We start from the raw sequence: 72,089 nt of genomic DNA, 5'->3' as shown, positions 1-72,089 counted from the left end.
TTTAAATGATGAATTAAAAAATGACCTACTGGGGCAACCTTGAACAAGTCAGGCAATCTCTTTGGAAGAGATGGATCATATAACCTGGCAGAGCTCCGATTCTGTGGGTATGTGTGATCTTTTATGGCCACTAGTCAACTTGTTTACGTGAAGGATGAAGAACTCATGAAGCTTTGTTCTTGGTCACATGATTGTAAACAGTCTCAAGAGATGATAAACCATCTTTCCAAAGACTAGTTATCCCCTGGGAGTTTTCTCTAGGCATATCTATCTTAGAAAGTGTTGACTACTACTTTAGTTGTGTTCTTTGGAATAATAAAGGAGGAGGTGTTCCAAGTCAAGGTTTTATATTTGGGAAGTTTGGGGAATTATATTTTCCACTGAGTAATAGCCAATCTAGGGTCTAAATCAGTACTTTTAGATCTTTTCTACTTAGGTAATCTAATTAGCACGAGAGACAATTTACATTCCTAAGGTCTTGGTGATCAGCCACCAAGAAATCTCTCGGAAATCTTATGTTTTTATCTTCCAAAAGGCATGCAGATCTTTTTTCTATGCGTACTATCTCCACGTTTTTATTTTTTTATATCCAAAAATTTTCACATTAAAATTGACTTTTTAAAAAAGTTGTGCTATGTGGATGCTAGGACTTCACTTTGTTCTAGACACAGCTCTGTATCTTCTAGATTCTAGACTATATACATTCTAGTCTAGGAAGCACAACGTGGATCCCAATAACCCCTACTATCCCTCCAGATTTACATAAAGAATGAAGCAAGCAAAGCACTCAGTTATTTGTTTGCATGATGCCCGACATTTGGTTCAATATTTTGGCATCATTTAAAACAAATATGTTCCAGACCATCTTTTGAAAAATGTGTCTAGTTGGTTTCTTCTTTGCAATAACAAAAGCAATTCATATAATTTAAAGTTGAGATAGCTTCCAGATAAAACATAACTTACAGCTTTATCTTGTCACAATGAAGAGACCACAATGAGTAAGAAACTTTCTTTTTAAATAAATTTATCCATTTATTTATTTTTGGCTGTGTTGGGTCTTCGTTACTGCGCACAGGCTTTCTCTAGTTGTGGCGAGCGGGGGCTACAGTTCGTTGTGGTGCATGGGCTTCTCACTGCGGTGGCTTCTCTTGCTGCAGAGCATGGGGGCTCTAGGTGCACCAGCTACAGTAGTTGTGGCTCTCGGGCTCTTGTGGCACATGGGCTTAGCTGCTCCTCGGCATGTGGGATCTTCCTGGACCAAGGCTTGAACCAGTGTCCCCTGCATTGGCAGGCGGATTCTTAACCACCGCACCACCAGGGAAGCCCCCATCATTTTTAACCAAACACTTTCCCTCTGCTTCTTATGAGAGAAAGAAGGGAGATTTTTTTTTGGTTGCATTGGCAAGGGCAGTATTTACTAGACAAACCACAGTCTAAATTATAATTATGCTTCTCTTGTCTGGAAATACTGTAATCAAACATTTTTGGTCTCTGTTCTTAGGTGCTCTTTTTCCAATAGACCATCCAGAGTTCTACCTATGGCTGAACTATAACCAATCAAATAACAAAACCACTTAGGAGATATAAAGTATAGGGGAGGCAGTGTAGTATAAACAAAGATTAAGGACAAAAGCTCTATAGACAAACTTTCATATCCCAGCTCTCCCATTTCCAACTTATGTGACTTCAAAGCACCTTTTTTTTGTTTTGTTTTGTTTTGTTTTTTTGTGTGTGTGGTACGCGGGCCTCTCACTTGCTGTGGCCTCTCCCGCTGCGGAGCACAGGCTCCGGACGTGCAGGCTCAGTGGCCATGGCTCACAGGCCCAGCTGCTCCGTGGCACGTGGGATCTTCCCAGACCGGGGCACAAACCCCTGTCCCCTGCATCGGCAGGCGGACTCTCAACCACTGCGCCACCAGGGAAGCCCCAAAGCACTTTTTAACTTTTTTTAATCCTGTATGTCTTCATCTGTAGAATGGGTATGATAATAGTACATGCCTACGAAAGTGGTTTAATGGATGAAGTAAGCTAACCCATTTAAGTACTTTCACTTTGCCTAACACTTCACATGGAATAAATGATAACTTGTCATAAGACAGAGCCCTCGTCCTCCAGGAACCTAGAATGTAATTTGGGACAGAACATACAGATACAGTAAAGACAGTATGTTAGCTCTAAAATCATAACATTATGAGTGACATAGAATTTCGGAGAAAGGAGAGAGAGATTTAAACTGGAGTGGCCTAGAAATACTTTGCAAAAGAAGAACATAACCTAGAATTTTAAAAGTGGGCAGGATTTGAATCAGACAACAGAGAGAAGATTTCTAGCTAGAAGGAAAATAGAATTATATGAAGCAGAAAGGAGAATGATGGATAAGAAGCCAATGAGTAGACCACATGGTATATGACAGGGATAATTGAGGGCCATAGTGGGATTAGCCTAAAAAAGTCTGATCCAGGGCTTCCCTGGTGGCACAGTGGTTGAGAGTCCGCCTGCCGACGCAGGGGACACGGGTTTGTGCCCCGGTCCGGAAAGATCCCACATGCCGCGGAGCGGCTGGGCCCATGAGCCACGGCCGCTGGGCCTGCGCGTCCGGAGCCTGTGCTCCGCAACGGGAGAGGCTGCAACAGTTAGAGCCCCACGTACCGCAAAAAAAAAAAAAGTCTGATCCAGGAGAGACTGGAATACTCAGCAGAGGAGTGAGAAAGCTGTCATTTAATACATAGGAAAGCCTTGAAAATTTTCAAGCAGATGAATAATATGATAATGGAGAGCAGGATGTATTATAGAGAGAAAAGAAGGGAAATGGAAGATTAGATGGGAGGTAATCACAAGAATCCAAATGTAAGGTAACAATGGATAGAACTAACAGGGCAGTGGGAAGGGACCAAAGTAATAGATATGAGAACTTCTGAAAATTTTTATTTTATATTGAAGCATAGTTGATTAACAATGTTGTGTTAGTTTCAGGTATATAACAAAGTGATTCAGTTAAACATATACATGTATCTATTCTTTTTCAAATTCTTTTCCCATTTAGATTATTACAGAATGTTGAGCAGCGTTCCCTGTGCTATACAGTAGGTCCTTGTTTGTTATCTATTTTATATATAGCAGTGTGTACATGTCCATCCCAAACTCCTAATTTATCCCTCCTTCCCCACCCTTCCCCCCGCACCGTAACCATAAGTTCATTCTCTAAGTCTGTGAGTCTGTTTCTGTTTTGTAAACAGGTTCATTTGTATTATTATTTTTTTTAGATTCCACATATGAATAATATCATATAATGTTTGTTTTTTGATATGAGAAAAATTTGAAGGACCGACTATCAGTATTTAGGGACAAATGAATTCTGGTATTTATTGGATAAAGGAGACGAAGCAAAATGAATCAATAAAGTCTCTAGGTTTTGAGCTAAATTACAGAGCTTGCGATGCAATATCACGATGTAGCTCTAGCACGATTTTCTTTAAACTACGACACACAGCTATTTATACATTCCTAAAATTTCACATTTCAAGTTTCCCATAATGAATTGATAACCTATTTTATCGTTTTTGTTTGTTTTGTTTGTTTTTGCGGTACGCGGGCCTCTCACTGTTGTGGCCTCTCCCGTTGCGGAGCGCAGGCTCCGGACGCGCAGGCTCAGTGGCCATGGCTCACGGGCCCAGCCGCTCCGCGGCACGTGGGATCTTTCCGGACCGGGGCACGAACCCGCGTCCCCTGCATCGGCAGGCGGACTCTCAACCACTGCGCCACCAGGGAAGCCCTATTTTATCTATTTTGTAACTTTGAACTTTAAATTGACTTTATTCATTAATTCATTCAGCAAATACTTCTTGGAAAACTTTCTCTATCAGGTACTATGCTAGGCACTGGAATTAAAGCAAAGATCATCAAAATCCCCACCACTGAGGATTTCTCAGTCTTCAGTACTTGAGGGCAAAGGTGGCAAATGTACACACTATAGTGTTCCATGATCTGCTTTGAAATGAAAGTGTGCACATAATTGCCAAAGTACTTCCATGAATGGAAACGTTGGGAAAGCATCGTATTAAATGAGAGGTACCTAGAGACTGTGTCATCTTTCCTTTTTGTAGGTCCAATGCCATACCAATGGAAGAAATAAATAAAACTGTTTGATACAATCAAACAACTGTTTGATACAAAAAATAAAACTGCAAAGATACAATTCTTATTTCGTCCATTCTCAGCTGACCCAAACGTACAGGTGGTGATTTCTGTGGCCTTCCTGGTGATGTACCTGACCAGCCTCAGTGGAAATGCCATCATTGCAGTTACTGTCCAGATCAACCACTCTCTCCACACCCCCATGTACTTTTTCCTGGCTAACTTGGCAGTTCTGGAAATCTTCTATACATCTTCCATCGCCCCACTGGCCTTGGAAAACCTTCTTTCAATGGGCAAAACTCCTGTTTGTATCACTGGATGTGGCACCCAAATGTTTTTCTTTGTCTTCTTGGGTGGGGTTGATTGTGTCCTGCTTGCAGTCATGGCTTATGACCGGTTTATAGCAATCTGCTACCCTCTACGATACACCCTCATTGTGAACTGGCCCTTGTGCGTGGAGTTGATGGTAGGATCCCTGGTACTGGGGTTCCTGCTGTCGTTACCACTGACTATTTTAATCTTCCATCTCCCGTTCTGCAACAACAGCAAAATCTACCACTTCTACTGTGACATGCCTGCCGTCATGCGCCTGGCTTGTGCAGACACGCACGTTCACCAAACTGCTCTGTATATCATCAGCTTCATCGTCCTAAGCATCCCCCTCTCAGTCATCTCCATCTCCTACGTCTTCATTGTGGAAGCCATTTTACAGATCCAGTCAGCAGAAGGGCACCACCGAGCCTTCCCCAACCTGCTCCTCTCACACCTTAGTGGTCCTCCCGCAGTATGGCTGCACCAGCTTTATATACTTGTCCCCCAGTTCCAGCTACTCTCCTGAGATGGACCGGGTGGTGTCTGTGGTCTACACTTCTATCACTCCCATTTTAAACCCCTTGATCTATAGTATGAGGAACAAGGAATTGAAAGATGCCCTAAGGAGGGCACTAAGCAAGTTCTAGGTAGGATGGTTCTACGACTTATTTAAATCAGGACACTTCTGAGAATGAAAAGGGATGCAATTAATAATTATGCTGGGATGATATACATGAGCCAGGACTGTCCTCAACAAACCGAGACATAGTATTCTAGAAGAATAATGAATGCACCGGAGGAAATGAATACTACTAATTGATATAAAGCTTTATCACATAGGGTAACATGATGTCCTGGACATGGATGGAGGAGCTTCAGCATTTATTAATTGGACCTCTACTGCGTAATAGGTACTTTATGTGGGTTATCTCACTCAGCCTATAATAAGTATCATTGTCTTCATTTTTAGAAAAAAAAACTAAAGTAGCTAACAAAAGACATATCCAGGATGAGAACACAAGTATTCGGAAATCTAAAGACTAAGCTGTCTTCACACAATGACACTCCCTTTGTTCTAAGCTCGCTCTGCCAGTAAGAATATACGTTACCTCGTGCAAGTTTCTCCATCTCTCTAGGCTTCAGTTTCCTTATTTCTGAAGTGGCAGAGATGTGTTCCTTCCAAGGTCATAACATTATGTTCTAAATATTGGCCCAGCAGACCCTGAATGGGAAAAAAAAAAAAAAAGAGGTTTTGCCGTTAGCCAAAGGAAGGAGGAATTTTTTTTACATTTCCTGTTTTGTTAACCAAAATGAACACTCATGATTCTGTTCATAACGTTTAAAGAGCACCCCAGTAATGAAAAGCATAGTAATAATGGAGGAAATGTTCTTTAATTTAATAAGTGAAAATATAGGAGAGGAAGAAAGTGGGCATCATTGAATTTGGATTCCTTGAGGATCTCTTCTATCTCAGAGAGTGTTCCAGACTCTGCTTGAGCTTCCAAGGAGAGAGATCATTAACTTGTAAGACACTCCATTCCTCGCTGGACAACTCCAGTTATTAAAGTACTGTACCCTATCTTGAGCTAAAGTCTATCTACAAACAACTTCCTCCCACTGATCCTGTTTTTCCTCCCTAAGAGCTCTCTTCTACATGACAGCTCTTCACATGTATTAGGATCGATTGTGCATCTTCTATGAGTCTTCAGTCCTCTTTTCTCTAGAGCAAGTACTCCATCAACTTTTCCTCCAGGATATTACATTTTTTTTAATTTAATTTTATTTATTTTTTTATACAGCAGTTTCTTCTTAGTTATCTATTTTATACATATTAGTGTATACATCTCAGTCCCAATCTCCCAATTCATCCCACCACCCCCACCCCTCCCACCACTTCCCCCCCTTGGTGTCCATACGTTTGTTCTCTGTATCTGTGTCTCTATTTCTGCCCTGCAAACCGGTTCATTTGTACCATTTTCCAGGAGATTATATCTGAACCCTCTCATCATACAAGTCACCTTCTAGATTTTCCCTAGCTCCATATTCTTCTACGAATTTTCAGAAATAAACAAAATACACTGGGAATATTTTGTTCTGGGGAACTGCTACTTTTACCTGTGAACTATATTTCTATTAATTCATCTTGATCCTTTTAGTCTCATAAATATGGTATCAAATATAGTTTTCATATGTCTTTCAATGCTGCCTTATCATAATTTATTTTACTAACATACATGGAGGACTTTTCATTTAACACTGATATATTGTGTTTTTATTAGTTTTGGCCGAGTGACTAAACTGACAAGTCATCTTCAGGATTTAGTTTATTCATCATAATTTTGTGTCATGGTCAAAATTGCAATCATATTTCCTTTCCTTTGTCTAAGTCATTAACAAATATCTAAAATAGGACAGGATGAATGCAGCATCTATAGTAGTCCTCCTCTGTGACAACTGTTGTCCAACTAGATAGAAACCTGCTCAGTTAACACCATCTGTGGTACACGGTCACAATTATGATCCCCACCCCCTGTCGACCCCATCATCCTGTATCCATGTTTTTAAGTGACCCCTGTCACCCATGGATATGTGACTTGCTTTGTTGCAGGCAGAGATTTTACCCTTACCCTTCGGTGCCTGTCCTCTCTTGCTGCCCTGAGACCAACAATGTGAAGAAACAGGCCTAGAATGACACCTTGTAGAACACAAATTAGATGTCAAGTTGAGGCTCCCTAGACCAATTCCAGTCAATCCACCAGATGACTGCAGCCACATTAGTGACCCCAGTAAGACCAGCAGAACTGCCCAGTTGAGCTAGGCCAAAATGCTGACCCACAGAAGCCTGGGCAAATAAAATCATTGATATTTTAAGCCCTTAAGTTTGGAGTGGTTTCTTTTGCAGCAAAAAAATAACCAATTCACCATCCAAACGATAATAAACCATCTCTCCAAGAAGGATATCATAGGAAGCATATCAAATCCTTCCATACAATCAAAATACACTGTAGCACTTATATAAACTTAACCATTTAGAAGCCTTTTTTTGTGTGTGGTATGCAGGCCTCTCACTGCTGTGGCCTGTCCCGTTGTGGAGCACAGGCTCCGGATGCACAGGCTCAGCAGCCATGGCTCACGGCCCCAGCTGCTCCGGGGCATGTGGGATCTTCCCAGACCAGGGCACGAACCCATGTCCCCTGCATCAGCAGACAGACTCTCAACCACTGCGCCACCAGGGAAGCCCATAGAAGCCTTATTTTTTTTTTTTTTTTTTTTTGCGGTATGCGGGCCTCTCCCGTTGGAGAGCACAGCCTCCGGACGCTTAGGCTCAGCGGCCATGGCTCAGGGGCCCAGCTGCTCCGCGGCATGTGGGATCTTCCCCGACCGGGGAACGAACCCATGTCGCCTGCATCGGCAGGCGGACTCTCAACCACTGCGCCACCAGGGAAGCCCAGAAGCCTTACTTTTAAAGTGAGGTGCATTTGTCTTCAGTAACTTCCTATGGGCTCTTAGTCATCATCAGGTTTTTCAAATGCTTATAAGTTATCTGCCCAATCATGCACTTCCAGAATTTTACTAGAGATTGGCATTGAGATAGCTATTTTATTATTTGGAAACCCACTAGTAAAATAAGTCAGAAAGAGAAAGACAAATATTATATGTTATCACTTATACATGGAATATAAAAAATAAAACAAACCAGTGAATATATCAAAAAAGAAACAGACTCACAGATATAGAGAACAAACTAGTGGTTACCAGTGGGGAGAGGGAAGAAGGAGGGGCAAGATAGGAGTAGGGGATTAGGAGGTACAGACTATTATGTATAAATTAAATAAGCTACAAGGATATATTGTACAGCACAGGGAATATAGCCAATATCTTATAATAACTAGAGTATAATCTATAAAAATTGTGACTCACAATGTTGTACACCTGAAACTTAAATAATATTGTAAATCAACTATATCTCAATTTTTTTTAACTAAAGGAAAAAAGAGAAATGAGCGCTCCTTTTGCAGCACATATACTAAAATTGGAATGATACTGAAAAGATTAGCATGGTCCTTGTGCAAGGATCCCACGCAAACTTGTGAAGTGTTCTATATTTTTAAAAACAAAAAAGCAAACTCATAGATACAGAGAACACGTGGGTGGTTGTCAGAGGTGGGTGGGGCGGGGAGAGAGGAGGCAAAATGGGTGAAGAGAGGGGTCAAAAGCTACAAAATTCCAGTTCCAAAAATAAATAAGTCCTAGGGGTGTAATGTACAGCATGGTGAGTATAGTTAATAATACTGAATTGTACATTTACAAGTTACTAAGAGAGTAGAACTTAAAAGTTCTCGTCATGAGAAAAAGAAATTTGTAACTATGTGTGGTGACAGATATTAACTAGACTTGTTGTGATGACCATTTTACAATATATACAAATATTGAATCATTATGTCTTATACCTGAAACTAATATAATATGTCGATTATATCTCTATAATAAATAAAGAAAATTAAAAATAAAAGAAATGTGCATGATAGCAATGTGGACAGCAGATAACCAGCTAGGCTGTGTGTACGCATGTGTGTGTGTGTGTGTTAATTATAAATTACAAACTTGAATATTCTCCATGTGTTTGTCTTGTATGGGACAATTTTCTGATCTGTATTTTGCCAGTCCAATTAGACAGCCTACCTACCCAGGGGTATGGTACTAGATGGTCTTTGACTTTTGCAGCCGATGTACAACTTGTGGAGGCAACTTGGCCTGTACATAATCTGTTCCAACCACCATCTGGTGAGTGTTCACAAACTTCAGAACCTAAAAGGATTTAGACTTCCTAGACTCCCTAACAACTTAGGATGTTATTTAATTTTCCACCACTCAGATGCAATCCTTACCCAGACTCTTTCAGATAAATGTCATGTTTCCTCTGGGTGTCCAGTTCTGCGCTATAAAGTCCTTCCTAGAGTCCCAGCCTAGAGCCACCTTCTCCATCCCTTTCAATGATTTGGTAAGCACACATCTCACTACATCCAATCTTTTCTGTTTAAAATACAGAGGATTGTTAAAACCTAAACAATATACCTCTACGCTTTCCTATTAGATATCTTGTAAAGATATGTATTTTTTATTGAGCTATTTAGCCCAGCAACACGTCATCTAAAAAGGCTTTCCTGACCACGCTTCCCATGCCAGAACAAGTGACCACACTCTCCGCCATGCTCCCTCTGTACCTTGAGTATAACTCCATCACAGCACCTGTAACATTGTAGTGCTCATGTACACTCTGACCTCTTTGGAGAACGTAACTATTTCTGTTAGCTTGGTGTCTAGAGATTTCAAAAACATCAAATTAAGCCATTAATCATTAATTCACAGTCATTCTTTCAGGGCAAGCTCACCTCCACCGTAAAGCCTTACCTGACTCTTATTATCCCTCTGTTCTCAACTATGATAACATCACTTTCAAGGGACAGTCTCACATTGGACTTCATTATTAGGGAAACATTCCTGGCCTGTGTGTTTTATCTCCCAAGTCAGATGCTGACCTCACTGATTCCAGAGACTCTGCCTAATATATCATCAAATATCTCATAAGTTTGCCACAATGAATGGGTGACACTCAAAAAAAAAAATCATCTGGAGAAGTACAGGTTAAATAACCTAACGGAAGAAACTGAACACACCAATCAAAGCACAGAAATACTCCAAAGACTAACACAGACTATATAAAATACTGTCTTTGTTAGTTATCCACCACTGCTCTTCATTAAACATGTAGGAAGATGCACTATGCTCAGGGTCTAACATCCAACTCTTCTTTTGTGACTGTCTTTCAAGATTCCCAGCCTCTTTGTCATCCTTGCTTTCAGTGATCCCAGGATGGGGAAAGCCCCCAGCTGTGCACAGAAAGAGACTTTCTTTATCCTTAGTAGCTAGGTGCTTGTGGTTCAGTGGCAACCTTTCGATAGAGAAAGGCTGAGTCTCCTAGAAGTAACTTCCTAACATTGTACATTACCAACCTATTTACACATCTTCCAAGATGAAACTCCAGGCAATATCATGTTATTCACACTTCATGGGATGCTCGGGGATATTATTGTTTTTATTATTGAAAGAATGGAACTAGGGAAGGAAGGAAGGAAGTAATGGAGGAAGTGGGGGAGGGAGGAAGAAAAGAAAGAGAGAAAGAAAGGTGGGAGAGAGGGAGGGAGGGAAGATGAAATAGAGCCCAGGTCAAAGGCACTTTCTCTACTACCTCTCTTTAGAGAAAGCATGAAGTATATTCTATTTATAATGTAATGTAATGAGTTAGTTCTGCTCCAGTTGCAATGATCCACTGAGTCTTGGTTACAACAATCAATAATTCCTTCCTTCATTCATTCAATGGGTATTTACTGAGTATCTACTATGTGTGGCAACCTGGAACATACTGGGAATGCAGCAGTGAATGAACAGAGAAGATCTTTGCTCTATTGAGTTTACAGTCTAATGGGAGAGACATAGAGTAAACAAAGTAGATAATTACATTTCAAGATGGAATCTCTGTAAAGGGTTGCTCAGTTGAATTAAGGTGAAGGATTGCATAAGATGCTATTAAAAGGAGTTGGGTTTTTGAGCACAAGCCACCTGTTCTCCTTGCTTGGCCCTGCAATACACCTTTCTCTGCTCAAAAAAACAAAGAAAAAGAAAAGATGCTATTAAGAAACAGGCCTGGGTTTCCCTGGTGGCGCAGTGGTTGAGAGTCCACCTGCCGATGCAGGGGACACGGGTTCGCGCCCCGGTCCGGGAAGATCCCACATGCCGCGGAGCGGCTGGGCCCGTGAGCCATGGCTGATGAGCCTGCGCGACCGGAGCCTGTGCTCCGCAACGGGAGAGGCCACAACAGTGAGAGGCCCGCATACCGCAAAAAAAAAAAAAAAGGAAAAGCAAAAGGCCTATATATGATGCTTCATTGTGAGTTCTGGGAGGAAGCAGTGGCTCTAAATTTTAATCAGGATCCCCTGGTATATAGAGAAGTAAGGAAACGAAAGATGCAATGAAAACAGTCTTTGCCTACTGTACATTTTTGTGTCAATTTGCTAATAAATTAAATTCTGGTGTTAAAACAACAGAAAAGATAATTACAGACTGTGATAATTGCCATAAAGGCAATCAACATGGTAACACAATAGGAAATAAATGATAGGAATGTCTATTTTAGATAAGAATGAGTATGTACACACTGTACTCAGTTTCCCCTATTGGTAACATGACTAAAGTACATTTGTCATAACTAATTAACCAATACTGACACATTCTTATGAACTGAAGTTCTGACTTTATTCAGAGTACTTTATTTTTAACCTAATATCCTTTTTCCATTCAAGGATCCCATCCAGGATACCACAGAACATTCAGCTGTCATGTCTCTTTAGGTTCTTCCTGGCTGTGAGTTTCTTAGACTTTCCTTGTTTTTAATAACCTTGACAGTTTTGAGAAGTTCTGGTCAGGTATTTTGTAGAATGTCCTTCAAATTGAATTTGTCTGACAGTTAGACAAGGAGTTATGAGTTTTGGGTAGAAAGACATGGAGGTAAAACACCATTCTCATCACATCATGTCAAGGGTACATACTCAAAACATAACTTCATTATTGCCATTGACTTTGATCACCCGACTGAGGTAGTGTTTGTCAGGTTCTCTAGTGTAAACTTACCCTTTTTTCTCCCTTTCCAAATTGTATTTTTTGGAAGGAAGTCACCACTTAAGTTCACACTTAAGGAATAGGGAGTTATTCTCCCCCAAATTGAGAGGGAAGTATCTACTACTTGGAATTCTACTGTATGGGAGATTTGTCTATTCTCCCCCTTTAATTTTATTCAATTATGTATTTGTATCAGCAACTAATTATGAATATTTATTTTGTCCGTTAGGTCATAATCCATGTACTGCTTTATATTTTTACACTGTGAATATTTTTATTTATTACAGGTAAGAATAGGGGGAAGATAAAAGAAAGGAAGGAATGGAGAAATGGGGAATGGCAGGAAGCAAGAAAAGAGATGAATAATAATGAAGAGACTTCTTGGCTCTGTCTTTTGAGCATACATCCATTTCAGAGAAGAGATGCAGGTCAAAATTAGACTAAGTGTTCAGGCACTGAGTTCTTCCCCCTCTCTTCTGATTTCATCCCATATCCAACATCAGATATAGTATGAGATCTTGAGACCTAACTGTGGAAAAAGGCATGCTCCTCTCTTTAAGGATCTTATAGTCCAGAATGGGTAACAAACATGATAACAAACCACCATGATTTGATGCAACGAAGGCTAAACTGAAACATGCATGAAGTACTGTGAGAGGCATGGTGGGGAGTGAATTACAGTCTGGGGTAACCAAGCAAGCCTTCACAGAAGATGTGGGTAACCAAGCAAGCCTTCACAGAAGATGTGGCATTGGAGCAGCTGAGGAAGGCTGAGCTGGAGTTTTCTAGGAAAATAATTGGAGAAGCACACTCCAGAGAGAGAGATTGACATTTGGACTGCCGTGAGGAACTAACAGAATTGCTTATTTTACCATTAGGGGAAAAAGTATATTTATTTTCCCAAGGCCTCAAGATTACAAGGAATGAAATAATCAGGATACTAGGGCTTTGTAAGACATGAGAAAGAGGGAAAAGAATATAAACTGTACAGTCTTATAAATGAGTTGTGTCAGTGCATGAAACAAGAAAATATCTCTGAACTATTGGCCCCAATATTTGAGAACTGGCATACTTTATTTAGATGTGTGCTAAATCTTTGTTTCCAGTTGTTATCAGAGTTCTCTTTGCTAGAGTTAATTTAATGCAAATTCAACTTCATTCTTGAGTCGGATAATTATGCCTTAAGGTGACACAGTGCCAACAGAGAATTATTATAACATGCCCACATATATATCCCTAAAGGTTCTAACTCCATTTAATAAGCCTCAGGGTAATGAATCCAGGGAGTGGATAATCACTGAACTGAAACCCTGGTCTCCTGACAAATCTCTTGCCCCAATGTCAACCTCCAAAACTCCAGCTTCCATTTCTGGTTCTTGTCCAGCTTTTGAAACTAATTATTTCTTTTATTTACTTTTTTTTTTTTTTAACACCCATGGCCTTTGGTTATTCCCTTTACCAGCTTCATTCATTAAAATGAGTGAAAACAGGCAATGCTATGCTTTCAGATGACTCACCCCTGATCGTCAAAGTAGAGACTTTGCATGTGTACAGTACTTTTCCATAAGCAAGGTTCTTCCAAGAATATTATCATTTTTACCCTCTTAACAGAATCCCTATGAAACGGACATTATAATACACATTTGTCAAATTGAGAAATGGAGCATCAAGACACTTAAGGGATTAGTCCAAGGTCACCCAGCTGGTAAGAGACAGGAGTAGAATACCAACTTAAATGTTCTGATTAAGTCCAGCTCACAATGAAGGCAGCATACAAGTTCCCAAAACGATGTTTCAGTATATTGTGTGGTTCTAAATATGAAACTCGATGATCTACTCTGTCATCTACATTATGAAAACTTGGATTCCACATTTTAATTCATCCATTTCCTCTCAACAGAATTGTGCAAATTTGCATGAATATCAACCCAGCAGACAGTAAAAAAATTAACCTAATTACTATAAGCAAATGCTGGCATTTTGCCATCAGTTGTCTGTCATAGATAGGGGACCCTTTAAGATCATCTAACCCAACCTCCTAATTTTTACAAAAAAAAAAAAAAAAGTGGAAAGGACTCTCAGAATGTTACAAGGCTAGTTGATGACAACACCAGACCTAGAACCCAAGCCAACCCGGTCATCAGCCCAGTACTCTTTCCAACTGATCACATGAAACAGAAGAACAAGACAATTTCCCACAGCCTGCTGTCTAAAACATGCTATCATGGTTATCAACCTTCAGATTCTAGCTCAGAAACTGGTCTCAGAAATAATAATAATACCTTACAATTGTATGGCAAGTTTCCATTTACAAAATGTTTTCACGTGCACTTGATCCTCAAGACCAAAATGTTCCTAGTTTGCTATTATATTATCCTCATTTGGCAAATGGGGAGTACACATAGGTTCTGTTGAGTTTGAGTGATCTGCCCAAGGTCTTCTGATGGCAAGTATATGCTCTTTCTAGTTTTTTATGCTTCCTTTTCAGTAAACTAGTAATAGGAATATTAGGGAAGATTGCATATCCAAATAGGTAAGTTGCCTTGCCCAGGAATTTAAGTTTATGTCTAAATTTGAATTTGGCATCATTATTTTCATTATAAATATAATCCATAATTATTAAAGAAAGTGTTTAAGGGGATAAAAATTAAAAGTTCTTAATCACATTTATTCCCACTACTAAAGAAAAACTGTTATTAACATTTTGTTAAATTTCCATTTGATCTCTTGTTTAGCATGTTTTTAATGTACCTGTAGTCATACATTGTCCTCCTTCACTCAAAGTTATATTCATTTCCTATGTCATTACAGACCTATTGTAGACATAGTTTTTGATAACTAAGATTCTATCATGTTCTTAAGAAATTATTTGTTCAAGGGATTATGACTAATGCTTTTTAAAAAAAAATTACCTCTTAGAGATAGATCCTAAAGTATATGGTACCTAGGAGTTAAAATAGCCCAACTAGGGGAGTGAATGGAAATACAGATGAAAGAAGGGAAGCCAGGAGTTGATGACTGCTGAAGCTGAGTGATGGGCACCCAGGGATTCATTGAACTCTTCTTGCCACTTGGGTATTTTGACATTACCCACAATAAAAAGTTCTTTTTAAAGAAAACACCTCACCATGTTGCAGGGAAAAGTGGGGGCATCAGAGGATGGTAATGTCCCGGGTCTCAGGCGAGTCCTGGGACGGCCACCAAGTGTGGATTCTTGGCTTTGCACAGGAAAGAATTCAAGAGTGAGCCATAGTAAAGTGAAAGCAGGTTTATTTAGAGAGATATAGATTCCATAGACAGAATGTGGTCCATCTCAGAATGTGAGAGCGGCCCTGGGAGAAACACACTTCCCAGACAGAGTGTGGGCCATTTCAGAAGGCGAGAGGCCCCGTAATATGGTGTAGTTAGTTTTTATGGGCTAGGTAATTTTGTAGGCTAATGAGTAGAAGGAGATTATTCCAACTATTTTGGGGAAGGGGTGGAGATTTCCAGGAACTGAGTCACCACCTACTTTTTGGCCTTTTATGGTCGGCCTCGGAACTGTCATGATGCTTGTGGGTGTGTCATTTAGCATATGCTGATGTATTAGAGTGAGCGTATAATGAGGCTCAAGGTCTAGTGGAAGTCGACTTGTCTGCCATCTTGGACCTAGTCGGTTCTAACCAGTTTATGTTTGTCCTCAATGGCCATGTCATCCTTTTAAGGATTGTGCCCTACCCCCTTTCTGTCTCAAGCATGTGACTGTAAAAGTGGGTTGTAGATTTAGATTGTCCTTCTCAATTCATTACTCTCTCCCTCTGCCACATAACCTGGCTGTACCCTAGAGGAGGCAGAGTAAATTGGCAGGCTCCATCGACGGCGGTCTTGGTCATGTGACTCTCTCTGACCAATGGAATGTTAGCACACATGATGGAGCACAGATTTCAGACATGCTTGCTTGATTTGACTCACCCCTTACCTTCCTGTATCACAATGAGGAAACCATGCCCCAGGAAGCACGACCCTTCAGTTTGGTCCCAAAACAAGACATGTGCAGAAGACCTAAACACAACCTGAAGCCTGAAGCCAAGTCTATCCAACCTTCACCCTGAAGCAGAGCTGCCCAAGCTGGCACACAATCACCTGCACAATTTTTTTAAGTAGATAAATAAATTCATGCTTATAAGTCACTAGGTTTGGGATTGGTTTGCTATACAACATCTTTGCAGCAATCGCTGATTAACACAGAGTCAAACCATTCTCCCCAAACCAAACATTTTAGGTATTTCCAGTTTTTTAATAATACAAATAGCGTACATGTTTTCGTACATAAAACTGCTCCCCTTTTTCTGATCATTAAGTTCAGATATGCTGTTATGATGCTGTTTATGTGGGTTGAGAAACTTTTATTTGTGGCTATTTTTCTAAAAAGGAAAAATATGAAAAGAATTAGAACAAACTCATGCTTTGTTTCTTAATGTCAGAAAGATTGTAAATATAATTTTGTTTTCTTTCTTGACATTCAAAAAGATTCTTTCCTCTTTCTCATGGAACTTGATAAAACTAGCTCATCTGTAGTCTTTCTCAAGTTCTGTCTCTTTCTTCCCAAATTCCAAGAACAAAAGAAGTACAGAGGCCTGATTGTGTAGTAGTAGCATCCCATGTTGATGTGGGTGGGCTTCATTGCAAATAAAAGGGCCCTTTCGTTTGATTTTCTAGAGACTGATCGATCTTAATGGATATATGTCATATGTTCCGTTTACAAAAACTGGAACTGAATCAGTGAATCCCACCTAGATCCATTTTCCACCTGGATCTAGGTGGGATTCACTGATTCAGTTCCAGTTTTTGTAAACGGAACATATGACATATATTCAGGAATATGTGGCTAACTGCTAAATGGGCCAAAAGGTATTATAGTATCTATGGGCAACGGAACCCAGTGTCCAATGTTGCAACCACTTGTGAATAATTCTTTGGAGAGAAACTCTGTGACCTCCTCTGAGTCATCACTCTGCTGAGAACTCTAATTGTTCTCATGAAAATTCCAACTATGTTTTGTTACTGTATCTAAAATAAGGAGGGAGTAGAGTAGGGAGAGGGCAAGGAGAAGAGAGAAGGGAAAGAGGAAGAGGAAGGGGAAGGAGATAAAGAGGAGTTGTTCCTGGAGGTCAGGGAAATTATATATATTCTTTCAATACTTAATGCAATAGTTGCTAGAGAAGAAGGAGAAGGAAGAAAATGAGAGTGAAGATGGGGGTGGGGAGGGGGAGGAGATGAAGGAAAAAAAGGCAAAGTTGAAGAAGGAGCTGTTCCTGGAGGTTAGAGTTAGGGTTAGGGACCAAACTGTGCGTGTGCGTGTGTGTAATATCGAACACATAATTGCTAGACAAAAATGTTAAATCACAGAGGAGTCTGTCTGGCTTCTCACTTATTCCAATTAATAATATGCACCCGGAACCAAGTTGGTTCCTCTGCAATGCTACTTTACAACGGGCGATCCTCAAAGCACAGTTCCCAAGGCCAGGAGCATCCACATCACCTGGAAACCTGTTACAAAGGCAAATTCTCAGGCCCTACCTCAGACCTGCTTAATCAGAAACTGGAGAAGGTGGGGTCCAGCAACCTGAGTTTTAACAAGCCTTCCACGTGATTCTGATACATAATAAAGTTTAAGATCCACTGCTCTAGAAAGTAGCCCAGCTGGGACACGATCAACATTCACAGCTATCCCCCAATTTTTACCATCTGTTCCCCATCCTCATTCTCTTCTGGGAGACTAGGGTTGGCATGGTTACTATCACCACAAGTCTCAGTAATTTCTCTGGTTATTAGAGTCAAAGTGTGGGAAATTCTCTTACCACCACTACCCCTTTACATTGTGGTTTCAACGTCAGTTCCATTTCCAGCAATAAGTGATATTTCAAAACGAAAATGTGATATTCAGATACGCTCCACATGTGTTCCACCCAGTGGCCAATCTGGCACCTGAAAAGCAATTTATCTGTTAGTTCAGTTCTCAAAGTCTTTAGTATGCTGTTTGGAATCATTTCCACTAGAATGTGGCTCAGGGGTGAGCCCAGGAGTTCATAAACAACCTGATCAGGTCATTTTCCTAAGTTCCTCCCTCTCCAAAATCTCCTTGGTACTTTTCAGTTCCCTAAGGTTCTCCTATTTGGGTCAGAAAGCTGAGGCTTTATTTACCCTACGATGAAGGGAGTTTCCCTTGACAGCACCCAAGTCTGAGTCCAAGCAGCAGGAAGACGGGAGAGAAGAAATCGACAGGGGTTCACCTACCTTCTAGGACAACAGGTCCTTTGATTGGAGAAGAAAGTACCCTCCCTCGGAGTTCTAGGTGCCTTTGGTTCCCGCTGCTGCCATTGTCACCACCAGCAGGTCCCTTCTCACTCTTCAAGTCTGCACCAGATGGTTTCTCTTGGAGCCCTGTCTATCCTTGTCAAAACGCACTTCTGGGTTTCAGGCTGCCTTGAGTCCAGGCCAAGGAATACCGGAGAGGGAACAAAATGCGATAAACCAGCCACCAGTTGAGTAGTACTTTTTTTTTTTTTTTTTTTTTTTTGCAGTACGCGGGCCTCTCACAGTTGTGGCCTCTCTCGTTGCGGAGCACAGGCTCCGGACGCACAAGCTCAGCGGCTATGGCTCACTGGCCTAGCCGCTCTGAGGCATGTGGGATCTTCCCGGCCCGGGGCACGAACCCGTGTCCCCTGCATCGGCAGGCAGACTCTCAACCACTGCACGACCAGGGAAGCCCAAGTTAGGTAGTACTTAATTCTGGTCTTCTTCCCCAAACTGCCTGCAACTGTTTGCTTTTCAGAGTCCCCAAATGACTGTTCCTTGCTTTTTGTCCAAGTTTTATAGCCGCATTCGGTGGGAGGGACGGGGTAGATGATGCTTACTTTATTTTGCCCAGAACCAGAACCAATCTAGATATTCCTTTTTTATTGAACTAAAAGCTATCTCTCCGTAATTTCTTATTTTTAGTTTTTGTTTCACATCCTGGGGTCTCACAAAATAAAGCTCACTTTCCGCCCCCCTCAAATCCCTATATCTTCAAGTTTCCTCATCTCAAAGCTAAAATTAAAAGTGTAATGGTTTTATAAAACTTAGATTTCTTATTTTAGGGTAAATAAAGTCTAACCACAGATGGACTTGGTAGGTACAACTTGTGGGGTATCCAACTTCATTTGCTTTTTTGATCTCCATTCGAAATTGAAAAGTAGACATTGCACAAAATTTCTTTTCTATCATAAGATATATCAGGATTGGCAGAACTCCTGCATCTGGAGATAACCTTTGTCCCCCACCACCCGGCCACTGCAAATCTGCTCCTTATCTTGGTTTCAAGATGAACCCCAAGAACATCCACTGTGGTCTCAGTCTTACTCCACATAAGTTCTGCAGCCGCTCTGGTCTCTGGTTCCTGGTCTTCTGGAGAAAAAGATAGTTTGCATTCTTTACGGATTTTGGCAACTCTCTGTTGATCCTATATTGACTTTTCTCTCTATTGAAAGCTTCAATGGCTCTGAGCTCGAGAAAATCCAGTTCAGAACCCTGATTTGTTCAATTTGCCTGAAACATATGTACTAACCGGTTTCTTTTTTTTAAGTTGTTCTAATTTTTACAGTAATTTGACATGTTCATCTTTGGCTCTTCTACAGCATCTACACCTATCCTGCTAGGTTTTCTCTTGTTTATTATGCTCTCATTAAGTGATACCATTTTCCCATGAAGTTTACTTCTTTTAAAATCTCTCCTCTCACTAAGAGCAGTCCCCAATTTTTTCTGTTTCAAAGTTCTGCTCCTTTGGGGGACAGTTCCTCTAGGTTCCTGTTTATTATCTCCACTTCTCAGGTCAGTTGCCTGCTTAAACGCTCATATATCATCTAGCACAAAGAAGATACTCAAAACGAATATTTGTTGAACAAAAATCTACTTTGAGTCTCATGAATGATCAAGGCTTTCCAGTCTAAAGTAGTTCTTCCCATATCATTAGACCTTCTTTGATGTCTCATTATTTATATGCCCATGAAGATTGATTTAAATTAAGTCAACAAATATACATTAACTACATGTGTAGAATTTAAAAAAAAAAAGCTCACCATTGTGTTTGATTTTAGTCAGACATGTAGTCAAATAATTTTTAAGTACATAATATTATCTATAATATGAGACAGAATGCCATAAGGAAGGTTTATATAAGTTTAAAGAAAAGCCTGTTCCTGATTATGCTATTAGGAAAGACTTTATGGAGAAAATGGAATAGGATAGAAAGCCCAGAGATAAACCCACACACATATGGTCACCTTATCTTTGATAAAGCAGGCAGGAACGTACAGTGGAGAAAGGACAGCCTCTTCAATAAGTGGTGCTGGGAAAACTGGACAGCTACATGTAAAAGTATGGAATTAGAACACTCCCTAACACCATACACAAAAATAAGCTCAAAATGGATTAAAGACCTAAATGTGAGACCAGACAGTATAAAACTCCTAGAGGAAAACATAGGGAGAACTCTCTCTGACATAAATCGCAGTAATATCTTTTCTGATCCATCTCTCAGAATAATGGAAATAAAAACAAAAATGAATAAACGGGACCTAATTAAACTCAAAAGCTTTTGCACAGCAAAGGAAAGCATAAAAAACAAAACGAAAAGACAGCACACAGATTGGGAGAAAATATTTGCAAATGATGTGACTGACAAGGGATTAGTCTCCAAAATTTACAAACAGCTCATGAGGCTTAATATCATCAAAACAAACAACCGAATCAAAAAATGGGCAGAAGACCTAAACAGACATTTAACCAAAGAAGACATGCAGATGGCCAAGAGGTATATGAAAAGATGTTCAACATCGCTAATTATTAGAGAAATGCAAATCAAAACTACAATGAGATATCACCCCACACCAGTCAAAATGGCTATCATCAAAAAATCCACAAACAATAAATGCTGGAGCGGGTGTGGAGAGAAGGGAACCCTCCTACACTGTTGGTGGGAATGTAAACTGGTACAGCCACTATGGAGAACAGTCTGGAGGTTCCTTAAAAAACTAAAAATAGAGCTACCCTATGACCCTGCAATCCCACTTCTGAGCATATAACCGGAGAAAAACATGGTCTGAAAGGATACATGCAACACAATGTTCATTGCAGCACTGTTTACAATGGCCAAATCGTGGAAGCAACCTTAATGTCCATCAATAGAGGAACGGATAAAGAAGATGTGGTATATATGTACAATGGACTATTACTCAGCCATTAAAAGGAATGAAATAATGTCAGTTGCAGCAACATGGATGGACCTGGAGATTGTCGTACTGTGGAAAGTAAGTCAGACAGAGAAAGAGAAATATTGTATGATATCCCTTATATGCAGAAGCTAAAAAGAAATGATACAAATGAACTTATACACAAAACAGAAACAGGCTTACAGACTTAGAGAACGAACTTACGGTTACCAGGGAGTAAGGGTGGGGGGAAGGGATAGTTAGGGAGTTTAGGGTTGACATGTACACACTGTTGTATTTAAAGTGGATAACCAACAAGGACCTACTCTATAGCACAAGGAACTCTGCTCAATGTTATGTGGCAGCCTGGATGGGAGGGGAGTTTGGGGGAGAATGGTTACATGTATATGTATGGCTGAGTTGCTTTGCTGTGCACCTGAAACTTTCACAACATTATTAATTGGCTATATTCCAATATAAAATAAAAAGTTAAAAAAAAAATAAAGTTCCCCAAATGAGTTCATTGTGCGGCAAAAAAGAGAAAGAAAGAAAGAAAGAAATAGCTTCTGGGGAAGAAGAACTACAATCCTGCAGCCTGTGGAACAAAAACCACATTCACAGAAAGATACACAAGATGAAAAGGCAGACAGCTATGTACCAGATGAAAGAACAAGATAAAACCCCAGAAAAACAACTAAATGAAGTGGAGATAGGCAACCTTCCAGAAAAATAATTCAGAATACTGATAGTGAAGATGATCCAGGACCTCAGAAAAAGAATGGAGGCAAAGATCGAGACGATGCAAGAAATGTTGAACAAAGACCTAGAAGAATTAAAGAACAAACAGAGATGAACAATACAATAACTGAAATGAAAACTACACTAGAAGGAATCAATAGCAGAATAACTGACACAGAAGAATGGATAAGTGACCTGGAAGACAGAATGGTGGAATTCACTGCTGTGGAACAGAATAAAGAAAAATGAATGAAAAGAAATGAAGACAGCCTAAGAGACCTCTGGGACAACATTAAATGCAACAACATTCGCATTATAGGGGTCCCAGAAGAAGAAGAGAGAGAGAAAGGACCAGAGAAAATATTTGAAGAGATTATAGCCGAAAACTTCCCTAACATGGGAAAAGAAATAGCCACCCAAGTCCAGGAAGTGCAGTGAGTCCCATACAGGTTAAACCCAAGGAGAAACATGCCGAGACACATAGTAATCAAATTGGCAAAAATTAAAGACAAAGAAAAATTACTTAAAGCAGCAAGGGAAAAATGACAAATGACATACAAGGGAACTCCCATAAGGTTAACAGCTGATTTCTCAGCAGAAACTCTACAAGTCAGAAGGGTGTGGCATGATATACTTAAAGTGATGAAAGGGAAGAACCTACAACCAAGATTACTCTACTCGACAAGGATCTCATTCAGATTCGAAGGAGAAATCAAAAGCTTTACAGACAAGCAAAAGCTAAGAGAATTCAGCACCACCAAACCAGCTTTACAACAAATGCTAAAGGAACTTCTCTAAGTGGGAAAAACAAGAGAAGAAAAGGACCTACAAAAACAAACCCAAAACAATTAGGAAAATTGTCATAGGAACATACATATCGATAATTACCTTAAACGTGAATGGATTAAATGCTCCAACCAAGAGACACAGGCTTGCTGAATGGATACCAAAAAGATGACCCATATATATGCTGTCTACAGGAGACCCACTTCAGACCTAGGGACGCATACAGACTGAAAGTGAGGGGATGGAAAAAGATATTCCATGCAAATGGAAATCAAAAGAAAGCTGGAGTAGCAAAACCCATATCAGATAAAATAGACTTTAAAATAAAGAATGTTACAAGAGGGAGCTTCCCTGGTGGCGCAGTAGTTGAGAGTCTGCCTGCCGATGCAGGGGACATGGGTTCATGCCCTGGTCTGGGAAGATGCCACATGCTGTGGAGTGACTGGTCCCGTGAGCCATGGACACTGAGCCTGTGTGTTCGGAGCCTGTGCTCCGCAACGGGAGAGGCCGCAACACTGAGAGGCCCACATACCTCAAAAAAAAAAAAGAATGTTACAAGAGACAAGGAAGGACACTACATAATGATCAAGGGATCAATCAAAGAAGAAGATATAACAATTATAAATATATATGCCCCCAACATAGGAGTAACTCAATACATAAGGCAACTGCTAACAGCTCTAAAAGAGGAAATCAACAGTAACACAATAATAGTGGGGGACGTTAACACCTCAATTACACCAATGGACAGATCATCCAAAATGAAAATAAATAAGGAAACAGAAGCTTTAAATGACACAATAGACCAGATAGATTTCATTGATATTTATAGGACATTCCATCCAAAAATAGCAGATTACACTTTCTTCTCAAGTGCGCACAGAAGATTCTCCAGGATAGATCACATCTTGGGTCACAAATCAAGCCTCAGTAAATTTAAGAAAATTGAAATCATATAAAAAATATTTTCTGACCACAGCGCTATGAGATTAGAAATGAATTACAGGGAAAAAAATGTAAAAAACACAAACACATGGAGGCTAAACAATACGTTACTAAATAACCAAGAGAACACTGAAGAAATCAAAAAATACCTAGAGACTAATGACATTGAAAACACGATTATCCAAAACCTATGGGATGCAGCAAAAGCAGTTCTAAGAGGGAAGCTTATAGCTATACAAGCCTACTTCAAGAAACAAGGAAAATCTCAAATAAACAATGTAACCTTACGCCTGAAGGAACTAGAGAAAGAAAAACAAACGAAACCCAAAGTTAGCAGAAGGAAAGAAATCATAAAGATCACAGCAGAAATAAATGAAATAGAAACAAAGAAAACAATAGCAAAGATCAATAAAACCAAAAGCTGGTTCTTTGAGAAGATAACCAAAATTGATAAACCATTAGCCAGACTCATCAAGCAAGAGGGAGAGGACTCAAATCAATAAAATTACAAATGAAAAAGGAGACATTACAACAGACACCACAGAAATACAAAGCATCCTAAGAGACTACTACAAGCAACACTATGCCAACAAAATGGACAACCTGGAAGAAATGGACAAATTCTTAGAAAGGTATAACCTACCAAGACTGAACCAAGAAGAAATAGAAAATATGAACAGACCAATCACAAGTAATGAAATTGAAACTGTGACTTAAAATATTCCAACAAACAAACGTCCAGGACCAGATGGCTTCACAGGTAAATTCTATCAAACATTTAGAGAAGAGCTAACACCCATCCTTCTCAAACTCTTACAAAAAAGTTCAGAGGAAAGAACACTCCCAAACTCATTCTATGAGGCCACCATCACCCTGATACCAAAACCAGACAAAGATACTACAAAAAAAGAAAATTACAGACCAATATCACTCATGAATATAGATGCAAAAATCCTCAACAAAATACTAGCAAATAGAATCCAACAACACATTAAAAGGATCATACACCATGATCAAGTGGGATTTATCCCATGGATACAAGGATTCTTCAATATACTCAAATCAGTCAATGTGACACACCATATTAACAAATTGAAGAAGAAAAACCATATGATCATCTCAATAGATGCAGGAAAAGCTTTTGACAAAATTCAACACCCATTTATGATAAGAACTCTCCAGAAAGTGGGCATAGAGGGAACCTACCACAACATAATAAAGGCCATATACAACAGACTTACAGCAAACATCATTCTCAATGGTGAAAAACTGAAACCATTTCCTCTAAGATCAGGAACAAGACAAGGATGTCCACTCTCACCACTATTATTCAACATAGTTTTGGAACTCCTAGCCACGAGAATCAGAGAAGAAAAAGAAATAAAAGGAATACAAGTTAGAAAAGAAGAAGTAAAACTGTCACTGTTTAGAGATGACATGATACTATACATAGAGAATCCTAAAAATGCCACCAGAAAACTACTAGAGCTAATCAGTGAATTTGGTAAAGTTGCAGGATACAAAATTAATGCACAGAAATCTCTTGCATTCCTATACACTAATGATGAAAATTCTGAAAGAGAAATTAAGGAAACACTCCCATTTACCATTGCAACACAAAGAATAAAATACCGAGGAATAAACCTACCTAGGGAGACAAAAGACCTGTATGCAGAAAACGATAAGACACTGATGAAAGAAATTAAAGATGATACCAACAGTTGGAGAGATATACCATATTCTTGGATTGGAAGAATCAATATCGTGAAAATGACTATACTACCCAAAGCAATATACAGATTCAATGCAATCCCTATCAAATTACCAATGGCATTTTTTACGGAACTGGAACAAAAAAATCTTAAAATTTGTATGGAGACAGACACAAAAGACCCCGAATAGCCAAAGCAGTCTTGACGGAAAAAAAACGGAGCTGGAGGAATCAGATTCCCTGACTTCAGACTATACTACAGAGCTACAGTAATCAAGACAATATGGTACTGGCACAAAAACAGAAACATAGATCAATGGAAAAAGATAGAAAGCCCAGAGATAAACCCATGCACCTACGGTCAACTAAACTATGGCAAAGGAGGCAAGGATACACAATGGAGAAAAGACAGTCTCTTTAATAAGTGGACAATAAGTGCTGGGAAAACTGGACAGCTACATGTAAAAGAATGAAATTAGAACACTCCCTAACACCAAATACAAAAATAAATTCAAAATGGATTAGACACCTAAATGTAAGACCAGACACTATAAAACTCTTAGAGAAAAACATAGGCAGAAAACTCTTTGACATAAATCACACCAAGATCTTTATTGATCCACCTCTTAGAGTAATGGAAATAAAAACAAAAGTAAACAAATGGGACCTAATGAAACTTAAAAGCTTTTGCACAGCAAAGGAAACCATAAACAAGACGAAAAGACAACCCTCAGAATGGGAGAAAATATTTGCAAACGAATCAATGGACAAAGGATTAATCTCCAAAATATATAAACAGCTCATGCAGCTCAATATTAAAGAAACAAACAACGCAATCCAAAAATGGGCAGAAGACCTAAATAGACATTTCTCCAAAGAAATACAGATGGCCAAGAAGCACATGAAAAGGTGCTCAACATCACTAATCATTAGAGAAATGCAAATCAAAACTACAATGAGGTACCACCTCACACCAGTTAGAATGGGCATCATCAGAAAATCTACAAACAACAAATGCTGGAGAGGGTGTGGAGAAAAGGGAACCCTCTTGCACCGTTGGTGGGAATGTAAATTGATAAAGCCACTGTGGAGAACAGTATGGAGGTTCCCTAAAAAACTAAAAATAGAATTACCATATGATCCAGCAATCCCACTCCTGGGCATATACCCAGAGAAAACCATAATTCAAAAAGACACATGCACCCCAATGTTCATTGCAGCACTATTTACAATAGCCAGGTCATGGAAGCAACCTACATGCCCATCGACAGACGAATGGATAAAGAAGATGTGGTACATATATACAATGGAATATTACTCAGACATAAAAAGGAACGAAACTGGGTCATTTGTAGACACGTGGATGGATCTAGAGACTGTCATACCGAGTGAAGTAAGTCAGAAAGAGAAAAACAAATATCGTATATTAATGCATATATGTGGAACCTAGAAAAAAATGGTACAGATGAAACAGTTTGCAGGGCAGAAGTTGAGACAGAGATGTAGAGAACAAATGTATGGTCACGAAGGGGGAAAGCCGCGGTGGGGTAGGGATGGTGGTGTGATGAATTGGGCGATTGGGATTGACATGTATACACTGATGTGTATAAAACTGATGACTAATAAGAAATGTATAAAAAAGTAAATAAAATAAAAATTAAAAAAAAAGTGTGGGACACATAGCCAAGGCTCAGATACACGTGCTGGTGTATAGTCAGATGATTACAGGGAGAAGTAACATGGGTATTGGGGTTTGTAGGCACAAGCAGAATCTGAAATAAGTTTAGAAGGGAATATTCAAGGATTTTTATATCTTGCTCTTAAAAATATATTCATTTCTTGAGAAATTGAAGAAGTTTTCTTGTCTTTTTCCATTAATAATCAAAATAAGATTATATTTATATATATATTTTTATATAGTCCATGAATTTAAACTGCAGTGAGTTAGCTGTCTTTTTTGATAAACTGAATAATCTGTTGTAACTTGTCTGGTGTTCTGTTAATTTGGTGTGAAGACAGTCTTCTGTTCTTTCGTTTACAGGGTCCCTTTAATTTTGTGGCTCCCCTGGAAGTAATTCTTTTTTTTTTTTCTTTTTTTTGCTAAAAGGTAACAGAGTTACAAGTGCAAAACATTTATTTAATTTGTTTAGATTTATTAAACCATGCCCATTCTCTAGGCCTTTGGGGGCATGATCTAGATAAGAACATACGGCATAATTTATTATTTTCTCAACTCTAGTTATGTGGTAAAGCATTGTTTAACTGTCAATGAGAAAATCTCATATTGCTCTCCTTGGAAAAGTGATTTTTTTGGATAATGTTCCATTAAATTTAATAAAGGAATATTTTATTTTCTTTAAAAAAAAATCTAGAAACAATAAATGCTAGAAAGGGTGTGGTGAAAAGCAAACCCTCCTGCACTGTTGGTGGGAATGTAAATTGATAGAACCACTATGGAGAACAGTATGGAGGTTCCTTAAAAAACTAAAAATAGAATTACCATATGACACAGCAATCCCACTACTGGGCATATACCCTGAGAGGACCATAATTCAAAAAGATATATGTAAAACAATGTTCATCACAGCACTATTTACAATAGTCAGGACATGAAAGCAACCTAAATGTCCATCAACAGATGGCACATATATACAATGGAATATTACTCAGCCATAAAAAGAAACAAAACTTAGTTATTTGTAGTGAGGTGGATGGTCCGTCATACAGAGTGAAGTAAGTCAGAAAGAGAAAAACAAATACCGTATGCTAACACATATATATGGAATCTAAGGGAAAAAAAGGTTCTGAAGAACCTAGGGGCAGCGCAGGAATAAAGACAAAGACATAGAGAATGGACTTGAGGACACGAGGTGGTGGGGCAGGGGGAAGGTGGGGGGAAGTGAGAGTAGCATCGACACATATACACTACTGAATGTAAAATAGATAGCTAGTAGGAAGCAGCTGCATAGCAGAGGGAGATCAGCTCGGTGCTCTGGGATGACCTGGAGGGGTGGGATAGGGAGGGTGGGAGGGAGGCTCAAGCGGGAGGGGATATGGGGACATGTGTATGCATATGGATGATTCACTTTGGTGTACAACAGAAACTAACACAGTATTGTGAAGCAATTATACTCCAATAAAGATCTAAAAAAAAAAAAAAAAAGTAAACCCAAAAAAGAAAAGGAAAGTAGTATTTGGAGAATTAATGGAAAGAAACAAAGTATCACTGGTTCAAAACATTTTCATTGATATCCTATCTTCCTTGATGCTACCATTAAATTTTTATTTGTAATTAAAAATAGCAATTTTTAATTACTTAATATTTATTCCTAGCTTTTTTCCATTTCCATGTGAATAAAAGTATTCCATATTACGTGCAAAAAAAAGAAAAAGGAAATAGTTTCTGGGAATTCCCTGGCAGTCCAGTGGTTAGGACCCAGTGCTTTCACTGCTGAGGACCTGAGTTCAATCCCTGGTCAGGGAACTAAGATACCACAAGCTGCATGGCCAAAAATAATCACTATCATCATCATCATCATCCCTTTCCCAGATTGTGTAAATGATGAGGGGAATAGTTCCCAATGCCCCAACCCTCGCTCTGCAATGCTCAGAGAGTCAAAAAGAAATAAGGGGAGCAATGACACTGTAAGCTCCCCCTTCTCTTACCAGTTCAGTAATAGAAAAATGTGCAACAAGACTGGCTTTCTGCTTTTATCTTCCAATGCCATGATCTACCCCAACAAACCATCATATTTCCTCACCTCTAACTGACAGCCAAACACATACTCATACAGTAGAGATGTCCCTGCAACCTGTTCTTACTGTCAAGGCCTGGTCAGCACAGAGCTGCCCCTTCTGGGATCCATGGCAGGAGTGGGGGGCCTGCATGTTCTCTTACTCATTCTTTTTTTTTAAAATTTCATTAGTAGCTTTTTAATATGATTTTTTAAATATATTTATTTATTTAATTTATTTATTTTTGGCTGTGTTGGGTCTCTGTTGCTGCACGGACTTCTTCTAGTTGAGGCGAGAGGGGTCTACTCTTCATTGCAGTGTGTGGGCTTCCCATTGCGGTGGCTTCTCTTGTTGCAGAGCATGGGCTCTAGGGTGCGCAGGCTTTAGTAGTTGTGGCATGCGGGCTCAGTAGTTGTGGCTCACGGGCTCTAGAGTGCAGGCTTAGTAGCTGTGGCACACGGGCTTAGTTGCTCCACGGCATGTGGGATCTTCCCAGACCAGGACTCAAATCCGTGTCCCCTGCATTGGCAGGCGGATTCTTAACCACTGCACCACCAGGGAAGCCCTCTTACTCCTTCTTGATTCTCCTTTTAATAGCCCTTCATAGTTTCACCTAGTAAATCTTTTTTCACCTTTAAATAAATAGTATAGGAATGTCCCTGGCAGTCCAATGGTTAGGACTCCGCACTTCCACTGTAGGGGCATGGGTTCCCTCCCTGGTTTGGGAACTAAGATCCCACATGCCACACAGTGCAGCCAAAAAAAAAAAAAGTATACAAAACAAACACTAAAACTTTAAAATGTTTTCTCATTATACTATCAAAAATCATTTTGGACACCCCCAATGGTTACCACATACCACATGTGGTAGGCTGAAAAATGGTCCCCCAAGTCCTAATCCCCAGAAACTGTATGTTACTTTATATGGTAAAAGGGACTTTGCAGATGAGATTAAGGGTCCTGAGATGAGGAGATTATCTTGGATTATGCAGTTGCCCCCACTGTTATCACAGATTATTTATAAGAAGGAGGAAGGAGGGTGGGAGAGAAAAATGTGACAACAGAAGGAGGGTGAGAGAGGGAGAGTTTGGGAGATGCTATGCCACTGGCTTTGAAGATGGAGGATGAGGCCATAAACCAAGGAATGCAAGCAACCTCTAGAAACTAAAAAAAGGAAGAAAACAGATTCTCGCCTAGTGCTTCCAGAAGGAACACAGTACTACAACCCATTTTATTTATTTATTTATTTATTTGATTTCTTTTATTATTTTTTTTTTTTTGCGGTACGCGGGCCTCTCACCGTTGCGGCCTCTCCCGTTGCGAAGCACAGGCTCCGGACACGCAGGCTCAGCGGCCATTGCTCACGGGCCCAGCCGCTCCGCGGCATGTGGGATCTTCCCGGACCGGGGCACGAACCCGTGTCCCCTGCATTGGCAGGCGGACTCTCAACCACTGCGCCACCAGGGAAGCCCTACAACCCATTTTAGACTCTTACCTCCACAACTATAAGAGAATAAATTTGTGTTGTTTTAACCCACTAAATTTGTGGTAATTTGTTACAGTAGCAATAGTAAACTAATATACTACCATTCAGCACTTAACTCATACCTAATAAACTACCCCCGTCCTGCTCAAGACACTTTACATAACAGATTATTAACTTTTTACATAATAGACTCTAAAATATATTATTAGCTGTTGGAGGCTGTCATTGAAAGGACATGATCGGGACTTCCCTGGTGGTCCAGTGGTAAAGAATCCACCTTCCAATGCAGGGGATGAGGGTTCAATCCCTGGTCGGGGAACTAAGATCCCACATGCCGAGGGGAGACTAACTCCATATGCTACAACTACTGAGCTCGCGCACCTCAACAAGAGAGCCTGCCGCAAACTACAGAGCCCATGCGCCCTGGAGCCCACGCCACAACTAGAGAGAGAAAACCCACACGCCACAATGAAAGATCCCGCATGCCTCAGCGAAGATCCCAAGGGCCACAACTAAGACCCGAGACAGTCAAAAGAAAAAAAAAAGAAAGAAAAGATACATAAATAAATAATTGAAAAGGACATGATCATCCATGGAGCCATGGGCTGGACCCTGGCAATTGAATACTACACACCCCCTCCTCTGTCCTTGTAATGTACACTTTGCCCACCATTCCCACAGTGGGAGCTATTTTCAAGGACAAGAGAGTAGGATGTTGTTGAGACCACCTGGACAGTATACGTGACTGGCCCTGTTCTGGGCTCCATATCAACTTTTAAGATTCTGGCAGGCGGGTAAGGAGATCTACTTGCTTGCAGCTGCCCAAGACAAGCCCGTATGTAAGTTCTCTTGCTCTGTAGGTACTTCCTACCACCTACCAATCTGGAGTGGCTGCCTCTTTCTTCAGTCTCTCCTTGCCCTCTATGTATGGGGGACCAGTGTGTGAACCAGCACGAGCACGGGCCATTTATTTATCTTGTTAATGAGAGAACCGGCAGGATGTTAAGGCTGGTTCAAAAGAGATATAAGAAACTATGAACTATAACTAGTGTGGAAGAGAATGCTGGAGGGGGCTTCCCTGGTGGTGCAGTGGTTAAGAATCTGCCTGCCAATGCAGCGGACACAGATTCGAGCCCTGGTCCAGGAAGATCCCACATGCCGCGGAGCAATGAACCACAACTACTGAGCCCGCGAGCCACAACTACTGAAGCCCACACGCCTAGAGCCCATGCTCCGCATTGAGAAGCCACCACAATGAGCAGACTGAGCACCGCAACAAAGAGTACCCACCGCTCGCCGCAACTAGAGAAAACCCTCGTGCAGCAACAAAGACCCAACTCAGCCAAAAATAAATAAATGAATGAATAAATAAATAAATTTATTTAAAAAAAAAGAATGCTGGAGTAAGACTCAAATGTTAAATATCATACCAGTTAATATCCAGCAAGGCAATAAAACTGTCCCCTTTGGGATTATCTTTTCTATCAAAATGAAATCATCTCAACTGGACAAAATTAATCTGCAATTTAGCAGTCTTCTACAAATTAACATCTAACTTTACTGAGTCTGGTACCTCACTAATAGTAAATACTAAGTCAAACAAAGTTGCCTCCCCTAGAACTTCAAATTATCCTGAAGCAGGCTTGTTAGACAATGTTCTTGTTATAACATAGAAGGGGCGCACAATAACCTTTTTTCCTTATTTCCCAGTTCTGTACAATTTTTCTAAACACACTTGTCCCAGTTACCTATTAGTGAGTAATAAACTACTCCAAAATTTTGTGGTTTAAAACCACAACCATTTGATTATAATACCACAATTTTATGGGTCAGGTATCTGGGAAAGGCTCAGCTGAGTGATTCTTCTGCTTCACATCGTGTTGAATGGGGTCACTCAATGACATTCAGTTGCTAGCTGAGCTGGTCTGGACAGCTTCATTCACGTGTCTGGTGTGGCTGGTAAGCTGGGTATAGCTGGACCCCTCTTCCTCTTCACGTAGTCTCAGGGCCTTTCCACATGACCTCTTCAGCAAGGTAACTGGACATCTTACATGGACTTACACTGTCAATCTTCTTAAAGACTAGACAAAGAACTGGCATAGCATCACACCCCCCCCCCGCCCCCTGCTCCATTGGTCAAAGCCATCATAATCCAGTCCAGATTCAAGGAATAAGGGAAGTAGAACCTACCTCTTGATGAGAGAACAAAGAATTTGTAGCCTTGTTTAATCTACCACAAGTTTCATCTTATACATTTTTATTTTCATTATATTGCTAATTCTTTTGTCTAAAGCCTGCTGCACCAAGAGTTCCCATAGCTTTCTGGGATGTCCGTCACAACTTTGTTGGCTACATGAGAAATGACCCTCTGGGCAGCCCACCACTCTTTTTCTCCCTCTCTATAACCCTTTGCAAGCACTCATGGACAATATCTTAAAGCAGCGGTATGCAAAGTGTAGTCCTAGAACCAATAGCATCAGCATCACCTGGGAACTTGGCATAAATGCAATTCTTAGGTCCCACTTCAGACCTACTGAACCAGAAACACCAGGGATGGGGCCCAGCAGTCTGTTAGAACAAGCCCTCTTGGCGAGGCTGGGAACCACTGTTGTAGAGCTGTACATTACTTAATGAAAATTAATACAACATCTGAAACTAGTCTCACAGGAAAGTACATTTTATGTTCTTTTACCATGATCTAAAAAAAAAGAAGCACGTAGAGAATCTGTAAATACCACAGTGGATTATTTACAGCCTCTGGAGAAAGGACAGACAATACCAAAGCACGGTGGCTTTCATTAACTGATGTTCTCTCTCAGCTGTGAAAAGCCTTTTCCATATACCCAGGCTCGCAGGAAAGACTTTTCTTCCACTCACTCAAGGGACACTCTCCAGGGGCCTCATATCTTATTTCTACAGAATTACTTGTGAAAAGAATTTGTATCCTCTCTATCTTAATAATGGGCCTATTACACAGCTCAAAAAAATACATTATTCACCTAAAGGGACTCTCATTAATCTCCCTCAAAGACAGTTGGTGCATGGGAAAAACAGGTAATTTTATTGATTGTCTGTATGACACCTTGTTTTCTGTTTCCTTCTCTGCTCTGTATTATTTCTTTCCTTATCTTTTCTTTAAAATTATCCTATAGTTCATTTATATTCAAGCTTTCCTATTTTCTTATATAAACTGCTTTAGCTGTATCCTAAAAGTCTTTATATGTTAATAAGTTTATCATTCAGTTCTAAATATTTTCTGCTTCCCATTATGTTTTCTCAAGTAGTCCATTAATTAGAGGCACGGAGTTTTTTTTTGTTTTTTTTTTTTAATTTCTGATCTCTAACATAATGATCAGAAAACAGGATCTGCAACATCAGGAATCAGCAAACTCTTTGTGTAAAGGGCCAGACAGTAAATATTTCAGGCATTGCTAGCCAAATGGCCTCCATTGTAAGTATACAACTCTGCCTTGGTTGCCCTAAAGCAACCAAAGACAATACGCAAAAAAACGAGGGTGGTTGTATTGCAACAAAACTTTACTTACAAAAACAGGCAGCTGGCCAGATTCGGCTGTGGGTCACAACTTGCCAACCCTTGGCCTACATGGCACCAGTTCTTTGGTCATTGTGCTGTTACCGGTACTACATGAGGTTTTGTAATGTTCCATGCATGCTTGAAAGCTAATTATCATCTTATCCTTGGCCTGCTCCACTTTAAGCTTTAGGCCTGGCCCATGCAAGCATTCGCTTTTGTAAAACTGTCACAGTGATTAAGAGATTGGATTTTTGGAATCAGAGAGAACTGGTTGTCACTTTCCACTGGGTGGTTTAGGATAGATGAATTAACATCTCTAATCCTCAGGTTCCACATCTATAGGGAGAATTACAGTACCTACCTCACAGGGTTGGCACAAGGCAGACTTCAGTCATTAGTAGAAGTAGTATTAAAATCATCACTGAACCACTACTCTGTGAGGCAGGTTTCATTAAACCCATTTTACAAAGAAATTAAGCCTCAGACGTGTTTAGATAACCTGCTCCACATCTGACAGCCAGTGACAAAGTACTGATTCCCACCCATAACTTCTAGTTCCAAATCCAAAGTTTCCACTACTCAGACTCTGATTGATCAATCTGGTCATACTAACATGTAAGGAATTTATGCCACTCCTAGGCGAGGCTGCATTTTAAGACACCGGGAGAAAGGAGTTGCGAAATCCACTCTTTAATTCTTCGAATTAATTCTTTGCGGTCCAAGGTTAGTCCTTATGGGGACAGAAAGAGTTCTCCAGGGCCGAAAGGGCATGCAAGGTGCTAGCGGAGGTATACCCCCCAAACAGACTTCTGGAGGCAGGCTGCCGAGGCTTACACCCAGGACAAACGTTTTTCTGGGCTTGATCCTCTAAGCAGGTGGTGTCACCCAGCGGCGCACTCAGCCTCGATGACCTTGCTGCCCACGGCTGTGCTGCCCTTCTTGGCTCTCCCACTTCACCTGCCTGGAGCGCCTGGGACCTAAAAATACCTCCCTGGTGGGACCTCCCGGAACATGCATTCGGCTTTTTTTTTTTTTAAATCGCCCTCATCACTTTGAGACACACAAATCACAGCCCTGACCCGCTGTCGACTCAGCGGGTGACGTGCCGCTGAAAGTGGCGACGAATATTGCCCATTTCAATGACCTGAACTTTTATTTTTTCCCCTCCACTCGGCGCATTATCGTATGTCGTGAGGAGTGCCAAGCAAAACCCGCGAAGACCGTGTTGGACGCTGGCAAAACAGTCTAGGAATCTCCATTTCTCCCAGTCCAGGCTAATCCTGGGACTCTTCAAAGCCTTACCCTGTGACAATCACAAGGCTTTTCTCCGCCCCGTCGGTGACGGAAAACTCGTGACTCGAACCTGAGCGCCGGGCGGACACACAGGAGCCAGGGGCGGAGCTACAAGTCCAGATCGCGAGGAAGCCCCCGACGGGCGGCGCGTGCGCAGTGTCTCGCCATGGGACCTCCTTCCCGCCGCTGAGACTAGGAAGCGGGACGCCAAATCTGTCCCCGCGCAGCCGCCGCCGCCGGGCGCCGAACGGGGCGGCCGCCCTCCCCGAGGCGCGCCTGCGCACGTTCCCACGCACGCTCCGGCGTACGGCGGCGGCCAGGGGTCGCGAGCCGGTGGAGGACCCGCGCGCGGAGGAGCCCGCAGAGTCAGCGCTTCTTCCCTCCCTCCCCTATTCCCCTCCCCGCTCCCTCCCCCCCCCCCAAGAATGTTCCGCTACGAGGTGAGTTGTTTCGACCGGAAGTGACCCCTCCCTCCCTCCCTCCCGCACGCGCCCCTCTTTCTCCCTCGCCCTCCGCGCGTCTGTCCAGCGCTCCTGGGGGGAGGGGGCGGGCGGCGGGACCCGCGGGACCAAACGGAGTGCGTTGGGTCTGGGGTCGCGGGTTTAATCCGAGGGCTGTGAGCTGGCTTCGGGGGGCGGGACTGTCCTATCAGTTGCCACTGAGGAGAGCTGACCTATGTTTTGGGGTGGGGAGGGCCCCTTACGTGCCTTAACCGGACCACCCCGCACACCCGGAGGAGTGAGGAGTAGAGAGCGTTGCACCCACCCTCGGTGTTTCTTGAGGAAGCTTTACCCGAGAAAGCCCAGAGACGCGTTTCCCGCCCTGGACCCGGAACCATCTCCCCTCCAATTACTTATACACACCCCCTTACAAACCGGCGACCGTCAGGTCCCGGGGGCCTGGACTCGCCCTTTGACTGGGGCCAAAGACCGTTTACTAAAGAGGACTCCGAGTTGGGAAGGGGCGTGTCCAGCAGAAGTTCCTTCTGGGCGAGTGGAGGGGGACGTGGGTTTGGTGACGGTCCGGGTATGTAGCAACAGTCGAGAGTCCTGACAGTGTCACTGGTTCGCTGTATGACCTTTAGCGACTCCTAAACATTGGACAGGGTTTCTGGATTTGTAGAACCAAAGGGTTGGTTTAGATGACCCCTAAGAGTCTTTCCAGTGTAAAAAGCAGTGATTTGGTTAAGTAGATCTTTGTGATTTGGGAGTGCTTCTGGAAGTTGCCTGTGATGGGGAAGCAGTTGCATGCTTGCTTTGTGTAAGTTTGGGAGACTTAAGATGGGTAGGATGGCCGTTTGACCTAACCTTTCATTTGGGAACATCCTGGCTAAGAGGTAGCCAGTCAGGGTGTATCCGAAATGTGACTGCAGAGAGCGTGTGGAATTCCGATCCTGAGTCTTTGAAAACTGGGGACACGTATACTTGGTATTTGATAGGAATGGTCCAAGATCAAACTGCCTTTATGTAAACATGGAGAGAGATGATGAGATGCAGTAGGCAAAGTTCCCAAAAGAAAAGAAAACTTGGAAAATAAATCAGTTGAAAACTGAAATGGGGGTGGGAGGGTACGTTTAAGATAGAACACACCTAAGTGGTTAAACTGGTGATATCTAGCGTTGTTTAACAATACCCAATGTTTGCCTAAATCTTTGCCTCATTCGATCCTCACAACAGCTTTCTGAGGTAGGTGGTATTGTCCCTGCATTACCACTTAAGAGATTGTGGCTTAGAGGCTAACACAGCCTGAGACAAAATAGATGCTCAGGGGGTATTGAATGAATTAATCAGAAAGGATGTGACTTGCCCAAGTTGGTATCACTTGTAAGAGTAGAGACACAACTTAAACCTGTCACATCACAGCTTTTCAAGAGTTCACTTAATTGTGATTGAACACTTAGCTTTCTCCTTTATCACCAGAGTTTGGATCTGTAGGAAAACAGAAGGGGAAAAGGAAAATGAAGAGAAAGCTTTAAAAGGGAATAATAAAATAGTTGAAAAGGTGACATGAATATGGGGAAGATGAGAATTTCGTTGAAAAATATAGGTAGAACTCAAGCAAAATAATAAAGTGTTCATTTTCACTTGTCATTATTATTGTAACCAGTGATGTAAAGGAAGTTGGCAGGCCTCATTTCTTGGTTGCATGAGGAAATGCTGTTATTAGATTCTTGATAAATAGAGAAATGGAAGTTTGGGGAAAGAGGTTAAATAAGGAATAGGAACGAGAAGCCGAAGGAAAAGGTACTGAAGTCTTCCCGTGTCAGGGAAATTGGGGGATAGAAAAAATGCCACGTGCACAAAAAGTCATGATGAAGCTATTGTGTTGATCGGGAAGATAAAAACATTTTTTTAGAGCGAGGTTGTGAACTTCATGAATAGCTGATCTCTTTTTTCTCTTTTTTTAGTCTTTGGAGGATTGTCCTCTGGATGAAGATGAAGATGCATTTCAGGGCCTGGGAGAGGAAGATGAAGAGATTGATCAATTCAATGATGATACATTTGGGTCAGGTGCAGTTGGTAAGTGAGGTCTTTCTTTTATAATGTCATCTTGGTCTCTTGCTGTTTTCAGATGCTCTCTTTTATAAGTACTTTTGTCTAAGTAGGCGTAACCTCATTCACAAAGTTGGCAAACTGTTCTGTTCTTCACTCCAAGCATCTACCCTCCTCCTCTGGGCTTCTTTTTGCCTCACTTATAAAATCAAGTGTTTTCTAAGCCCTGTCCCTTCCAGCTTTATGATCTATGGCTCTAAGTTGACACTATAAGGAATTCAAATGATTAGAGAAGTGGACATTTTACAAAGGTTTAAATAATCCTAGAAGAAGGAAATTTTTATTTGTGGAACATGGAACTTAAGGAAAACTAGTGGATTAGGAGAAAACTCAGATTCAGATGTATATGTTTTAAAATTCAGTTGATCAATAATGTATTGCATGACCCTGCTATTGCCCTATAGTATATTCAATAAATAAAGTTTTTTATTCCAAGAATTTTGGTGATAGAAAGTCTTCATAAGTTAGAAAAGTGTTGTGCACAGATGAAATTTTCTCATCCTTGGGTATAGATAAATATTCCTGGTGTTGGAAGTGGTTAAAAAATTAAAGAGCCAAGCTAAACTAGAGGCCACAGTTATAATTACTGAGATGAAAGGTTTAGGGAGCAAGCTTACATAATAAAGTTTGAGAGTTAGAGATCCTGGAACAAGTATACTAATAAGTTAAAATTAAACTGTACTTTGGAAAGATGAATAGGTAAGGGAAGTCCCTGGTGGTCCAGTGGTTAGGACTCTTCGCTCTCACTGCCAAGGGCCTGGGTTCATCCCTGGTCGGGGAACTAAGATCCCGCATAACCCGTGCAGCCAAAAAAAAAAGAATAGGTAAGGCCAGAAACTATAAAACCCTTAGAGGAAGCATAGGCAGAACACTCTATGACATACATCACAGCAAGATCCTTTTTGACCCATCTACTAGAGAAATGGAAATAAAAATAAACAAATGGGACCTAATGAAACTTAAAAGTTTTCCACAGCAAAGGAAACCATAAACAAGATGAAAAGACAACCCTCAGAATGGGAGAAAATATTTGCAAATGAAGGAACTGACAAAGGATTAATCTCCAAAATATACAAGCAGCTCATGCAGCTCAATATCAAAAAAACAAACAACGCAATCCAAAAATGGGCAGAAGACCTTAATAGACATTTCTCCAAAGAAGATATACAGGTGGCCAAGAAACACATGAAAGGATGCTCAACACCACTAATCATTAGAGAAATACAAATCAAAACCACAATGAGGTATCACCTCACACTGGTCAGAATGGCCATCATCAAAAAATCTACAAATAAATGCTGGAGAGGGTGTGGAGAAAAGGGAACCCTCTTGTACTGCTGGTGGGAATGTAAATTGATGTAGCCACTATGGAGAGTAGTATGGGGGGTTCCTTAAAAATCTGAAAATAGAACTACCATATGACCCAGCAATCCCACTACTGGGCATATACTCTGAGAAAACCATAATTCAAAAATAGGCAGTACCACAGTGTTCATTGCAGCACTATTTATAATAGCCAGGACATGGAAGCAACCTAAGTGTCCATCAATGGATGAATGGATAAAGAAGATGTGGTGCAGATATACAATGGAATATTACTCAGCCATAAAAAGAAATGAAATTGAGTTATTTGTAGTGAGGTGGATGGACCTAGAGACTCATACAGAGTGAAGTAAGTCAGAAAGAGAAAAACAAAAAACAAATACCATATGCTAACACATATATATGGAATCTAAAAAAATAATGGTTCTAAAGCACCTAGGGGCAGGACAGGAATGAAAACGGAGACGTAGAGAATGGACTTGACACGGGGAAGGGGAAGTTGGGATGAAGTGAGAGAGTGGCATGGACATATATACCCTACCAAATGTAAAACCGATGGCTAGTGGGAAGCAGCCACATAGCACAGGGAGATCAGCTTGGTGCTTTGTATCCACCTAGAGGGCTGGGATATGGAGGGTGGGAGAGACACGCAAGAGGGAGGAGATATGGGGATATATGTTTATGTATAGCTGATTTACTTTGTTATACAGCAGAAACTAACATATCATTGTAAAGCAATTATACTCCAATAAAGATGTTAAAAAAAAACCCAAAACATTTTATAGAGGTAACATTTTAACCACAATTCTGTCAGTATTGTGGGGTTTTGTTTTAGTATTGTTTTAAAATAATTTCTGTAATTGTTTTAAAATATTATCTTGTAGCTTTAATTTTGTCCATTCCATTTCAATAAGATTTGATGAACACATTTGGAAAAAAAAAAAGATGAATAGGTAAGAGTCCATGGAACTCTCTTTGCTTTGACTGTTGGTGTTGAAAAGCAGCAATGACCACATTTATGTTGGGATGTGTGAATATGTGGGATTTCAAATATTCAAGTTAAGTAATAAGAAGAGGAAATTTATCAGTAGTGGGTAACCCTAAAATGTTCAATATCAAAAACAAATAAGAGGTCTTAAAAATGTTGTATTAGGACTTCCCTGGTGGCGCAGGGGTTAAGAATCCACCTGCCAATGCAGGGGACATGGGATCAATCCCAGGTGGGGGAAGATCCCACATGCTGTTGAGCAGCTAAGCCAGTGCGCCACAACTACTGAGCCTGCACGCCACAACTACTGAAGCTCGCCCACCTAGAGCCCGTGCTCCGCAGCAAGAGAAGCCACCACAGTGAGAAGCCCGCACACCGCAACAAAGAGTAACCCCTGCTCGCCGCAACTAGAGGAAGCCCACGTGCAGCAACAAAGACCCAATGCAGCCAAAAATACAATAAAATAGTTGTACTGGTTACTGGTTTTGCACTGACCTAAACAGCTTAAGTTTATTTAAGCTTAGACTGAGTTGAATGAACCGGCAAAAATGAAAGAGCATACTATTTTCAATCAGGGTTTACAGAATTCCTTGAAGAGCTAAAACTGCTGCTGTTGGAAGCAGCAAGAGAAGCATTTAAGGTAGAAGCTAGGCTTATTGCAGAAGGGAACCGAAGACCTTTTGGATTACAGCCATAGTTTAGGGGATGAGATTGTCCAAGAGGATGACATGATCTCAGATGCTGTTCTCTATCCATGGAGATCACAGGGAAAGGGACATAGAATAGAATGACAAAAGCAGGGAATTGATGTGAATTGCAAATTATATTTGAAACTTTAGTAAAAACCTATAGAATACAATAGAAGCTATAAACAGTCTGTGCTTGTTTCTGGAGCTCTTTTTCTCTTAAAATATTGTACTGAATGTTACCATTTTTTAGCAAATTCATCTGTGCTAAAATGAAATTTATTAAAATGAAGTATGCTGAGGTTAGCCAGCATGGTAAATGTCCTCAGTTTGTAACCTGGACAGAAGAGGAATAGTTTGGCCTTCTCATTGACTTCCAGAGTGCTAGACAGTCTTTTTTTCTGAGTTCCTATGTTCCTCACAAGATGAGGAAAGTATTGCCTTAAAAGAATTTTAGAGTGTGCAGAACTGCATTTTATGTGATGAAAAAGCCCCTAGGGTTACACAGTAAAAGAACAGGTGATAAAAAGTAAAGGCAGTTGGGCTTCCCTGGTGGCGCAGTGGTTGAGAGTCTGCCTGCCGATGCAGGGGACGCAGGTTCGTGCCCCGGTCTGGGAAGATCCCATATGCCACGGAGTGGCTGGGCCCACGAGCCATGGCCGCTGAGCCTGCGCATCCGGAGCCTGTGCTCCGCAGCGGGAGAGGCCACAACAGTGAGAGGCCCTTGTAACTGCGCAAAAAAAAAAAAAGTAAATGCAGTGAAGTAGCATATGGTTAGCCTATTTTGTACCCTGAGGCACAAGGATGATTAAGGACTTCTTGGTCAACAAAGTTCATAATGGAGAAAAGATTTCCCAGTGTGAGCCCTTTCCATTGAGAGTATAATATACTTGAATTGTGAAGTTAAAACCTTAGTTCCTCATCTTGATATAAATACTATACGGGTTTATAAAAAGAAAATTGCTTTCTAAGTCAACCTGTGACTTATTTAATATACTTCTAAAGGTGGATATACAGCTGGTGTAGAGAATTTAAACCAGGAGATAAAATGTCAGACCTGTGACATACATTTTGGTTTGTTGGTTTTTAACTCAAGGAGTGAGTATCTTGAGTAATACCTGTTAGTACCGTAGTTATTTTAAGTCACTGGCTACAGATGCTCTGATGTCACCTTTCCTTAAGAAACTAGTCACTGTCTTCTGCATGGAAAAATGTTTGCATTATCTTTGAGCAGTAAATGGGCCACGGTAATCTCAACTTGTTCTCTAAAAATAAAAGCTTACACTTACAAGGTGCTTATTATGTGCTAGAGACCATTCTGAGTGTTTCATGTATATTGTTAATCCTCGTAGCAGCCTTGCAAGGTAGGTACTATTATTATCCTCATGTTAACAAATGAAGAAGGAAAATGCCAGAGATGTTAAGTAACTATAAATACAGTCAATGTAAGCTACCAGTTATGTTTTAACAGTCTCTGGGGGATCTTTGGGAATCTCCTGCCTCCACATGGAAGGGCTCCCCATTCTTTCTACTTCCTTTTTATTGATAGCTGCTAAAATCTTTAGGGACTGAGATTGCTCTAAAATTAAATCACCTCTACTTCCTGTTCATTTTGTTTTTATTCAGAAGCAAATATCTCTGAGACAGACTTGAGGGGAATTACCACAGCAAGCATACATTTATAAAAGCAGCCAGGAATTCAGTAACCCACCTCAGGGTATAGGTTAATTAGTTGAAGGAAAACAATTATCTCTTTCCCTTCATTTCTCTGTTATTTTTTTCCCCTGCCCTTTATCATTTTGACCAGTGTGGGTTGAGGTCAAGCATTGGCATATCTAAGTATGTTTTTAGGTCATTTGAAAAAGATACAGAGTGAGGTATCCTTTTATACTAAGGACGTGTGATCTCTGACATTACTGTTTCAGGTGATTTTTCGCAAGAGCAAGAAATATCTAAAATGAACATGATGGTGTTCTGTGGCATAGGTTTCTTTGCTTACATGTTTGAAAAAGTAACAATTCACAACAGAGCCTTTCTCACAGAATATGGCTACTTAACCAGCATTTTTTAAATTAATTATTAAGGACAAATAGATTATCATCTTTGGTGGGACCTAGTAAAGTTAGTAAATAGGATTATGAGAAGTGAATGAAATCAATGCAAATTAGAGCTCTTTTGCATTAGAATCAATCTTAACAAATCCGTTTCTTAAATTTGGGAAATAAATGTTTAAAAAAATCCCTTAATTCAGGATTATAGACTCCCTTTTTTTTTTTCCAGCATTGTTGAGTCAGTAAAATTGCAAAAAGCAGTTAGTCCTTCAAAAGATGCTTAGCTTACTCTTCCTTAGCAAAGATGTTACAAATATTAATATCACAATTGATTTTTAATTACACTGTTCTTTAAGCATATTTTTTAAATAGCTGATAATTTAAATTAGTGCTGTAATTTTCATCTAAAGTAGATTTTTCCCTTTACCACAAGTAGTACATTCACATCTACCACAGTGCTCAAAGACTAGACAGTGGTTCTGATCATACAAATTATAAATTTGGGAGTCCCACTTACCTCGTTTTTTTTGTTTTTTGGCCGCGGCATGCGGGATCTTAGTTCCCTGACCAGGGACTGAACCCGTGCCCCCTGCATAGGGAGCATGGAGTCTTAACCACTGGACCGCCAGGGAAATCCCTTACCTTGTTTTTTTGGATCACTAGTGTTATATGATACATTTTTATATAATAAAAGTAGCAATTTTAAATGTTTATAATCTGACCCTGAAAGGGACTTAGGCTACTTAAATTTGTTATACATCTGAAACTAATGTAATGTTGTATGTCAACTATACTTCAATAAATAAATTAAAAATTGCAAATAATCCAAATTTCCATCAGTAAGGGATAAGTTAAATTACTTTATTAGTAGAGTAGAATCTTATATAGGTATGAAAAAGAATGAGATGATATTATCAGTAGTTATGTGTTCCCACTTTAAAAAATTTAACATACCTGAAGAATTATGGGGAACTTTCACTTTCTAAGTTACATATTTGTGTAATGTTTAAATTTTTTTAACAAACATGTATTTTAACAAGTTGCATATGAGCCCTTCAGAAAGTCTAAATCTTTTTTTAAGTGGCTACCATTAATTACACCCTTAGTATATATCAGGCACTTTTTTTTTTCTTTTTTTCTTGTCGTGGTGCTCCCACTTCTTCCTTCTCCTTTCTTTAAATGAGGTATATAGAAAAATATGGAGAGGATTGTCATTAAGGACACTTTTTCAGAATTCTGTGTTTTTATGTTAGTAATTACCTGTTATCTCTCTGTTTTGAATTTTGCAGGACATACAAAACAAAACTAAAATAAGAATAAAAATATATAACATTTACAAAAGGATACATGGGGTTTTGGTGGGTTAGAAAGTAGTGCATGTTCAGATGAGGTGAAGGTAGAATTAAAATGAAAAGATTATTTAGGGAAAGCTTCAGTGAGGAGGGAAAGGTATCTGAATTTGAATGCTGAAAGGAGCAAAGTAGTAGAGCTTTTATGATGGAGTCAGAAGGGCATGATGAGCGATGAGGTCGAGGAGAACTGGAATGAGAGAAGTGACGGAAGTAAGGTCTGGTTCTAGAGAAGCCGATAGAAGGTTCTGAAGATTTTCATCTGTGCTATAGCTAGACCCAAAAACAATGCTGTGTCAGCATAAAAAACAAAAAACAACAAAATAACCTAGTGCCAGTGCTACAGATCATATAGTAGTATGTAGAAATAGACAGTTAAAGCAGAAGAGGACCGACGCTGGTCCAAGTCACCCTCACCTTTCCTGTGGCATACTTGTAGTAGCCTCCTAACAGGCCTCCGTGCTTCCAATAGTGTTGCCCCCTTCTCTGCAAATCTGTTTTCAACACAGCAGGCAGAGTGATTCTTTCAAAAAGTCAAGCCACATCCAAACCTCCAGTGGCCCCCATTTCAGAGTGGCTCTAAAGGCCCTGTAGGAGCTCTCCCACTTTGACCTCATTTTTCTTCTCCTCTTCACCCCTGTTCATTCCAATCCAAGCACAGTCCTTGCTGCTTCTCAAAATCGTCAGTCTCTCATCTTAAGGCCTTTTTACTGACTGTCCCTCTGCCTGCGACACTCTTCTCCTAGATATCCACATGGCTAGCTTATTCTTGATACTTTGCTCAAATGTCACCTTCTCAATGAGACATACCTCTGACCATCCTATTTAAAGGTTTCAATTTGCTTCTCTTCCACCGTATTCCTGTAGCATATCATCTTCTAATATAGTATCTAATTTACTTATTCGTTATGTTCATTATCTATTACCTGTCTCTTCCCTGCTTAAAAAGCCACAGGCGGGCAGGGATCCTTGTCTGTTTTGTACACCAGTGTACCCCATGCACCTAAAACAATGTCTGTCACATAAGAGATGCTCAAAAAATACTAATTGAATGACACAAATGGATTTAAAAGCTTGTAAAGAAGATGCCACTTACCTAAGAGAAAGTTGTACGCTAGCGCGAGCTTTTGCCTGAAATATCACAGAATCTCAAACCAACAGGTTGTACTATATCACCAACTTAGAAATTGGTTTCAGAATATAGTTTGCACATCGTTGCTAATGTATTAAGCTATTACTCCAAAAGTCTGAGTTTATTCCTGGTAGGATGTTAGTTGTTCTCAATAGTGCAAAGCCCACTTTAAATGTGGCCCTTAGTTTAAACCTTATTTCATGACTCTAGATGGATAACAGAAGAATTTTATAAAACTTTTTTATTCCAATATGAACTCTGTTTCTTTTTTATGATTTCCTTATAGATGATGATTGGCAGGAAGCACATGAGCGCCTGGCTGAATTGGAAGAAAAGCTGCCTGTGGCGGTTAATGAACAAACAGGCAATGGAGAAAGGGATGAGATGGACTTGTTGGGTGATCATGAGGAGAATCTGGCAGAAAGGCTCAGTAAGATGGTGATTGAAAATGAACTAGAAGATCCAGCTATCATGAGGGCAGTACAGACCAGGCCAGTGTTGCAAGTAAGTTACTGTGATCTGAGAGCTATAGCAGACTGGTAATTAAAGCAAAGTATTGGGCTTGGCTATTTTATTCCACCTACTATACTGAGAGAATTACATGTGCTATAGAAATTTGGTAGTATAATTCCTGATGATAGCAATTCTAGAGATGAAGTCGGGAAATAAGGTCGATTCTAGAACACTGTGGTTTCTGTTCTCAAGCAGTTGAGGCTCTTTGGGAGCTTTGCTCACCGAACGCTGGTAAGTTGCCCAGCGAGCCCACCCTCTTCTAGACTTTGTGTGTGTGTTTTCCTTTTTTGTTAGCCCCGGCCAGGAAGTCTCAATTCCAGCATCTGGGATGGATCTGAAGTTCTGAGGCGAATCCGAGGACCACTGCTTGCTCAGGTATTAAACGTTTTCTCGTTGTATAAAAATCCTAATACCCCAAAGCTGGCTCCTGTTGTTGTCCTTTCCTTACTGGAACAATGTATGGATGCATATCCTTTGCCGGTCTTAACGTTGATTATGTCGCCCAGCACCCATAGCTGGACCTGTTGACTGTGCCCTCCCCCAGACTCTGTGGTAATGCTCACTTGACTGTGCTTTCTTTGAAATGGTTGAAAGGGGCCATTGGGACTCAAATTTGACAGCTTATGATTTGAATTACTTAAAGTCATTTTTAGGCAAAACTATAGGGACAGAGAACAGATCAGTGTTTGCCAGTGGTTGGGGGTGGTAGGAGAGGTTGACTACAAAGGAAGTTTGGGGTGTAATAAAACTTACGTGTCTTGATTTTGGTGTTAGATCCAGGACTCTCTGCATTTATCAAAATTTAATGCTATACACTAAAGAGGGTACACATTTTTACTGGATGTGAGATAAAACTAAACAAAAAATTTTAAAATAATTTCTCAAGATATCTGGCATCTGTAAAGGTTATTAAAACATTTCAAGGTAGCTAATTTTTTAAACACTACTTCCTCAATTAGGAAATGCCTACAGTGTCTGTGTTAGAATATGCCTTGCCTCAGAGGCCCCCACAGGGCCCAGAAGATGATCGGGACGTTTCTGAGCGTGCATTACCGAGGCGGTCAACTTCACCTATCATTGGGAGTCCTCCTGTTAGAGCTGTCCCCATAGGCACCCCACCTAAGCAGATGGCTGTACCCAGCTTCAACCAACAGGTACCTCTCATTAACAGGCACTCAGCCCAGGATATTGGGAATCTGGGCAAAATTATTTGGGAAATTGGTGATGCTGGGAGGAGGGTGGAAGTTTGGGGTAGGCATTAGATTAGAAAGAAAAGTAGCCAATTAGAGGAAAAGTTAGTACAAATAAGAGACACATTCCCCAATGCCCATTGCTGGTGCTACTACTGTTGCTGCTGCCTTTTAATTGGGGGAGGAAAAGGGTAGTGAACCACATTTAGTGTAAATGTCCTTTTTAAAGTGTTTTGCTGGCTGCCCAAAACATTGGCAGAGAGGTAACTGAAAGCTGGGGGGAGTGGGAACACACAGCATTGTCCACATCCCTTTTTACCTTTAAGATATCCCTGCTTTCCCTAGAGCCTGTGCAGTCCTGTTCCATAGACTTTCCTCCACCTGAAACCAGCAGCTGAAAAGGAAGGCCAATTTGGAAGGTATGGGGGGAGGGTGGTATTGGTATGGCCTAGTTAGGCTCAATATCCTATGAAATGGTGGAGTCACAACGTACACGAAAGAGCTGAGCATGGCGGCCATATCATAGGGACTTCAGAATAGGACTTAGTTAATCCTCCAGCTTTCTTATCATTCCATCTCCCTCACTGCTACCAAAATATATCCTCTTGGAGAGAATTTGCAAGTCAGAATATCTGCTGGTACCTCCCTCAGATAGCATGGAAGGGTGGGGATAACTGGAGAATTAGCTAAATCTTCCTCAGTTAAAAGTGGCACATTGCTTGATATTTGTGAGAGGAAGTGACCAAAGGTTCTGTATGTGGACCAAAGCCATAGCAATTTGCTTAGAAGTAGGGCTTTGCATTGAGTTCTGTGTCTCTGCCGGTACTCGAGGGGAGGAAGAATAGGTAGAGGAAAAACTGACTTCACTGAGTGTAGTTGTACATATGTTTGTCCTGATAGGTTCTGTGTCCGAAGCCTGTCCATGTTCGACCCCCAATGCCACCACGCTATCCTGCTCCCTACGGTGAGAGGATGTCTCCAAACCAGCTCTGCAGTGTCCCGGTATGTCACTTTACAATCTAATGAAAATATTTTTTGATCACTGCCTAGTATATAGACATCTCCTAAATCTTACATGTTTTTTATAATCTCCATACTTGAATTTCTGGATCTTATAGTCCCCGGGTCAGAAGACATAGTTCATCACGTTCAGCTATTTCTTACCTCAACTCTTTTCTTATCTTAAAAATCTAAACTTGACGTGATCAGGTTTCTTGCTATTATAGTCCCTCATTCTACTTCTTTCTCTTTCACGTTACATGATCACAGTGCTTTCTAACTTCCAGCATTACTCTTTCATATTCCTTCAGTGGACAGCTCAGCTCTACAATTTGAGAGTTTTTCTATCTAAGTTAATTCTGTATTTCTATTGAGTTCCCCTGTTATTTACCTGTTTTCATGGTATAAATATAATTTTTTTTTTTTTTTTTTTAGAACTCTTCCCTACTGGGTCACCCTTTCCCTCCTAGTGTTCCTCCTGTTCTCAGCCCCCTCCAGAGAGCCCAGCTTCTTGGAGGAGCACAGGTAAGCCTAGGGTTAGCTCAGCCCTTAAAGAGCTTTCTCACTTTCCAAAGGTTCACTAGCTGATATCCCCCTTTTTTGCTGTTAATCAGTCACTGCCGCCTCTTATTGTTTCCTTTACTTTCTCAGACAAAGTTACTGATGGAAGCAGTATTCACTTTTCTGTGGATAAAAGTAAGGGGACTTGCTGATCAACTGAATCTGAGATCTTGTGCCTCTTGTAGCTACAGCCTGGACGGATGTCTCCCAGCCAGTTTGCACGGGTCCCTGGATTTGTTGGTAGTCCACTTGCTGCCATGAATCCCAAGTTGCTGCAAGGGCGAGTTGGGCAGATGCTTCCCCCAGCACCAGGCTTCCGTGCCTTCTTTAGTGCTCCAGCCCCTGCTACACCGCCTCCTCCTCAGCAGCACCCTCCTGGCCCAGGGCCTCACCTGCAAAACCTAAGGTACACAAAACAGATGCCTCCATTTATCCATTGTCATCTAAGCCTCCTGATCATTGACGTTTAGTGCTGTAACATAGAAGTCTGTTGATATTTGCAAGTGATATATTTTGAGATGTTATTTGATCCTCAAGTTGCCAAACACAGAAATGTTTGACCGTCTCCAGGCTTTCTTATGAATCACATTTCCCTCCAGTCACATGCTTCCTGTGTACATTTGCACATTACTAATCACCTTTTTTATTTCTCCTGAAGTTTCTTATGTCTCACTTATTTCACAAACACACACAGACTTACGTATGCACGAAGTGTTTGTCATTTAACAAGAATTATCATATACTAAGGAACAGAGAGGAAGTTCCCTTGCGGTCCAATGGTTAGGATTCGGTGCTTTCACTGCCATGACCTGGGTTCAGTGCCTGGTTGGGGAACTAAGATTCTGCAAGCTGCACGGCTCAGCCAAAAAGAAAAAAAAAAAAGGGAACAGAGATATAGATGTTGAGTTGTCAGCTAATCTCAGTGCTAGCTAGTTGCTTGCTTCCACTGTGGTTTTATAACAGGAGGGGTTTAAGTTCCTGCTTCAGTGAAATTGTGTTTTATTACATATTGTATTGTATCAGTTAGGATTCTCCAGAGCAGCAGAACCAGTAGGATATAGATAAATAAGTAAAGAAGAAATTTACTGAAAGGAATTGGCTTGCATGATTGTGGGGCTGGCAAGTCCAAAATTCATAGGGCAGGCCAGCAGTCTGGACATTTTGGTAGGAGTTGAGGTTGCAACCTTGAGTCTGAATTTATAGGGCAGGTGGGCAGGCTGGAAATTCAGTCAAGACTTCCGTGTTCTAGTCTTGAGGCAAAATTCCTTCCCTGGGAAACATGTTTTCCTTTCAACTGATTGGGCAAGCCCCCAACCACATTATCGAGGGTCATCTCTTTTTTTCTTAAGGTCAACTAATTGTAAATGTTAGTCGCATCTACAAAATACCTTCACAGCAACATCTAGTTGAGTGATTGTCCAAACAACTGGCCAGCTTAGCCAAGCTGACATATAAAATTAACTATCACACATATATGTTTCAGTGTCATTCCCAAATACTTGAAACTAAGTACACTAAATCTATTAGAGACTTCTCTTTAACAGGAGCAAAAAGAAAGAGAGTTAAACTGCTTTACTGCTGATTCATTCTAATTTTATGATTGTCCTCTTAGGAGTTGAGAATTGGCTTTTGTGGAAGACGCAAAAATACAGTGGCGTCTTCCTTCTGAAAGATCTTAGAATAGACTTTAGCATTCCCTTGGGTGAACCTGTATGAAGTTATCCTGTACTGACCACATTGTTAAAAACTTCAAGTCATCAGGATGACAGAATTGCACATCTTTTCCCTTTTTGTTTAGATCACAGGCCCCAATGTTTAGACCAGACACAACCCACCTTCATCCACAGCACCGTCGACTCTTGCATCAGAGACAGCAACAGAATAGGAAGTAAGTACTTATCCTACTCCTTTGTGGTTTCTTAATTTGGCTTTCATTTTTGACTGATTTAGTTTACTTTTTAAGTAAATGTAATCAGTATTGCACTTATTTTAACTGGTTAAGTCAGATCATATATGCTGTTATTTTATGTTTCCACTGCACAAATTCTTTTTTTTTTTAATTTTTGAATTTTACTTATGTTTTATACAGCAGGTTCTTATTAACTATCTATTTTATACATATTAGTGTATACATGTCAATCCCAATCTCCCAATTCATCCCGCCACCACCACCCTTCCCCGCCACTTTCCCCCCTTGGTGTCCTTGTCCATATGTTTGTTCTCTATATCTGTGTGTCTGTTTCTGCCCTGCAAACCGGTTCATCTGTACCATTTTTCTAGGTTCCACATATATGCATTAACATACGATACTTGTTTTTCTCTTTCTGACTTACTTCACTCTGTATGACAGTCTCTAGATCCATCCACATCTCTACAAATGACCCAATTTCATTCCTTTTTATGGCTGAGTAATACTCCATTGTATATATGTACCACATCTTTATCCATTCATCTGTCGATGGGCATTTAGATTTCTTCCATGACCTGGCTATTGTAAATAGTGCTGCAGTGAATATTGGGGTGCATGTGTCTTTTTAAATTATGGTTTTCTCTGGGTATATGCCCAGTAGTGGGATTGCTGGATCATATGGTAATTCTATTTTTAGTTTTTTAAGGAACCTCCATACTGTTCTCCATAGTGGCTGTATCAATTTACATTCCCACCAACAGTGCAAGAGGGTTCCCTTTTCTCCACACCCTCTCCAGCATTTGTTGTTTGTAGATTTTCTGATGATGCTCTTTCTAACTGGTGTGAGGTGATACCTCATTGTAGTTTTGATTTGCATTTCCCTAATAATTAGTGATGTTGAGCAGCTTTTCACGTGCTTCTTGGCCATCTGTATGTCTTCTTTGGAGAAATGTCTATTTAGGTCTTCTGCCCATTTTTGGATTGGGTTGTTTTTTTTAATATTGAGCTGCATGAGCTGTTTATGTATTTTGGAGATTAATCCTTTGTCCACTGATTTGTTTGCAAATATTTTCTCCCATTCTGAGGGTTGTCTTTTTGTCTTGTTTGTAGTTTCCTTTGCTTTGCAAAAGCTTGTAAGTTTCATTAGGTCCCATTTGTGTATTTTTGTTTTTATTTCCATTAGGAGGTGGATCAGAAAAGATCTTGCTGTGATTCATGTCAAAGAGTGTTCTTCCTACATTTTCCTCTATGAGTTTTATAGTGTCCAGTCTTACATTTAGGTGTCTAATCCATTTTGAGTTTATTTTTGTGTATGGTGTTAGGGAGTGTTCTAATTTCATTCTTTTACATGTAGCTGTCCAGTTTTCCAAGCACCACTTACTGAAGGGACTGTCTTGTCCATTGTCATAGATTAGTGTGTGGGTTTATCTCTGGGATTTCTATCCTGTTCCATTGATCTATGTGTCTGTTTTTGTGCCAGTACCATATTGTCTTGACTACTGTAGCTTTGTAGTATGAAGTCAGGGAGCCTGATTCCTCCAGCTCCATTTTTCTTTCTCAAGATTGATTTGGCTATTCAGGGTCTTTTGTGTTTACGTACAAATTGTGAAATTTTTTGTTCTAGTTCTGTGAAAAATGCCATTGGTAATTTGATAGGGATTGCATTGAATCTGTAGATTGCTTTGGGTAATATAGTCATTTTCATGATATTGCTTCTTCCAATCCAAGAACATGGTATATCTCTCCATCTGTTTGTGTCATCTTTGATTTCTTTCATCAGTGTCTTACAGTTTTCTGAGTACAGGTCTTTTACCTCCTTAGGTAGGTTTATTCCTAGGCATTTTATTCTTTTTGTGGGATGGTAAATGGGATTGTTTCCTTAATTTCTCTCTGATCTTTCATTGTTAGTGTGTAGGAATGCAGGAGGTTTCTGTGCATTAATTTTGTATCCTGCAACCTTACCAAATTCATTGATTAGTTCTAGTAGTTTTCTGGTAGGGTCTTTAGGATTTTCTACGTATAGTATCATGTCATTGGCACCAGGGACAGTTTTACTTTTTCTTTTCCAATTTCCTTTTATTTCTTTTTCTTCCCTGATTGCTGTGGCTGGGACTTCCAATACTGTGATGAATAATAGTGGCGAGAGTGGACATCCTTGTCTTGTTCCTGATCTTAGAGGAAATGCTTTCAGATTTTCACCATTGAGAATGATGTTTGCTGTGGGTTTGTCATATATGGCTTTTATTATGTTGGGGTAGGTTCCTTCTGTGCCCACTTTCTGGAGACTTTTTATCATAAATGAGTGTTGAATTTTGTCAAACGCTTTTTCTGCATCTATTGAGATGAGCATATGGTTTTTATTCTTTAATTTGTTAATATGGTATATCACATTGATTGTTTTCCATACATTGAAGAATCCTGCATCCCTGGGATAAATCCCACTTGATCATGGTGTATGATCCTTTTAATGTGTTGTTGGATTCTGTTTGCTAGTATTTTGTTGAGGATTTTTGCATCTATATTCATGAGTGATATTGGTCTGTAATTTTCTTTTTTTTTAGTATCTTTGGTTTCAGTATCAGGGTGATGGTGGCCTCATAGAATGAGTTTGGGAGTGTTCCTTCCTCTGCAGTTTTTGGGAAGAGTTTGAGAAGGATGCGTATTAGCTATTCTCTAAATGTTTGATAGAATTCACCTGTGAAGCCATCCGGTCCTGGATTTTTGTTTGTTGGAATTTTTTTTTTTTTTTTGTGGTATGCGGACCTCTCACTGTTGTGGCCTCTCCCGTTGCGGAGCACAGGCTCCGGACGCGCAGGCTCAGTGGCCATGGCTCACGGGCCCAGCTGCTCCACGGCATGTGGGATCTTCCCAGACCGGGGCACAAACCCGTGTCCCCTGCATTGGCAGGCGGACTCTCAACCACTGCGCCACCAGGGAAGCCCTGTTGCAAGATTTTTAAACACAGTTTCAATTTCATTACTTGTGATTGGTGTGTTCATATTTTCTATTTCTTCCTCGTTCAGTCTTGGAAGGTGATACCTTTCTAAGGATTTGTCCATTTCTTCCAGGTTGTCCATAGAGTTACTTGTAGTAGTCTCTTATGATGCTTTATATTTCTGCAGTGTCTGCTGTAACTTCTCCTTCTTCATTTCTAATTTTATTGATTTGAGTCCTCTCCCTCTTTTGCTTGATGAGTCTGGCTAAAAGTTTGTCAATTTTGTTTATCTTCTCAAAGAACCAGCTTTTAGTTTCTATTGATCTTTGGTACTGTTTTCTTTGTTTCTATTTCATTTATTTCTGCTGTGATCTTTATGATTTCTTTCCTTCTGCTAACTTTGGGTTTTGTTTGTTCTTCTTTCTCTAGTTCCTTTAGGTGTAAGGTTAGATTGTTTATTTGAGATTTTTCTTGTTTCTTGAGGTAGGCTTATTGTATTGCTGTAAGCTTCCCTCTTAGAACTGCTTTTCCTGGCATCCCATAGGTTTTGGATTGTCGTGTTTTTGCTGTAATTTGTCTCTAGGTATTTTTTTATTTCCTCTTTGATTTCTTTAGTGATCTCTTGGTTATTTAGTAATGTATTGTTTAGCCTCCATAAGTTTGTGTTTTTTATGTTTTTTTTCCTTGTAATTTATTTCTAATATCATAGGGTTGTGGTCGTAAAAGATGTTTGATATGATTTCAGTTTTCTTAAATTTACTGAGGCTTGAGTTGTGACCCAAGATGTGATCTATCCTGGATATTGTTCCATGTGCATTGAGAAGAAAGTGTAATCTGCCGTTTTTGGATGGATTGTCCCATAAATATCAATTAAATCGATATCTGGTTTGTTGTGTCATTTAAAGCTTGTGTTTCCTTATTAATTTTCTGTCTGGATGGCCTGTCCATTGGTGTAATTGAGGTGTTAAAGTCCCCCAATATTATTGTGTTACTGTCAGTTTCCTCTTTTATAGCTGTTAGCATTTGCCTTATGTATTGAGGTGCTCCTATGTTGGGTGCATATATATTTATAATTGATACATCTTCTTCTTGGATTGATCCCTTGATCAGTATGTAGTGTCCTTTTCTTTTGTAACATTCTTTATTTTAAAGTCTATTTTATCTGACATGAGTATTGCTACTCCATCTTTTGATTTCCATTTGCATGGAATATCTTTTTTCCATCCCCTCACTTTCAGTCTGTATGTGTCCCTAGGTCTGAAGTGGGTCTCTTGTAGACAGCATATATATGGGTCTTGTTTTTGTATCCATTCAGCGAGCCTGTGTCTTTTGGTTGGAGCATGTAATCCATTCAAGTTTAAGGTAATTATTGATATGTATGTTCCTGTTACCATTTTCTTAATTGTTATGGGTTTGTTTTTGTAGGTCCTTTTCTTCTCTTGTGTTTCCCACTTAGAGAAATTCCTTTAGCATTTGTTGTAGAGCTGGTTTGGTGATGTTGAATTCTTTTAGCTTTTCCTTGTCTGTAAAGCTTTTGATTTCTCCATTGAATCTGAATGAGATCCTTGCCGGGTAGAGTAATCTTGGTTGTAGGTTCTTCTCTTTCATCACTTGAAATATATCGGGCCACTCTCTTCTGGCTTGTAGAGTATCTGCTGAGAAATCAGCTGTTAACCTTATGGGTGTTCCCTTGTATGTTATTTGTCATTTTTCCCTTGTTGCTTTCAATAATTTTTCTTTAATTTTTGTCAATTTGATTACTATGTGTCTTGGCATGTTCCTCCTTGAGTTTATCCTGCCTGGGACTCTGTGCTTCCTGGACTTGGGTGGCTGTTTCCTTTCCCATGTTAGGGACGTGTTTTTTGTTTGTTTTGTTTTTTTGTTTTGTTTTGTTTGCGGTGCGCGGGCCTCTGACTGCTGTGGCCTCTCCTGTTGCGGAGCAACAGGCTCCGGACACGCAGGCTCAGCGGCCATGGCTCACGGGCCCAGCCGCTCCACGGCATGTGGGATCTTCCCGGACCGGGGCACGAATCCGTGTCCCCTGCATCGGCAGGCAGACTCTCAACCACTGCGCCACCAGGGAAGCCCTAGGGACGTTTTTGACTATAATCTCTTCAAATAATCTCTTCATCTCGGATCCTTTCTCTCTCTCTTCTTCTGGAACCCCTAATGCAATTGTTGGTGCATTTAATGTTGTCCTAGAGGTCTCTTAGGCTGTCTTCATTTCTTTTCATTCTTTTTTCTTTATTCTGTTCTACAGCAGTGAATTCTACCATTCTGGGTTCCAGGTCACTTATCCTTTCTTCTGCCTCAGTTATTCTGTTATTGATTCCTTCCGTTGTATTTTTCATTTCGGTTATTGTATTGTTCATCTCTGTTTGTTTGTTCTTTAATGCTTCTAGGTCTGTGTTAAACATTTCTTGCATCTTCTCAATCTTTGCCTCCATTCTTTTTCCGAGGTCCAGGATCATCTTCACTATCATTATTCTGAATTCTTTTTCTGGAAGGTTGCCTATGTCCACTTCATTTAGTTGTTTTTCTGGGGTTTTATCTTGTTCCTTCATCTGGTACCACGTCCTCTGCCTTTTCATTTTGTCTATCTTTCTGTGAATGTGGTTTTCCTTCCACAGGCTGCAGAATTGTACTTCTTCTTGCTTCTGCTGTCTGCCCTCTGGTGGATGAGGCTATCTAAGAGGCTTAAGCTTCCTGATGGGACGGACTGGTGGTGGGTAGAGGTGGCTGTTGTTCTGGTGGGCAGAGCTCAGTAAAACTTTAATCCACTTGTCTGCTGATGGGTGGGGCTGGGTTCCCTCCCTGTGGGTTGTTTGGCTTGAGGTGACCCAGCACTGGAGCCTACCCACTCTTTGGTGGGACTAATGGTGGACTCTGGGAGGGCTCACGCCAAGGAGTACCTCCCAGAACTTCTGCTGCCAGTGTCCTTGTCCCCACGGTGAGCCACAGCCACCCCCAGCCTCTGCAGGAGACCCTCCAACACTAGCAGGTACGTCTGGTTCAGTCTCCCGTGGCATCACTGCTCCTTCCCCTGGGTCCTGCTGTGCACACTCCTTTGTGTGTGCCCTCCAAGAGTGGAGTCTCTGTTACCCCCAGTCCTGTCAAAGTCCTGCAGTCAAATCCCGCTAGCCTTCAAAGTCTGATTCTCTGGGAATTGCCCCTGCCGTTGCCAGACCCCCAGGTTGGGAAGCCTGACGTGGGGCTCAGAACCTTCACTCCAGTGGGTGGACTTCTGTGGTATAAGTGTTCTCCAGTTTGTGAGTCACCCACCCAGCAGTTATGGGATTTGATTTTACTGTGATTGCGCCCCTCCTACCATCTCATTGCGGCGTCTCCTTTGTCTTTGGATGTGGGGTGTCTTTTTTGGTGAGTTCCAGTGTCTCCCTGTCGATGATCGTTCAGCAGTTAGTTGTGATTCTGGTGCTCTCACAGGAGGGAATGTCCTCCATCCATTTCCACCTTCCAAAAACTGGAGCCCTGAACTTTAAATTATGTTATTAGATTTAATACCTGCCTGTATACCAGTGCACAAGCTTTAAATGACAAGAGCTTATCAGTTTGTTTCCAAGTTACTATAATTGTGAAATACAATTTAGATCTGGGGGGTGCGGAATCAACGTTTTATATTCACTGCTTACCAAGTTCTTACCATACTTTTAACTACCTTTTGTTGACCATCTCATCTCAGACATAATCTTGAATATAGTCTCTAGCATTACATTTGAGTCTTACGTAAAGCCAACAGTCACTCTTTATCTTTGCCTCTGTTTAATCCTCATTCAAATATATATTTATATATGTGACCTCAGCTGTGTACCAGGCACTGTAGTCAGTTTTGGGGTTTGAAAGAAGAACAAGACATACCAAACCCTTGCCTTCATGGAGCTTACATTCTATCACCATTCTTATATATAAAATAAGAGAATTAAACATAATTTTGAGGGGTTTTTTCAACCTTTCATTTTATGGTTCTTTGTGTATAATTTATTTTTTCTTTCAAAAAAATTCCAGAATATTTTTTTCAGGGGGAAAAAAACCAATATGGACTCTTAAGACACAAAAAGTACAAACCATAAAGGAAAAGATTAATACATTAGACTGTTAAAATATGAAACTTCTTGTGCCTGCAGTTAACATTATGGTATTATGTACTTCAGAATTTAAGAGTGTAGATCTCATGTTAAGTGTTCTTACCACCACCAAAAAAAGAGAAAGAAAGGGACACAAGGAGTAGGTGTTGGATATGTCCATTACTTTGTTTATGGTGATGATAACACAAATGTTTGCATATGTCCCAACTTACCAATTTGTACACATTAAATATGTGCAGTTCTTTGTATATCAGTTATCACTTAATAAAGCAGTTTAAAAGTATTTTAATAAAATTTCAAAAATATATTAAACTTCTGTGTAACAAAAGGCATCAAACACAAACATGTAATTTTCAATAGAGGAAACCTACATGGCTCATAAAAGTGAAAAGATTTTTCAGATTCACTTGTAATCAGAAGAATGCAAATTAGATAACCATTTTATATCATCAGGCAAAACGTGAAGTGTCTCAGCTGTCATTGTTGGCAGGAATGGCACGCACAGCCTTTTGAGAGAGAATTTGGCGATAAATAATAAGGTTGATAATGTGGATACACTGCATCCTAGCAGCTCTGCTTTTCAGTAGATGCCTGTGTATGTTATCACCAGCATGGATAAATATGAAAGGCATAATGTTGAACAAGAAACAAGGAGTGGAACTGTATGTCTAGCACCAGTTATGTAAAGTGGAATAACACTGTGTAATATTTAAAGGTAGATGCACAAGTAATAAAAGTATAAAAACATTTCATGGAGGTTGCATGACAAAGTCAGGATAGTGGTTCCTATAGGAAGGAAGGGAAGGTGGAAACCATGATCTGGAGGGTATAGGTGGGCCTTCAACTGTAAATGTCACACTGTATTACTTTAATATTACTTTTTAAAAGTCTGAAGCAAATTTGACCAAATAATTTTTTTTTCATAAAGTCTAGATGGTGAGTAAATGGATTTTTTAAAAATAGTATTTGCTGGGCGTTTCTGTATGTTTGAAGTATGTCATGATTTTCATCAAGTTTTTTTAAAAGTATATAGACTTGGGGTCCAATTGGCATGTGTTCAAAGTCTCTCACTCTGCTGCCTGGTATCCTGCTTGAGGCTAGCTACTTGATCTCTTTTGGCCTCGGCTTGTTGTCTTAAGTGGAGAAAATAAATCTACCTTATTACCTCATGGGGTTATTGTGGGGCTTATACAAAAGTCCATAGGTAAAAGTGCTTAGCTTATGGTAAGGCACTTGGATCTTAGTTTTATCTCCTTAATTATGTATTGCACAGCTCTTTCCTTTCAAATTCTGTTAAGATTCGATTCTTTTTCACTCTTTTAACAGAAGCAAAGGGGAACTTTCTTTTCAATTGGCCTGGTTTACTCCAGTGCTGTTACAAGGCATAATTCATGCATCCACGTGGAGTGAATGTGGCATGTATTTCTTTTTCAGTCAGCATCGGAATCTCAATGGTGCAGGAGATAGAGGAAGTCACCGGAGCAGTCATCAGGATCATCTCCGAAAGGATCCATATGCCAATCTCATGTTGCAGCGAGAAAAAGATTGGGTCTCTAAAATCCAGATGGTGCAGCTGCAAAGCACTGATCCCTACCTGGATGATTTTTATTACCAGGTAAGTACTCTGTGCTAGTTTTGAGGATAATAGTTTAGTCCCTTACCCTGGTGAAGGTACTCATTTAAATATTGGTAGAATTAAATATTGATAGAATTTTCTTTTGAGGTAGTCTTCAAGTGGATAAGAATTGACTAAGCAAATTCTGTCCTCTTTTCAAGCTGAAGAACCTGTCCCACTATTCACTCAAAGGTTTGCATATATGCCTTTCATTTCTTACCTACGGAGGCTCTCAGACCAATATTTTCAAATCTTTTCGGCATCAATAATCTGGTTCTTTCAATGAAGAATATTGGCAGTCTAACTTTAAAGATATTTCCATTGATGATTATTTTGAAGGCTGGGATTTTTTGATAAAGTAAATTCATAGCAGTCTAACAAAAATTAAAGATCAATATATTTATAGAGTACAAGTAGTGTTGCTACCGCTAGTATAAGTATTGTTTCATGATAAAGAGAGACCATATTCTGGGCTTGTTGCAACTGAAATCATCTTCTCATGTGGTAGAATTATTTTGAAAAACTGGAGAAACTGTCAGCTGCTGAAGAAGTGCAAGGTGATGGCCCAAAAAAGGAGCGCACCAAGCTCATTACCCCTCAGGTGGCCAAACTGGAGCACGCCTATAAGCCAGGTGAGGTCCTTATCCCCACAGCCATAATGGAGAGGTGTGGTGCTGCTGATAGGATAGAATAAAAATAACTGTAAAGATGACTGGATAGAGATGTTTGAAACTGATGTGTAAAGTATCATTGTCCTTGACAAATGCACAGGTCAGCCTTATTCAAGCATGGAGTGAATGGTTTGACAGATGGCCTTTTAGATCCTTTTCTACTTGAGATTCCATGACTTTTTAAAACCTGTTATAATTTCTAGTATCCATAAAATAGATAAGGGGGAAATACTTCAGATTTTTATTTATTATTACAACCAAAAAAATGGGAAAGGATAGATGTTGATAAGAGATTGCTTTAGATAATACATAGATTTTTGTAGTAAATTGTTAGGCTCTGTGTAAAGAATAGAGAATATAAAGATCTTTGAAAGCTGTCTGCCTGCATTTCTGAGTTTTTATTTGTTGGAAATTTTTTGTCCCTGCAGTGCAGTTTGAGGGCTCTTTGGGAAAGCTTACTGTCTCTAGTGTGAATAATCCCCGAAAAATGATTGATGCTGTTGTGACATCTCGGAGTGAGGATGATGTAAGTGTCTGTAGAATTGTGTGTTTAAAAAAGTCTGCGTCATCACCACTTCTTTGGGGGTCAGTGGATTGGAATCCTAAGGCAGCCAAGCGGGACCGGGGTGGCAGGAGCCTTTGAACTAGGTCAGTCTGGCTGCAGGCAGCATCAGCTATTGACTCCAGTTTTTAAAATTATGATTTTCTCTGTGTTTTAAGATTTTCCTATGATATCTTCATCTTCCACTGCATTGTGCAATTACCTTTTGCCTGTCTGTGAATTCAGTTTATGTGTGGGTTGATTCAGTCAACTCTATGACCTTTGTCCACATTAGTTTTGTTTTAGAGTATTGACTTTCAAAGAGTCAATATTCTCAAAGTATTGTTACAAATGGAATTACCTGTGTGCCAGTAAATTATTTTTAACATGGGTAAAGAGTTCACATTGAGTAGTCTTGTCTTTTTTTAGGAGACAAAAGAAAAACAGGTTCGGGACAAAAGACGAAAAACCCTTGTCATAATTGAGAAGGTAAGTTTTAGAATTTGTTACTGTAGTGAGTTTCAAATAAGGAAGTATTAAATGTATGTGTGCTCAACAATGGGAAAGTAAACAATCAGTTAGTGTTCCATGATTTTAATTAATGGATATATTTGTGTAAAGTGCCTATTGTGTACAGGGCACACTAGAAAGGAATGTGGTATGCCTCACCTATGGCCTCATGAAAAGAACACTGCAATTAGAAGTCCTGGGTTTTTTGTCCAGGCTTGTTCAGTTAACAACTGTGAATGTTTTGGGGCAGGTCATCTTCCTAAGAAAATGAGAATAAAAATTACACTGTTCTGCCTATGAATTAATTGAGGTCTATTCAGTCAGCTCACATATACTTATTGGACATTCCCTGGGTGCTGGGCACTGTCCTGGGTTCTAAGGACAATCAGGTGATACATAAGCAGTTAGTGTTAAAGCATAAATACATATTGCAAGGCATAGAGCATAGGGATTAGGAGCACAGACCCTGGAAACAGTCTACAAATCATGTCTTTTCCATTTCTCAGAGCTGTGACTTGAGGCAAGTTATTTAACCTTTCTATGCTGTCCTCAGTTTCTTTATCTTTAAAAATGAAAACTATAAGAGTCTGTTTCTCACTGGGCTGTGGTGAGTTAGTATTCAGTGAATGAGTACTTGCAGAGTGTTTAGAGCAGTATGCCTGGCACCCAGTAGTAAAATTAGCTGTGACCGTTTTTATTAATATAAGGCATTACTTGGAGCAGTGGTACACATTGTTTATCTTACGGTGCTGTTGCCGCTGCTGGAGAATTTGGAAAGTGTGTAATCATTTCACTGTCTGCCTTCTGGATTAGAGGTCAAGGAGGTACAGGGAATGATGTTCAAAGAATTTTTTAAGTTATTCCACTTGCTTTTCTGGGTTTAAAAGAGCACTTTTTCCCTCTCAATCTTATTACAATGCACTCTCACTCTTTTGTCTTTATCTGGTATTCCTAAACTGTGAAGTTGTTTATTTAATACTCTGAGCTTGCTGAGGCCTGCTTTGTCTCTCACTTAGACCTATAGCTTACTCCTTGATGTGGAGGATTATGAAAGGCGTTACCTCCTAAGTCTGGAAGAAGAGCGACCTGCCCTGATGGATGAAAGAAAGCACAAAATCTGTAGCATGTATGACAACTTAAGGGGGAAATTGCCTGGACAGGAGAGGTAAGAGTAGTGTACTTCGGTAAAAACATAGACTAGCTAGACTCCTTCCTCTGCTACATTGAACTTTATACGTTCTACCCTTTGGATATCCTTCCTTACCATCTCAGTAAGCTCAAAGTCTTTCCTTTTGGCCTCAAATGCCACTTCATATAAAATATTTCATAATTCTTTCCAGCCAGGAAAAAAATCTGTTTATCCTGAATTCATTTTTTCAGCAAGTACCTATTCAGGTATCTGCTAGGAACTGTGCTGGGCACTGGAGATACAGTGGGGAGCATTATTTAGCTTGTGTTGTCGAGCTTACAGATTGCATCTGGTTTATGCTTACTAATGTTCAACCTTGTGATCTTTATGTATTTTCTTTCCTACTAGGAGGGAAAGTATTAACTCTTACACTTCCTTGGGATTCCCATACAATACTTATTTGCTATGGAAACCAGTTGGTTTTCCAGTGGAGACTAAGCTCCTTAATATAACTTCTCTAAATCTCTCTCATCTCTCTCCCACCCAGTATCTGGAACAGAATCTTGCTAATGGTAAATGTTCTATAAATCACAATATTTATTTGATGAATGCAAGAGGACTGTGTCTCCTAATCACTCCCTTTCTCTTTGCCCATTCAAGAGAATTGATGATTCTTCTAAGCCAGGACATATGCAAAACAGAACTTCAAAACAGGACCTTCTTTTCGGCACACCTTTTCTGGAGTCGGGCTGACAGGGAACTGGTTGAATAAGTTTGGGTTTATCCATAGATTTGAGTGTTATGCAGCCATTAAAATGTATGTAGTTAAAGTATTATTTATTGCCGTAGAAAAGTGTTCACAAGAAGTTGTTGAGTGAAAAAAGTCAAGTAACAAAGCCATATAAATTATATGGACCCTTTCTTTTAAATGAAAGATAAAAATATACAATAGACAGCAAAAATATCTTCAAAATGATAACACTAATAAATTATCTCTGAGATTATGAATATTTTATTCCTTTTTTCTTATATATATCTTCAGATTTTGCTGTTTTACCCATGTCATTTGTGTAGTTACTTAAAAGTTAATAAAGGAAATTAAGGCAAATAGTTTGATCAATTCTTTAACATAACAATTTTTGAAATGATGATTTTCAGTATTTATGAAATGAAGAATTACTTTTTTTTTTTTTTTATTATTCTTTGAGACTATACCAAAACTCCACAGTAGCTTCTTTATTTATTTAGTTTTGGCTGCATTTGGGTCTTCGTTGCTGCGTGTGGGCTTTCTCTAGTTGCGGCGAGCAGGGCTACTCTTTGTTGCAGTGCGCGGGCTTCTCATTGCGGTGGCTTCTCTTGTTGCAGAGCATGGGCTCTAGGCGTGCGGGCTTCAGTAGTTGTGGCGCACGGGCTCAGGTACTCCGTGGCATGTGGGATCTTCCCGGAGCAGGGCTCGAGCCCATGTCCCCTGCATTGTCAGGCGGATTCTTAGCCACTGCGCCATCAGGGAAGCCCCGAAGAATTACTTTTTATTATTTGGTTGAGAGTTGGAGAAGTAATTCTATTTTGTAGTACAGATAATTGTAGAGTGAAAATAAATGCAGTGTATTCACTCAGTAACATGTAAGAGGAAAAAAGGGATTTTTTACATTATTCTTGCTGGCCTAAGTTAGCATTCTTCTTTCCCTGCAGGCCCAGTGATGACCACTTTGTACAGATCATGTGCATCAGAAAAGGGAAGAGAATGGTTGCCCGTATTCTTCCTTTCCTCTCCACAGAGCAAGCAGCTGACATTCTCATGACAACAGCCAGGAACCTCCCTTTCCTTATCAAGAAGGATGCACAAGATGAGGTGATCCACCATGTGTGGGACATCTTTCCTTTGGGTCTTCATAGTTGAAAAGATTTCTAGAATCCAGATTTCTTTTTGTCCCCTTTTCCCTTTTGTATTCTTTTGTCTTTGGCAGAGTGATATGATTATTTAAGGCAAAAACTTTACTCCAGGCCTGTATTTTTAATGTCACTTTTTATCCAACAGACCATGTTCCTAAACAGGAGGAAAGCAGTAATTCTGTCTTACTTGAAGTAGTTGTAAAAGCTGTGGTCTGTATCAGAATCGCTTAGGAAGCAGATAATTCAGCCCTACGCCAATCTTGCTGACTCAGAATTTACAGAGAGACGATCAGGGCTTCTGGGTTTATAACAACATCCCCGGCTGAATCTGATGCTCACTAAATTTGCAACTTACGATCATGCTTACTTTGTCGGATATAAAGTATCATTCATTGGGCTGTTATTAGTAGCTAACATTGACCTGTAGACTTAGTTGAATGGTGTCCCACAGGAATTGGGCCAGTGCTTTTAAGTAATTTTATCTAACCTAAGCTGGGCTGGAATTTGAAACATGATTAGCAAGTTTCTAAGTTAACTCTTGGTAAGAATTGCTCTCTGCTTATGCGTGTCGTAATACTCGAAAGGTTAGCACAATTTAAAATAGTCTTAGAATTTCAAAACAAGGAATTGATAAGGTTAGCACAAAGGGCTAGTATTACTCAATGTGAGATTCAGAATAATAGAATTTATGAGCGTGAACCTGAAAGATGTGAAAATTATTCCTTCTGAAATGATAATAGAATTGAAAGAATTTCTTCATTCAGCAAATATTTATTGAATACTTCTATGTACCAGGCACATTTAGGTCCTAGAAATATAGCATCTAGTTCTAGGTGCTGAGAGTTAGGAATCCAAAGATGCCTGCTTTGGTAGAGCTTATCTGCTAGTGAGGAAAACTTGGTTAAGTGTAGAGGCTAAGTTTTTACTTGTATGCGTTAAAGAGTAATAGACCACATCTCTAAACACCATTTTTTTGAAGTAATAGCGTGTTCCAGGTCCTGAGGCATAAAATGTATGAGATAATTCTGGAATATCTTGTATCAGAAAGCATGGAAGCTAAAAGATTACTAGGGTCCTGTGTAAAAGATGCACAGACCAATTTGAAGGGGTCTCCTTTTGGTCAAAATGGGATAATTTGCATCAGAAAGAAAAATTATAGGAGTGGATTGAAGTAAATCAAATATATTTAATTTAATGAGTTCATAATGGTATGAAAAAAATATACTAATCACCTTCAGAGATTGCTAGGCTATCAACTCATTATTCTGAAAAGTGGTAAATAAAGGAAAAGAAGCATTTATCCTGCCGCATTACAACCAAATGTCATGGTGACCAGAGAGTGATAATAGAAAAGTTCTTCTTTATAGAAGGTATATCAGCTAATAAATTCAAAAGAAATGATAAAATTAGAAAATTGCAGTTTTACAGCTCCTAATGGAAAAGCAATCAATCTAGGCAGCAACCATTCCTGGTGCTACAGAAGCATTAGGTAAAAGGTGGATGGGGACCTTTATGGTGGTTGGAGCAGGCAGGCGACACCTGAACCCACTGATGACTGTTTTTGGTTTTATTTATGTATGTATGTATTTATTTATGGCTGCGTTGGGTCTTTATTGCTGCGCGCGGGATTTCTCTAGTTGCAGCGAGTGGGGGCTACTCTTCATTGCGGTGCACGGGCTTCCCATTACAGTGGCTTCTCTTGTTGTGAAGCACGGGCTCTAGGCACGGGGGCTTCAGGAGTTGTGGCACGTGGGCTCAGTAGTTGTGGCTCGCGGGCGCTAGAGCGCACGCTCAGTAGTTGTGGCGCACGGGCTTAGCTGCTCCGCCTCATGTGGGATCTTCCTGGACCAGGACTCGAACCCGTGTCCCCTGCATTGGCAGGTGGATTCTCAGCCACTGTGCCAGCAGGGAAGTCCCCCAGTGTTGACTGTTAACACCACTAAGGGGGACAACCGGACACTATGTGCATCTTGATGTGATGCGGTAGAAAACACACAGCTCTCTCCATGAAATTTTCTTGCCATGCACCACCCTGACCCCTCCATTGAACTTGAATTGAATCGAACCTCTAATTATCAGTTTTTATGGGAAAAAACAGAGGATGGTGAAACCTGTTTAGTGACACCACAGGGGTGCAATTAGCCAGATCCAAACTATGGGACAAATGACCCAGTTTCTTCAAATAAATGGCATGAGAAAAGGAGATGGACAGTGACAAAGGAGCTATTAACAGATTTTAAAAGCCTTACCAGCCGAATGCAATGTGTGGATTTATTTGAATCAAGATTAAAATAAATCAGCTACTGGGACTTCCCTGATGGTCCAGCGGTTAAGACTCCACTCTCCCAATGCAGGGGGCCTGGGTTCGATCTCTGGTCAGGGAACTAGGTCCCACATGCTGCAACTAAGAGTTTAACCATCCCGCATGCTGTAACTAAGACCCAGCGCAAGCAAATAGATAAATATTTAAAAAATAAAAATAATAATTCACATTGCTGGTCCTAGACTGAATGTCCATCAAGCTAGGATGGGCATGTACCATATTGGCCAGAGCATTGAGGAAAGCCTTTGCTGTGTTGGACTATATTAACTGATGGCATTTAAAAAAAAAAAAAAAAAGGATAAATCAGCTGTTAAAAGACATTTTTGAGACAGTTGGACAGACTGAATTTGGAATAAATATTGGATGATAATTAAGGAATTAAACTTTGTTAGGTGTGATAATATTGTGAGAGATTTTGTTAGCGATGCCAATTGAAGTATTTATGGATGGAATGGTCTTATATGGGAAGCACATAGATTTAATAAGGTTGGCAACCTGTTGTTGATTGAATTGTTGTTGAAGTTAGGTTATGGGTGTGTGGACTTCGCGATACTGGTCTTTGTACTTTTGTGTATGTTTAAGAATGGTTTCATTTTTAAAGCTCTGTTTATTTAGAGTAGTAGATCATGAAAAGGAGTTTTCTGCATCCTTGGATGCTGTTTAAAGTAGAACCAGCCATCACTTTTTATGCCATGGGCATTGAGTGCTGGAAGGACCCTCAATTTCCTTTCAAGTGTCATAACCTAGTTATACCAGTAGCTCTGTATTTTAACTTCCCAGTCCGGGCCTTAAGGCAAAACGGAATGAGTGGACCAGCAGGCTGGAATCCAGCAGCCTTGGAGTCTGGTTCTAGCTCCTAGCTTTGTAACCGAACACTGAGTTTCTGATCACTTAGCTTCTCTAATAATCTATAAAAATTGATTAATCATTTCCTCATTCAGCTTTTATAAAAAGATAAAACAAGGTACAGTTAACTCTGAAAATACTTCTCGATAACTCTGTAGCACTGAGAATTTTACCTGTGTTAGAGTCCGTCTCACAATATATTAAAGTTGCCAGTTTACTCATGGCTTCTCCTCTATGCCTTAGACCCCTGAGGGTCTGTCCTGTTTACTATTTGTTTTTACCTCACATGCCTGGAACACATCTAAATGTGTAAAAGCATCTAAATATTTGTGGAGGGAATACTGATGTTTTATCGTGAATCTGGCTATGTATTTGAGAAGGTATGTTTACAACCTTGGTAAACACAAGTAATGCTGTTTCCTTTACAAGTTGAGTTGAAAAAGTTCTCAGTAGCTACCATAGAATCCGCTGTTAAAATGCTGGTAGTATCTGCTAGGCTTGTCAGCCCTTTTTGGTTAAATCTTGCCTCGGGAAGTTGAATATACAACTGAGCATCCTTCCATCCATGCCCACTGATGGGGTGTGACTGAAGTAACAGTTGCCGAGATGTAATGCCTTTTTTTTTTTTTTTTTGGTAGGTGCTGCCATGCTTATTGAGTCCCTTCTCTCTTCTCCTCTATCATCTTCCATCAGTGACTGTCACCAGCCTTCTGCAACAGCTAATGAACCTACCTCAGAGTGCAGCTGCACCAGCACCCTCCAGTCCTCACCTCACTGCTGTGCTCCAGAACAAGGTGGCCTTGCCCTTTTATGTCCCTGAACTTTGAGAGGCATTTAAATTTGAGTTATGAGTAAAAATAATGACCGCTGTGGCAATTGTAAAAAAAAAAAAAAAGGCTTCCTTCGGCCTTTTACATTAAGCTTATAGTGATAAAAACTAGAAATAACAGTGATTTCAACAAAATAGAACGTTCTGTATCTCATGTGGAATAAATCTGGTATGGTGACTGCATGGTGTCAGGGGTACAGGCTCCTTCAGTTTCCCTTCTTTGCCATCCTTAGCAGTGGCTGCCATGCTTGTGACCTCTGATGGTCCACGATGGTTGTGGAATTTAAGGTTCCACTTTGCACCAGGAAGAGAGGTGTGTTTAGAAGGCCAAGAGGTGTGGAGTAGCTGTCTGTCCTCCGTATTTGGACCTTTTCCAGGAGCTCTAACCACCAACTTCTACTTAATCTCAATGGCCAGATCTTAGTCACATGCCATGCCTAAACTGCAGGGAAGGCTGGAGAACGTCTTTTAGTTCACGCCATTGTCACCACAAATAAAATCAGATCTAATAGGAGAAGGAAAGCATACAGTATTAGGTAGATAATTAACGGTCTCTGTCATAAGAGACTATTTCATATTTCATCTATATCAGGTTAAAGACCCAGAGACTCCTAGGGGAAGCAGGATACAGAAGAAGAACATGAGCTTTGAGACAGAGCAGGTTTCCCTCCTTCTCTGCCACATCCTAGCTCTGTGACCCTGAACACATTATTTCACTTTGCTGAGCCATACTTTCCTGATCTGTAATGTGGAGGTGATGAGGTCAGTGTCAGAGTTGTCCTGTTTCTTAGATGAGAAAGCAGCCGTGAACGGTTCAGTATAATGCCTGGTACACAGTGAGCACTCACTACGGGCCGTCTGTTACAGCAGAGGGAAAAGTAGACCCAAGGCCTCTTTCTTCTTATACCTGAAAACCTGCCAAGCATGGCTCGGCAGGGCTGTGAGTACCTCAGAGGCTGAGAGGGTGATGGTGCCTCAGGGGACATAAGACAGGGGTTCTGGGGTAATCAGTTGTGTGCCTTCCATGTTATTTGGTCTCTTAGCTTTAATTTTGATAAAGACAGTAGAAAAGCATGAAGTCAGACAAGGTTATGTAACCCGTTGTTTTTCTGACAATGACATGAAGGGAGCTTTTTTGGAAAGGCAAGGTTATCCTGTACGAGGTGAACTCAGAAAGGAGGGGATGGAATCCCAAAATATCCCCAGCTTCTCTTTATGGTCCATTATAGCTGTGATTCATACGTTTAACCTAGGACTTGAACATCCTCTCTAAGCCTTTATATTTCCAGATATGTGTGTCCTTTTTTAAGGAAATTTTCTCTTCATTCCCTGATCATCCCAGTTACCTTTCTTTGTATGTTTTCTCACAGGTCTTAACACCATTTTTCTTAATTCAAATTCTATTTAATGTTTTTTATTCTATGAACTTTAATTTTCTGTATCAAAGTTTGTCTTCATTTAACTCTCCTTTTTAATCCATTTCTGTTCTAGTGAACAGGAGAAAAGCTAAATCCCACATTGCCCGTGGCAAGGAGAAATTGTCTTGTCCTGTCAGGGTGGGGTGGGGTGTAGAGGACTGCTGGACACTGGGGCTTCCTGTTTCCTTTGAGGGAGCTTGTTGCTGCTGTACCAGGAGAAGGCCACAGCCTCTCGGCTCGGCCCGATTCCACAGAGCAGCACAGCAGTGGGGTTCTTTTGATCCAGCACCGTTGCCCGTCTAGCGCGGCGGTCCGCGCAGCAGCGGTCCAGGAGGACTGGGTGCAGCGCCGCGTGACGCCCTCTGTCTCCTCTCGCAGTTCGGCCTGTCACTGCTTCTCGTCGTGCTGAGCCGGGGGGAAGACCTGCAGGGCTCAGACCCCACTTCAGAATCAACGCAGAGCAACCAGTGGTCAGTCTAGACTGTGTTTCTTCTCTTATTTTAAGTTCTTTTAGGTAATCTTTTCATTCCTTTTTTATATTGTTATTTTTGATTTTCCCTTTCAGGACGGAGGTGATGTTCGTGGCAACCCGAGAACTTCTGCGGATTCCCCAGGCAGCCCTGGCCAAGCCAGTCTCTATACCCACAAATCTAGTATCCCTGTTTTCTCGTTACGTTGACCGACAGAAACTGAACTTGCTGGAGACAAAACTGCAGTAAGTTGGAAACAGGAGAGTTCCACATCTCACTGAAGTTGGCACTTTAGAAGTTATGTTGAGGCTGGGGGGGGGGCATAAAACTGCATTTGGTGGAAGAGATTAAAGATTTCTGTCAAACACACGAGTATCTGCGAGATATAAAAGACTGTATTGGATGCACCAGAACCCTCATCGTTAAATAAATGCGAAGGGTACAGATACCGTGGGTGTTTTGTTATGAGAGTTCATACAAGGATGTGACTCTGATACAAATGACTGACTTCTGTTTTAACTCATTTATACAGGTTTCCTTTCTCTCTTTCTTTGTACCGTAGGCTAGTTCAGGGGATACGATAAAAGATCTCCACATGTGTCCTGTACCTCCTTTTGGCTGCCACCTGCACTGCTGCCACCACCAATGGAGTGTTGTTTTTAATGAGGGAGGGAAGGTAGCTTATTCCCCAGAGCGTCTTGTGGGACCGATTCCTGTTCACAGGGGTTGGCTCTGAATGCCAGGTATTTCCCCACTGGTCTGTGAAATTTGGCTGGGTGATACTTCTGCTGGTTTCTTCTTACCTTCTGTGTTACAATTCTGCATGTCCTACTTTTACCCAATTCTTCTCAATTTTGCATTTTCTTTGCCCTAGAAACACAAATATAATCTCTCCCTTTATCCCACCACCACTACTCCAGTTCAGAGTAGATTGTAGCTTGCCAAAGGATTCCTTCCCTAATCCTCCTGAAGTCTTTTTTCATTGCCCCATATTAATATGACTGTAGGTGAGCCAATTAAGTAGAAGTCTATATATATGCGCACACACACCCCCTTATACACACACTTATGTGGTCTCCAAAGGATGCTTAAAGAATGAGTTTTAGATTGAGAAATATTTAGGTGACACAACCCTTCTTTAACCACAAACCAGTTGATGTATTTTTAATCTGATTCTCGTCCCTCTTGTAATGAATTTGGTGGGTTCTACTTGTTTTCATATAAATATAGGGTATGGAGCACGTTTAATAAAACCAGAACTCTTAATTGGCTGCTGCCCAGCTCTAGGCTGAGAAGTTCTTTATCTCCTCCCCACTTGTATTTCCTTTGGTTCTGTCCACCTCAGTGAAAACAGCACACGGTTAAGCCTTTTTCCTGCTACAACTGCAGTGTACTTGAGCCTGTCCCCTCGAGTGCATGGAAGATTGCCCAAGATGACCCTAACCTAGAGCCCGCTTCCACCGTGTAGCTTTTGCACACTCAGTCTGTCTTCCTGAGACTACTTCAGTAAGCCATGCTCTCACTTCTCTCTTTTCTGTTTTTATTTGGTGCCATGGGGAGAAACCTCCACACCTAACCATGGAAGCTAAGTCCGGCCTGTGCTGCTCTTCAGTTTCCTCCACACTGTGGGCAGGGCTGCCGTCCTCGCTGCTTCATCTCACCCAGGTCCCATTCCCAGGCAGCCAGGGGCCTGGGTCTGAATGCGAGCAGGGACAAGCCTGCTGTGACCCTAGTCACTTATCCCTCCCCCATTCAGCAGTCAACCAGGATAAGGGGTTTTGATCCCTGGTGATGATAGCCCTTAAGAAAATTCAATCTGAATTAATTTCACATGACTGTCCTGATGCACATTTTGCTGTTCTAGCCTTTTCGAATGTAGTGGGGGACAGGTTATGATATTTAATGAGATTGAACATTTTGCACATAAATGTACAACAGTAAGGTCCTCAGTTATATCCAGCTCTCCTTGTTC

At 40.5% G+C, this 72,089-nt stretch overlaps 2 protein-coding genes and 1 non-coding gene across 3 annotated transcripts; all 3 read left to right on the top strand.

The window, feature by feature from the left end:
• Nucleotides 1-4,179: 4,179 nt before the first annotated feature.
• On the top strand, nt 4,180-5,092 carry OR10V1 (olfactory receptor family 10 subfamily V member 1; the record flags this gene model as incomplete). Its single annotated transcript, XM_065882445.1, is given in 2 exon segments — nt 4,180-4,875; nt 4,877-5,092. Coding segments are annotated over 2 exon segments (912 nt in total), but the record flags the coding sequence as incomplete, so codon positions are not given.
• A 3,357-nt stretch (nt 5,093-8,449) lies between these two features.
• LOC136127721 (U6 spliceosomal RNA) lies at nt 8,450-8,555 on the top strand. Its single transcript, XR_010656175.1, has one exon. It is a non-coding gene; the product is annotated as a U6 spliceosomal RNA (small nuclear RNA).
• A 27,398-nt stretch (nt 8,556-35,953) lies between these two features.
• On the top strand, nt 35,954-71,388 carry PATL1 (PAT1 homolog 1, processing body mRNA decay factor). The gene is made up of 19 exons (XM_065881874.1): nt 35,954-36,021; nt 37,989-38,100; nt 45,949-46,166; nt 46,470-46,550; nt 47,135-47,329; nt 48,266-48,367; nt 48,800-48,889; nt 49,111-49,331; nt 50,724-50,813; nt 59,307-59,487; nt 59,996-60,119; nt 60,587-60,684; nt 61,129-61,188; nt 62,226-62,374; nt 64,031-64,190; nt 68,039-68,194; nt 70,026-70,117; nt 70,213-70,362; nt 70,680-71,388. The coding sequence occupies exons 1-19, from the start codon at nt 36,007-36,009 to the stop codon at nt 70,699-70,701; spliced, it is 2,316 nt and encodes a 771-aa protein (XP_065737946.1). The 5' UTR covers nt 35,954-36,006; the 3' UTR covers nt 70,702-71,388.
• Nucleotides 71,389-72,089: the final 701 nt, after the last annotated feature.

This window comes from Phocoena phocoena, chromosome 8 (genome assembly GCF_963924675.1).
Source record: "Phocoena phocoena chromosome 8, mPhoPho1.1, whole genome shotgun sequence".
Classification (NCBI taxonomy): domain Eukaryota; kingdom Metazoa; phylum Chordata; class Mammalia; order Artiodactyla; family Phocoenidae; genus Phocoena; species Phocoena phocoena.
Note: the sequence above shows the minus strand (reverse complement) of the source record. Positions and strands in the feature narration are given on the sequence as shown.

Bases quoted from the DNA above. Each gene is read 5' to 3' on its own strand.
- PATL1 (XM_065881874.1), top strand. The intron at 47,330-48,265 runs GTACCTCTCATT...TTGTCCTGATAG, and splicing joins TACCCAGCTTCAACCAACAG to GTTCTGTGTCCGAAGCCTGT. The intron at 50,814-59,306 runs GTAAGTACTTAT...TTTCTTTTTCAG, and splicing joins AGACAGCAACAGAATAGGAA to TCAGCATCGGAATCTCAATG.